Genomic DNA, 72089 nt, shown 5'->3' with positions numbered 1-72089 from the left:
AACTATGAATAATAGGATAAACTGTGGGTGGGTAGGATAAATACCAAATACTCTATAATAATAAATAAAAACTCTGAATAATAAACACAAACTCTTTGAATAATAAGTATAAATTTTGAATAATAAATATAAACTCTGAATAATAAATAAAAATTCTGAATAATAAATATAAAAACTCTACTGAAATAAATATAAATCCTGTAGAATAAATACAAACTCTGAGGCGATAAACATAAACTGTCTAAAATAACACAAACTCTGCAGAATAAACACAAACTCTAGGACAACAAACACAAACTGTCCAGAATAAATACAAACTTGAAACCTTGCAATGTACACACAAAATCTGGGATGATAAATATAAATTTTTTCAATAATATAAACTCAGGGTTAAAAAGTTAAGCAATCTAAAAATCCACCCAAGATAGGATAAACACTAAGTCCTGTATAAATAAATATAATCCATCTCAAAATAAATACAAACTTTAAATAATAAACACAAACAGGCCCAGGATAAACATAATTTTTTTCATAATAAATACAAAGTTCAAATAATAAATACAAACTGTATATAATAAACAGAAACGATTTGACCCCGATTTTGTGTTTGACCCCGACTTTGTATTTATCTTGGGATGGTTTGCATTTATTTATATAGGACTTAATGTTTATTCTCCTCAATTAGTGTTTATCCAGATAGTTTCTGTTTATCACCTCAGTTTGTGTTTACTATTCATAATTTCTATTTATTATATGAAATTTGTGTCTATTCTGGAGCACTTTATGTTTATCTTGGATGGACTCGAGTTTGTGTTTATTTTGAGCAATTTTTATTTATCGTCTCAAAGTTTGTGTTTATTATTTGTAGTTCTGTTTATTATGTGGAGTTTGTGTTTATTCTGGAGCACTTTATATTTATCCTACCATGAAAGGCAGTTTGTGTTTGTTTTGAAGACCTAGGTAGTTTGTGTTAATCCTCAATCTATTTGTGTTTATTATTTAGAGTTTGTATTTATGGTAGGATGGTTTGTATTTATTTCTGTAGGAGTTAGTATTTATCCTCCTCAATTAGTATTTATTCTGGGCAGACCCGAGTTTATATTTATTCTGGATAGTTTTTTTTTATCATCTCAAAGTTTGTATTTATTATTCACAGTTTTTGTTTATTATACGGAGTTTATGTTTATTCTAGAGCACTTTATCTTGCCATGAAAGGCAGAGAGCAACTTCGGCAGTTTGTGTTTATCTTGGATCTGTTTGTGTTTATTATTTGGAGTTTGTATTTATTATTTGGAGTTTGTATTTATCCTCCTCAGTTAATGCTTATCTTGGACAGATCCGAGTTTGTGTTTATCCCAGATAGTTTTTGTTTATCATCTTAGAGTTTGTATTTATTATTCACACTTTTTATACGAGATTTATGTTTATTTTGGAGTACTTTATATTTATCTTGAATTCATGAAAGGTAGAGCAATCTTGGCAGTTTGTGTTTATCCTCGATCTATTTATGTTTATTATTTAAAATTTGTGTTTATCCTGAGCTTGTTTGTATTTATTATTTAGAGTTTGTGTTTATCCTGTTATAAACCTAGAATAAACATAATATATGTTGGATTGATTTTGATGATAATAAAAGTATTTGAGCATAAGTGTAGTATTAAATTTCAAGAAGCTAATAGTTTTCAAGTGTTTTTCAGTTCCTAGTGCTAAACTCTAGATCCTAGTGATAAAACTCTAGATTAGACACACCCTTCAAAGAGCTTTAATGAGAATAAATCAAATATAGAAGATAAGTCAAGCATAGAAATCAAATTGGAGTAGAAAGTTTGAAAAATAACATTTGGCATGCTTATGCAAATTGAGCCAATCCAATCTAAGTGGATACAGAAAATAGATCATAAAAAGTCAAATTTTAGGATTAGGAGATTGAGCCGATTGTTGGGAATAGTATCCCAAAGTCAATCGTCAGCCTGTTGACGGTTATGCTCATTTTTGTATATGTACATGAATTATGAATTAATAAAAATTATTTTGATATTTTTTCATCACAAAATGTTTCATCTTCTAATGAACTCCTATGTTGTGGTGAAGTCCTTAGGACTATTTAGACTCGACAAAGGAGGATTTGTCGTTTAGTCCTTAAATCTGTTCGCAACCAAATGATACGTTGTTACCAAGGATGACAACATTTATCAAGCATAGGTTGTTGTGTGCCATATAGATTGGTTATCCTCTTAACCAATGAGTGTGGAGATACTAGTATAGCATACAGGTGAGATGTAAGGGTACATCTGCACTGAACGTGACCGACTCCGGAGCTATTTCTACTATCAAGATTTGCTCCGATGGAATATGGGTATAAATGTCCCTCCGACCTGAGACTGCCACGGTGACTTGCAAGCAACTCACTGCACTTAGGCATTGGACTACCTGAATTTCTAATTCAGTGACGGAAGGCTGCTGGTCTAGTCAAGTACTTGAGTTGTCGGTGCATGTGTCAAGATGGAATTGACCACTCCAGTTTAGGAGCTGTGTACAGTCGTATTTTAATTTAGTAAAATTTTGGCTAGGGTAGTCCTTGTGAGGAGTCACAGGACTGTTTGAGTTGAGTATGATTTGGATGATCTGATCAGGGTTGACAGTTTAACCCTGAGTCATCCTAAACACAGGGGTCAAAAGGATGAATTATACAGTAACCATATTCATGTAGATTCTGAGTGTTGTGATTGCGACTATTCGATCTATCCGAACATCGGGTACCATTGCTAGATGGTCACTTCGATTAGTACGGGAATTGGTTCCTGTGCTACCAGCTTAGGTTCGAACCTGCGGGGTCACACACATTAGAGGTTTCTATCTGATCTGATGGCTGATTGAGAATTTTACATGTTTGAAACTCAGTGATCAAGAATCAGGATTCTCTGATCACGAGTTCCACACATTATGGATATCGGGGTCAAGAGTCCCACTGGTTGGGATTTTTCGATCAGGGTTACGTATCGATGAATTCTGATGCTCGATTGTCCATCGGATTTGGACTCAGTATTTATGAGAGATTTAATTAGTGATTTGATCGTTAATTAACATAATTTGATTGAGTAATTATTTTTGGATCAAGTCCAATTGAATTGGATTCAGTTGGGTTTGATTCGATTAGGTTAAGAGTTGACCTAATCGTCGAGATGGTTTGGTCCTTGATTTGATCAGGGGTTGGGCTTAGTGAATTCCTGATTTGATTAGAATTTTATTGAGCCTAATTAAGTCTAATTTAGTTAGATTTAAATTAATCTAATTGGACCTAAATTATTTGATTCAATTAGGTTGGTTTAAATAATTAAACCACCTTGACCCAATCTCCATGCGCCACCTCACTTCCATTGCACCCATTTGAATTCATGAGAAGAAACTTCTCATAAATTTTTTTCTCACACCAAGCCCTTCTCCATGCCCCACTTTAATGTGCCATATGAATGGATAAGGATGATTGGTTGGCCATTCAAATTCAAAATAAAGTTTGAATTTGAATGGACAATCAATCCTTGCACCTTATCCCTTTTTTTACGCCCTATTTATTATATGAGAAAAGGTTTCTCATGAAATCACTCCATGCACAATTTAAGCCACGCCTCACGCTTTTAGTGAATAAGGGATGAGTTGGTGTCCATTTGAATTTAAATTTGATTTGAATTCAAATGTGCAATTACTCATCTTTATCCTTTCTTTTGGATAAGATATTTGATGTTGTTATAAAAGGAGGAGAAGAGTGGGGCGTGTAAAAAGAAGAAGATTTTTGGAGAAAAATTTTGGGGCGTGAGAAGTCTTGTGCGAGAGAAGGAAGTCCATATCCTTCTAAGAGAAAAAGAAAGAAAAGAAAGAAAAGTGGGTGCAAGGTTTCCAGTGAGTTCCCTAGAGTTTTAGCCTAGGGTTCGAAAAGTGAGAAAGTGAGCTACGAGTGTCATGAGCCCACAAAATCTCAGGAAGATCTTCAACATCCTCTCAAGCATGTCTGTTGATGATCTGGAGTGTCCGAAGAATCGACAGACATCGATCGAAGGAATTCGATCAGCATCGACCATCAAAAGGGCTCTACAACGAGCTAGCATTTGTGAGGAGTCGATCAGACCGGGAGCTTCATGTGGATGATCCATAGAGGCCAGACACACTGTGTGGCTGCATCGCGATGATCAGACTCTTTCGACGATGATCAAATTACAGCGATCTACTACTCGCACAAAGGTATTGTGTTCTGAACACATTACAGTAAAATATTTGCTGTTTGAATTTGAAATTCAAATTTAAATGAATGCATGCTATATATCATATTTAGATCCTAGTGTAGGATAAATTTATGTTAATTAATTAGATTAATTAATATTTTTTCGCTATAAAATCATAATTTTGAAAAAGTTTTAAAATTATCATTTTACTCCGACACTGAATTTTCCCCACAAATGATATCAGAGCGGGTTCTTAGATATGATATATATATTTGCATGCGTAGATTAAGTTGTAATTTAAAAGTTTAAATTTGAAATTTAAATTTTGAAAGTTGTTTGAAATTCAAAATTCAAAATTCTGAAATTCAAAATTTAAAATTTGAAATTCAAAATTCAAAATTCAAAAATTTGAAATTCAAAATTTGAAATTTGAAATTAAAAATTTGGTTAAAATTTCAAATTTGAAATTCAAAATTTAAAATTCAAAATTTGAAATTCAAAAATTTAAAAATTTAAAATTTGTTTGAAATTTGAAATTCAAAATTTAAAATTTGAAATTTGAAATTTGAAATTTAAATTTTGAAATTGGTATATTTAGATATACTTGATCCAAGTAGCAAGTAATCAAATTGGGTTGGTTGCCATGGCCGTCCGGTCATAGGAGAAAAGTATGGTTTAAAGGCCCTCTCCTCCCATTCGATAGGGTCTCCTATGACAGTAGGGGTGCCGCTGCAATTATATCCCATGCAGCTGAAGCAGCGAAAGGAATTAAATATAAAGGTTCAATTGTGAAATTTATCATGAATGTGTTAGATTAGATCTAAAGGAATATTCATGATTTATTTTGATTGAGTTATTTTCTGTTATGTAATTAGCAATAGGATTGCTATTTATGAAATGTGCTGATCTATTTGTGAAATGAGTCAACATATTTGGTGAACAGAAAATAAAACCTTTCAAATTTAAAAATTATTTTTGAAATGCCAAACCTTGACCCATCAGCCCAAATACTTAATTAAAAGAATTAAGTGTTGTCTAGTAGGTCTAGAATTGTGAATTAAGACCTAAGACAATTGCATAAACTTGTGGGTCAATGGGTTAGATGGATTAGGTCCATAATTGGATTAGACCTAAGGTTAGCTTAAAGAAATGGACTAAATTAGAGTAATTGGTCAAATCTAATCAAAAGTTGAATTAGATTAGGTCAAGGATACTCTAGACTCAACTCCAATAGTTGTAGTTGAATGGGTCCATGTCTTTAACTAGATCAAGATGGACTTAATTCATGGCTACGCGGTGGAACCCTATTTAATAAGTTGATCAAATTAAAACTAATGAACCGATTGGTGTCTAAGGTAAGTTTGGCATTTTGACCAGTGATTTTTAAGCGGGAGCTACTCGCAGTGATTCGATCTCTGACGAGTTAATGGCTTATCCCCACCACTGATCTCACTTACCTGGCCAACCTGGTGAATTAGGTTTTGATTAAATCACTTAATGATTAGGGCTCACCCATGTCATTAGGTAAATCAGTTTGACTGATTTAGGTGCTCCTAATGCCAGCTTTAATTAAATTTTTTTTTAATCTGACTTGGTGAAGTCAGTGGGAGGATTGAAATTGACTGGATATTTTCTTCTCATCTATCCTTTAATAAAATCCTCAAAAATTATTAGGTCCTTAAAAATGATTAAGTTATATTGATAACTAAGTCATAGCCTCCCATTAAGTGAGTGATAATGAGTCCATTAGTTTAATAATCATTGGAGGCCCAAAGGCCTGGTGCTTATTGACTAATGGAATTATCATTCATAATATGATAATTTGGTTTGAGTCTTTCTGATGGTGGTCAGGTTGGCCGGCCAAAGTCGGGCCTGATCATTTATTGGTCCGATTCATCAAATCAAACCATGTTAATGGTTGGACCTAACCAGATCTTTTCAGTGGAGGCCAAAGCCTACTGATTAGGTTCTGGGGTAAAATTAATTACTAGAAGTTGTTTAGAGAAACAACTGGTTATGAACCTACCCATAGATGCACATGGGTTGACCAACCAAAGTTGAGCTCGTGTGTAGTCTGTGTGGATTCTAATACCCACTAAGGAATTAAAGTAATTTCTCGAATTGAAGGTTGAGGCTACCAGTTCGTAAAAATACTGGGAGAAACTTTAGACTAAAGTCCAATTCTTTAGTATTTATAATTTATGTACTAATAGAGGTCTGGTTTTTCTTTATGCAGCTATGGCCACTACGCTGTCCCTCCGGTCATTATTAGATAATGACAAGCTCATGGGATCTAATTTCGATAGCTGGTATCGAAAATTAAAAATCATCCTTGAGCATGAGCGGATCATTTATCTAGTAACGGATCCGGCACCTGAGGAGCCAGCCCCGAACATTAGAGGGACGGTCCGAGACACTTATCAGAAGTGGTTCAATGACCGCACCACCGTTCAGTGCATTATGCTGGTGGCAATGAATGATGAGTTCAGTCACAGGTTCGAGAATGTCCAGCCCCAGGAGATGCTTCAAATGTTGAACGACTCCTTTGGCACGCCTGATGATGTTGAAAGGCACAAAACTAGTTGTGCCATTTTCAATGCTCGGATGAGGGATGGAGCCTCAGTCACTGATCATGTACTGTACATAATCGAAATGATTGAGTGCCTAAGTAAACTGGGCTTTCCCTTGCATGAGCAGCTCGGTAAGGATGCGATCCTTAATTCATTGCCCAAGTCCTTCCTCCCCTTCCTTACTCATTTTCGGATGACAAAGCCTGCAATGAACTACCACGGCTTGTTGGGGTTGCTGCAGAACTTTGAGAAGGATCACCAGCTCCATAAGGAGTCGGTGAATATTGTAGGAGGATCTTCTTCTTGTCGTCGACCCTTTAAGAAAGGGAAGAACAAGAACAAGAAGAAGAAGAATAAGAAGGTGCAGCTACATGCTGGGATGTCTGCACAGGGTCAGACCAAGAAGCGCAAGCCCGACCAAAGCCAGGTGGAGTACTTCTTTTGCAAGAAGCAGGGGCACTGGAAGAGGAACTGTCCTCTATACATTGCCTCCCTGGATCCGAACAGGCCGAAGAAGAAACAAGGTACTTATATGATAACACCTTGCAACTTTTTTATTTGTGATACTACTACCTGGGTATTGGATACCGAAAGTCCTTATCATATTTGCAATTCGATGCAGGGTCTGCAAGTCAGTAGGAGATTTGATGAAGGTGAGAGATTCCTGAACGTTGGAGATGGAAGCAAAGTTTCAGTTCTAGCATTAGGAATCATGAACCTTGTAATCAATTCTCGAAACGTAATTCTGAGTGAATGTCACTATTGTCCAAGCTTTTTATTAAATATTATTTCTGTAGGCCTTTTGGCCATGAACGGTTATCAATTTTTAATAAAAAGAAATATTTGCAATATCATTTTGAATGGTGTTACAATATTTGTTGGACAACTTAATAATAGAATTTACTTTCTATCACAACCTGTTAATGTGGTTCAAACCTCCGGTAAATGCCCTAAAATAGATTATGTGTCAGAAGTCTACCTTTGGCACTGTAGGCTAGGTCATATCAATAAAAATAGGATAAATAGGTTGGCTCAAGAAGGAATTCTTGAAGTAGGTGATTGTGAATCACTTCCAACCTGTGAGTCCTGTCTTCTTGGTAAAATGATCAAGTCACCTTTTACTGAAAAAGGTGAGCGAGCCAGTGAACTCTTGGCTCTGGTACATTCTGATGTATGTGGACCCATGAGCTCAAGTATAAAAGGTGGATATTTCTACTTCATAACCTTCACAGACGACCTATCGAGGTATGGATATGTCTATTTAATGAAGCATAAGTCGGAGTCGTTTGAAATGTTCAAACTATTCCGAAATGAGGTAGAAAAATAAATTGGAAAGTGTATTAAAACTCTTCGATCTGATCAAAGAGGTGAATATCTTTCCAATGATTTTCTGACATATCTTGGGGAGAATGTGATTCTCTCTCAGTGGACACCTCCTGGAACACCACAACATAATGGTGTGTCTGAAAGGAGGAATCGGACCTTATTGGACATGGTTCGATCCATGATGGGGTTTGCTGGTCTGCCGATCTTCCTCTGGGGATATGCGCTCGAATCGGCTTGTTACCTTCTAAATAGAGTTTCGAGTAAGTCTGTAACCAAAATACCATATGAGATATAGATAGGACGTAAGCCAGTACTCTCACACCTTAGGGTTTGGTGGTGTCCGACTTATGTTAAACGTTTAATTATGGACAAGCTTGAACCTAGGTCTGACAAATGTAATTTTATAGGGTACCCAAAAGAGACCAAAGGGTATTACTTCTACCTAGCTGATGAGCAAAAAGTGTTTGTCAGCCTTAAGGCAATCTTTTTGGAAAAGAAGTTCCTTGGTGAAGGGACTGTTGCCTCTAAGGTCGAACTTGACGAAGTTTGATAGGTGAAAAAACTGACACAAGTTGCTGAACCTGAACCGGATTTGATTAGATCAGATTTGGAGCCCATTGTTCAAGCACCCTTAAGGCGATCTGGTAGAGTACCACGTCAACTGGACAGATACTATGGTTTCTTGGTCTGGGATGACGATCCTATCGAACTTGATGAAAACGATGAGGATCCGATCACCTACATGGATGCAATGCAGAGACCTGACTCTGAGAAATGGCTAGAGGCCATGAAATCTGAAATGGAGTCTATGAAAGTCAACGATGTGTGGACATTGGTTGACCCACCCGAAGGAGTAAAACCCATAGGGTGTAACTGGGTCTTCAAGAGGAAGAGAGGCGCAGACGGAAAGGTGGAAACCTATAAAGCCCGTCTGGTTGCCAAGGGATATCGTCAATGTTATGGTATAGACTATGATGAGACATTTTCTCCTGTGGTAATACTCAAATCCATTTGGATTTTACTTGCGATAGCTATCCATCTGGACTATGAAATCTGGCAGATGGATGTGAAGACAACTTTCTTAAACAGAGAGCTGGACGAAGAGGTGTATATGATACAACCTGAAGGATTCACATCCACAGATGAGTCTAAGGTGTGCAGACTACAGAGGTCCATTTATGGACTTAAGCAGGCATCCCAGAGTTGGAACATACGTTTTGATAGGATGATCAAGACGTATGGCTTCGTTAAGAACGGAGAAGAGCCCTGCATTTATAAGTGGGCTAATGGTCCAGTAGTAGTATTTCTTGTATTGTATGTAGATGACATTCTCTTAATCAGGAATAATGTCCCTGCATTACAGGGAATAAAGATTTGGCTGTCATTACAGTTCTCCATGAAGGATCTGGGAGAAGCTTCCTACATCCTAGGGATGAGGATCTATAGGGATAGATCTAAAAGGTTGCTTGGTTTATCTCAGTCCACGTACATTGATACTATGCTGAAGAGGTTCAGCATGGAGAATTTCAAGAAAGGCTATCTTCCCATAGGCCATAAAATTTTTCTCTCGAAGAGAGATTGTCCGACAATACCTCAAGAGAGAGAGTGTATGGATAGGATTCCATATGCTTCGACAGTGGGATCTATCATATATGCTATGACATGTACACGACCAGATGTGGCATACTCACTAGGGGTAGTGAGTAGATACCAATCTGATCCAGCGGAGAATCACTGGAAGGTTGTTAAAACCATCCTGAAGTATTTAAGAAATACTAAGGACCAGTGGCTTGTTTATGGTGAATCAGACTTGAGAGTTATAGGGTTTACAGACTCTAGTTTCCAGTCTGATCACAATGACAGCAAAAATATGTCAGAATTTATTTTTACCCTTAATGGTGGGGCTATCTGCTGGAAAAGTTCCAAGCAGCACACAATGGCTGATTCAGTTTGCGAGGCGGAATATGTCGCTGCATCAGATGCTGCCAAAGAAGTGGTGTGGCTGAGAAAATTCATCACCGAGCTCGGAGAAGCACCCTCCCTTGTTGGTCCAGTTCTGCTCTACTGTGATAGCTCTGGAGCCATTGCTCAGGCGAAGGAACCAAAGGCACACCAGCGGACGAAGCATATTCTGCGTCGCTACCATCTCATCCAAAAAAATTATGGATCGAGGTGACGTCGATCTTCAGAAGATCGACGGGAAGGAGAACCTGACTGACCCATTTACTAAAGTAATTACGGTGAAGGAGTTCGACAACTACAAGTCGAAGATGGGTATTAGATACTGCACCGATTGGCTTTAGGCTAAGTGGAAGATTGTTGGAAATAGTGTCCCAAAGCCAATCGTCAGCCTGTTGACGATTGTGCTCATTTTTGTATATGTACATGAATTATGAATTAATAAAAATTATTTTGATATTTTTTCATCACAAAATGTTTCATCTTCTAATGAACTCCTATGTTATAGTGAAGTCCTTAGGACTACTTAGACTCGACAAAGGAGGATTTGTTGTTTAGTCCTTAAATTTGTTCGCGATCAAATGATATGTTGTTACCAAGGACGACAACGTTTATCAAGCATAGGTCGTTGTGTGCCATATAGGTTGGTTGTCCTCTTAACCAATGAGTGTGGAGATACTAGTATGGCATACAGGTGAGATGTAAGGGTACATCTGCATTGAACGTGATCGACTCCGGAGCTATTTCTGCTGTCAAGATTTCCTCCGATGGAATATGGGTATAAATATCCCTCCGATCTGAGACCGCCACGGTGACTTGCAAGCAACTCACAGCACTTAGGCATTGGACTACCTGAATTTCTAATTCAGTGACGGAATGTTGCTGGGTGTAGTCAAGTACTTGAGTTGTCAGTGCATGTGTCAAGATGGGATTGACCACTCCAGTTTAGGAGCTATGTACAGCCGTGTTTCAATTTAGCAAAATCTTGGCCAGGGTAGTCCTTGTGAGGAGTCACAGGACTGTTTGAGTTGAGCATGATTCGAATGATCTGATCAGGATTGACAGTTTAACCCTGAGTCGTCCTAAACACAGGGGTCAAAAGGATGAATTATACAGTAACCATATTCATGTAGGTTCTGAGTGTTGCGATTGCGACTATTCGACCTATCCGAACATCGGGTACCATTGCTAGATGGTCACTTCGATTAGTACAGAAATTGGTTCCTGTGCTACCGGCTTAGGTTCGAACATGTGGGATCATACACATTAGAGGTTCCTATCTGATCTGATGGCTGATGTAGAATCTTACATGTTTGGGACTCAGTGATCAAGAATCAGGATTCTCTGATCACGAGTTCCACACATTATGGGTACCAGGGTCAAAAGTCCCACTGGTTGGGACTTTTCGATCAGGATTACATATCGTGAATTCTGATGCCCGATTGCCCATCGGATTTGGACTCAGTATTTATGAGAGGTTTAATTAGTGATTTGATCGCTAATTAACTCAATTTGATGGAGTAATTATTTTTGGATCAAGTCCAATTGAATTGGATTCAGTTGGGTTTGATCCGATAAGGTTAAGAGTTGACCTAATCGTCGAGATGGTTTGATCTCTGATTTGATCAGGGGTTGGGCTTAGTCAATTCCTGATTTGATTAAAATTTTATTGAGCCTAGTTAAGCCTAATTTAGTTGGGTTTAAATTAGTCTAATTGGACCTAAATTATTTGGTTCAATTAGGTTGGTTTAAATAATTAAACCACCTTGACCCAATCTCCATGCGCCACCTCACTTCCATTGCACCCATTTAAATTCATGAGAAGGAACTTCTCATGAATTTTTTCCTCACGCCAAGACCTTCTCCACGCCCCACTTTAATGTGCCATATGAATGGATAAGGATGATTGGTTGGCCATTCAAATTCAAAATAAAGTTTGAATTTGAATGGGCAATCAATCTTTGCACCTTATCCCTTTTTTTATGCCCTATTTATTACATGAGAAAAGGTTTCTCATGAAATCACTCCATGCACAATTTAAGCCACGCCTCACACCTTTAGTGGATAAGGGATGAGTTGGTGTCCATTTGAATTCAAATTTGATTTAAATTCAAATGTGCAATTACTCATCTTTATCTTTTCTTTTGGATAAGATATTTGATGTTGTTATAAAAGGAGGAGAAGAGTGGGGCGTGTAAAAAGAAAAAGATTTTTGGAGAAAAATTCTGGGGCATGAGAAGTCTTGTGCGTGAGAGGGAAGTCCATATCCTTCCAAGAGAAAAAAAAAGAAAAGAAAGAAAAATGGGTGCAAAATTTCCAGTGAGTTCTCTAGAGTTTTAGCCTGGGGTTCGGGATGTGAGAAAGTGAGCTACGAGTGTCGTGAGCCCACAAAATCTCAGAAAGATCTTCAACATCCTCTTAAGCACGTCTGTTGATGATTTGGAGCATCCGAAGAATCGACAGACATCGATCGAAGGAGTTCGATCAGCATCAACCGTCAAAAGGGCTCTACAACAAGCTAGCACTCTGAGGAGTCGATCAGATCGGAAGCTTCATGTAGATGATCCACAGAGGTCAGACATGCTGTGTGGCTGCATCGCGATGATTAGACTCTCCCGACAGTGATCAGATTGCGACGATCTACTACCCGCACAAAGGTATTTTGTTCTGAACATATTACAGTAAAGTGTTTACTGTTTGAATTTTAAAATTTAAATTTAAATGAATGCATGCTATATATCATATTTAGATCTTAGTGTATGATAAATTCATGTTAATTAATTAGATTAATTAATATTTTTTACTGTAAAATTATAATTTTGAAAAAGTTTTAAAATTACCATTTTACCTCTGTGCTGAATTTTCTCCACACCGATCTAGTTGAAAACTGAGCCAATCGAGTGAGCAACTTAACCGACTCAGCTATAAAGATAGTCGACCAAGTTTGAGAATACATCATCATTAGTTTGGCATGGATTTGATTTGGCATGCAACATTAGTTTGACACGAAGTAAATATCTGAACTTCATAATCATCAAGATAATATTAGATGCATTAAACCTAGCAGGGCAAATCATATTGTTCGGAGTCATACATTCATTCAAAAATATATACAACTGAAGTAAGTGAGTACATGATCCCATGCATCATGCTACACCATTTTTTTATTCATATGTAAACCATTCAATAGAGGATATGTCAACCACTTTGCTTGATACAAAAATTGATACATTCATAGTATAAAAAAAAATACAATATACAAAACACTACATCATCACAACACACAAAACCAAGATGATGCCGACATAATCTAATCCTTAAGATCAGCTTGGACAGCAGGACAATAGCGATGGGTAGATGAGGATGGTCTAGAGGAGGATGGCTGACTAGGAGGAGGTTGATTGGGTTGATCCTGATATGGGAGACTCGAAATAAGAATATTCATCTGTTGGTCAATACAGACAACATTCTACAATACTGTAGCCAACCCAATAGAGATAATATTTTATCTTTTTAGTTCATCTAATTCTTTCTATATCGTATTTTGGAGCACTCTAAGAGTGCAGATAACCTCATCTAGCTGATGTTGCATATCAATGTAAGATGAACATATCTCTAATTTCTCAATACGATAGATCAAATTACGAATATCCTATCTTACATCCTGCACTGCTGAAATAAGATTGTCCAATTTTTGCTCAAACGAAGAACTATGTATGCCGGTCGGATCCATCTGTGCAGTACTCTCTCCTGAGGATGAGAACTGAAGAATAGATGTGACCTTTCGAGTGATTGCACTGACCAGATCTAGAGTCATCCTCACTTGATCAATATCTCTAGGCTCCGTAAGCTTTGTAGATCTGGAAAGTTCTGCTCCACTCCTATTAAATAGAGGTCTCTCTTCCTCAGCTGAAATATTCTCCTCAATATTTTCTATGCTTCCATCCTTCTTAGTCCACTGACCATCATCAATTTTGAACCAGTACATTCTGTTGAGGGCTTCTTTATTGATTTTGCTACCTTTATCTAATTTTGTTGATTATTTTTTCTGAATCCTTACCCAATAATGTTTAAAGATATGAATTAAAATCATTGTATAAGGTAAAGATGTCTGTGCTCTACCCACCACTTCTTGCATAGCCCTAATAATCATTCTTGGAAGATTGAGTGGGATGCATTGGACTACATGATACATAATAGCTAAGTCCTTCTCTGTTATAGTATCAAATTCTTCTGCTCTAGGTTGTATAAGCGAGCAAACAATAATGTGAAAGAGTCTTATTTCAATATTTAAGTATGGTCCATAAATTTTATGGAATTGATTATAATCTTCTACCCCAAGAACACTTTTTATTCTTGCACTTCTATTCTCTCTACTGTCCCGCAGGTCACCTTCGGTTGGAAGTTTCAAAATTTATTCAAGTATTTTATTATCAAAATAAATTTCCTTTTCTTTTATTGAAGATGATATGGTATCATCTTCTCCAATTTAGATATTCTGATAAAATTCTCTAATTAATTTCATAAATATCGGAGCTTCAGCTGTGTAGATAAATTCTCATCCCATAATCAAGTTTATAATCTCGAATCTCTCTGAATTTAAAAAATTTATATTTACAATACGATCAGAGAGAATATTTTTATCACTTACTGGAGTTCTCGGAGGAGGTGATTTTGGAGGAGATGATGAAGCTGGAGTTGTTGCTTTCCTTGCTCCTCTTCTCTTTTTACTTTCTTTACTTCTTGTTGTTTTTTGACATTGGAAAAGATGCATCTTTGGAGCCATCCTTTCCTAAAGTTGGCCAAGAAGGAGGTGAGGAGGAGATTTTTGATTTGAGATCTGAGATGTGAGAGGAGATGGTGTGATGGATTTAAAGATGGAAGCTAGAGATTTTGAGAGGAATGAAACCATCGAAAGAGAAAGAAGATGAATAGGAGGATGAGGATATTGGTTTTAAGTCGATATTCCAAACTTTGGTGAACTTGGATTTGATCGAATGTAACGAATCGATCTGAAACTGATTGAAGGAAGGAGCCTAGATCTTGATTATAGGCACCTATATCTTGATTGTAGGTGCCTACAATCAAAATGTAGGTGCCTATAATCAATCAAGATCCAGACGCCTCCTTTTCCACGTTCATGCGACTTTGGAATCTCGACTTAAAACCAACATCCTAGCTCCTTCTGTTTATCTTCTTTCCATCCTAGCTTCTCCTGTTCATCTTCTTTCCTGTTGTAGGCACCTACAATCAAGATGTAGGTGCCTACAATCATGTATGAAGGCGCCCACAATCATAAATGATTCATCGATCTTCCGTTTCATGCCTTACATCATTTTAAAATACAAACATCATCAACAAACGAATCAACAAATGATGAGCTAGAAATGAAATAAAATAAAAATATTCATTATATAGCTATATAGTTTAAATGTACATATCATCAAATCAAAAATAATTTAAAATTTTTGGGTGAGCCCATTATGAAATACAAAGTATTACAATAACGGTGCACCAAGTACCACACAGAGTAGAAATAACATACAAGATAATAATAGATGATAGTAGAAAGCTCTGAAATAGTTTCTGCGATATGCTGATATGCTAATATTGCAGGCTCCGAAATAGTTTCTGCGACTAGAAAAATTTCAAGCACAACTGACTCAAGTCGGCAAGGTAGTTTCAAATCTCTGCTGGAAGTTCTGCCAGAAAGTTTGTATTTGGTGTCAAGTCCCACATGTTCTGAAAATGAAAATATGAAAAATAAATTTTAAAGCAATCACAGAACTCCTGAAAAGCACCGCTATCCCTAACGCCTCAACGAGATTTGCTCCCTCGATGGATGAGGGACGGCATGGTCTGGTAGCCACCCTAAATGAGCAAGTACTCCATAAAAGTATCAGAAAGACCATCATTGAAGCCATGCCCTCTCCAGACATAGAACAGGATAAATTCCTCAAAGTCGTGGGTACGAGCTCCTTTAAAGTAAAAATGGCTATTTTCAATATCTCCCAAACTAATACGGAACTTGCAAGATAGCTCGACCTCTCAAATAATGAGCGGCGGCCTCGATCGAGAAGCTGAGCACCCCGCCCGCAAAGATATTACTCCACTCCATCGTATGATGGAGGAAGGGGAAGGAGCCTATAAAAGAGTTGCCTCCCGCCCTTATTAAGTCACAAGACGTCCATTAACTGTGCTCTTATTAAGTCACAGGCATCCCTTAACCGCTCTTGTTAAGTCACAGCCTTTCTTGTTCGAAGACATACAGACATGCCAGAATAAACACTAATTCATGGTTCAAAATTGAGGTCCACCACAACAAGGATAAACATTAAGTACAACAAAAATAAATACAAACTATTGGAGGAGAAATACAAACTTCAAATAATAAACACAAATTCTGTACAGATAAATAGAAACTACGAATAATAAGCATGCAAACTCTGTGCCAATAAAAAAAACTATGAATAATAAATGCAAACTCTATCAATAAATAAAAATTTTTTAGGATAAACATAAATTCTCGATTCAAAATTGAGTGATCCAAGGTCCATCCATGATAAATAATAAGGATACATATTAAGTCCTACAAAAATAAACACAAACTATCGGTGGATAAACACAAACTCCAAATAATAAACAGAAACTGTAAATAATAAATACAAACTCTATACGGATAAATAGAAATCATGAATAATAAATACAAATTTTATACCGATAAACAAAAGTTTTCCAAGATAAACACAAACTTGTGGTTCAAAATTAAGTGATTCTAGATCTACCCATGATAAATAATAACGATAAATATTAAGTCCTGCAAAAATAAATATAAACTATTGGAGGATAATATAAACTTCAAATAATAAATAAAAATTATAAATAATAAATACAAACTCTGTGCAGATAAATAGAAATTATGAATAATAAATACAAACTTTATGCTGATAAACAGAAATATTTTAAGATAAATACAAACTTGTGGTTCAAAATTGAGTGATTCTAGGTCCATCCAGGATAAACAACAAGGATAAATATTAAGTCCTACAAAAATAAACACAAATTATTGGAGGATAAACACAAACTCCAAATAATAAACAGAAACTATAAATAATAAACACAAACTCTGTATAGATAAATAGAAACTGTGAATAATAAATATAAATTCTGTACCAATAAATAAAAATTTTTTAAGATACATACAAACTCATGATTCAAAATTGAGTGATCCTAAGTCTACCCACGATAAACAATAAGGATAAACATTAAGCCCTACAAAAATAAACACAAACTATCGGAGGATAAATATAAACTTTAAATAATAAATAAAAATTATAAATAATAAATATAAACTCTCTGTAGATAAATAAAAATTATGAATAATAAATACAAACTCTATGTCGATAAATAAAAATTTTTTAAGATAAATACAAACTTGTAGTTCAAAATTGAGTGATCCTAAGTCCGTCCATGATAAACAATAAGGATAAATATTAAGTCCTATAAAAATAAATATAAACTATCAGAGGATAAATATAAACTCTAAATAATAAATAAAAATTATAAATAATAAATACAAACTCTATGCGGATAAACTGAAACTATGAATAATAGATGCAAACTCTATATCGATAAATAAAAATTTTTTAAGATAAACACAAACTCGTGGTTCAAAATTGAGTGATCCTAGATCCACCTATGATAAACAATAAGGATAAATATTAAGTCCTATAAAAATAAATACAAACTATTGGAGGATAAATATAGACTCTAAATAATAAACAGAAACTGTAAATAATAAACACAAACTCTGTGCAAATAAATAGAAATTATGAATAATAAATACAAACTCTGTATCGATAAACAAAAATTTTTCAAGATAAATACAAACTCATGATTCAAAATTGAGTGATCCTAGGTCCATCCACGTTAAATAACAAGGAAAAACATTAAGTCCTACAAAAAAAAACATAAATTATCAGAGGATAAATACAAACTCTAAATAATAAATAGAAACTGTAAATATAATAAATATAAACTCTGTATAGACGAATAGAAACTGTGAATAAAAAATATAAGAGTTTTATTGATAAATAAAAACTTCTCAAGATAAATACAAACTCGTGATTCAAAATTGAGTAATCATAAGTCCACCCATAATAAACAACAAGGATAAATATTAAGTCCTGTGAAAATAAATACAAACTATCGGAGGATAAACACAAACTTCAAATAATAAACAGAAACTATAAATAATAAATACAAATTTTGTATAGATAAATAGAAACTATGAATAATAAACGTAAACTTTATGCCAATAAACAAAAAAATTTTAAGATGAACACAAACTCATGATTCAAAATTGAATAATCTTAGGTCCACCTATAATAAACAACAAGGATAAATATTAAGTCCTACAAAAATAAAAACAAACTATCAGAGGATAAACATAAATTTTAAATAATAAATAAAAATTATAATTAATAAATATAAATTCTGTTTGGATAAATAAAAACTGCGAATAATAAATGTAAGAGTTTTGCTGATAAATTTTTTTTTTTAAGATAAACATAAACTCATGATTTAAAATTGAATTATTCTAGATCCATCCACGATAAACAATAAGGATAAATATTAAGTCTTATAAAAATAAATACAAACTTTAAATAATAAATAAAAATTATAAATAATAAATATAAACTTTGTGTGAAAAAATAGAAACTATAAATAATAAATGCAAGAGTTTGTATCGATAAACTGAGTGATCCTAGGTCACCACAGAGTTTTTGTTTATTTTTTGAAATTTTTATTTATTATTCAAAATTCATATTTATGTTTATTCTGAAGTACTTTATATTTATCTCAGACCTATTTATGTTTATTATTTAGAATTTATATTTATCTTCTAATAGTTTGTGTTTATTTATCCTTCATTGGATTTCGAGTTTGTGTTTATCCTATACAGTTTCTATTTATTGCATAAGTTTGAATATAAAATTATCGACAAATAATAATCACAATAACTTTTAAACTCAACAATTATAGAACCTGTCAATATCCATTGCAACAATCACAGATAATACAAAGCAAATTATGATAATCCCGCCTTACAATCCTTCATTATCACAGCATACTGGTATTTAACTCTAGCATTAGTTGGCATAGAGTAAATATCTGAATTTCATAATTATTAATATCACATTAGATGCACAAATGTAACAGAGCAAAAGATATATATCTATAAGAGTCATACATTCATTCAGAAATAGGTACAACCATATATTTTTACACGTTAATGATGGAACAAATTATGCATATCATTTACAAATAATATCTATCCAACTCAAAATACAAGCCATCATAACAAAATTATAACCATGGGCTCTAAACCACTGGTGAGCCATATGGGTCGTCAAAATCCTCTTCTTCAAATAAACCACTGCTGATGTAGGTTTTGAAATCATCTACTTGCATAAAGTACAACCATCTAGTAAATCATAGAAAAAGATTTTATAAAATAAAATAAATATAATATAATTATCAAGATATAGCTGTTACTAACATTTGCCTTGTATGTTCGAATATTATGATCTTTTTGATGATATTTCTTGTATGTCCGCTGTTTCTTCGCTGCAACCTCCATTGGATGCTTCAACCTGCTGAGCTTTTTACGACCTTTACAATTAGAAACCAGAGGATTTTTAAATATCATAGAATTATCATTCTTTTTTTCTACTTGGCTACATGATGTCATCCCCTATCGGAATCTGAGTACTGCTTTCATCTGTTATACTTTATTCTGTCCAAAGGTTCTTCTTGAGTGAACAAACTTTTTCAATGATAGACTCCACATCATTCATGACAAGATCATATATTTCTCGGAGAGTACAACTATCATATGCTAATTTTAAAAATTTTTTATGTAGCCCATTGAATCTTGTAGTTCTCGACATCGTATCCTCCTGAACTTCACATACACCATGTGCCGTATCAGCACTTCCTTCTTTGGTAAATTTCATCCAGCATTGTAATATATAATGTGTAGGGATACGGTGAATTTGTCAAACAATGAAAATTTTTAACACATGAGCACATAGAATGCCGCTGAATTCAAACATTAGACATGAGCATGAAAATTTCTCCTCAGACATAATATATGTTATACGATTTGCTATTCTCTATTGTGCATTTCTATTAGAAGCCTCAATCTCAATTATATCATATAATTTATATTTCTCCACCTCCTCCATATCATACATGGTCATCATTTTGAGTTGCTCCTTAAAGAGTCTAAAAATAATTCTTATATACACTTCAAGAGCATGTTTCTTGATTGGATACTTCGACCACAAACTTGTTCGAACATGGTACATCTAGAAATTTTTTTCATCCTCTCGATCATATCTACTCTCCAAGACTGTCTCAAACTATGTAACAAACTTAAAAGCATTCATGTGATTGTCCACATAATCCTTAAACAATGAGTGTATACTTTCATTGCACTGTGTTGCAGACATAGAAGCAAAGAATATATGCCTAAAATATGTAGGCACCCATTGATCTCGTATACTAAATAGGTGATCAAGATAGGTATTGGACTCCAAAGAGTACTTCTTGATAAACTTATCCCAACGATACTCAAACTGCTCTGGAGAGATGGAAGCATTGATATAACAGTGAAGATCCTCCTTCAGTCCATCTTTTGTATTAAACAGCATGGATAGATATTTTCTGATATTCTTTAGGACATGTCACTTACAAAATCGATGATAGTATATTAGACAAAACATGTTCAATTACTTTTTTCATTGCTGGATCTTGATCAGTTAATATACATTTCAGATGCTTGCCATAATATGCCTTCAGAAAAGACTGAAAGACCCAAATAAATAATTTGGTAGACTCATCTCGGACTAATCCACAACTGAATAGAATTGACTTCATGGGATAGTTGACGCCAACAAATGGTATAAAAGGCATGCTATATTTATTCGTCATGTATGTACTGTCAAATATCACCATATTACCAAAGTATTGGTAAGACAATCTTAATCTTCCATCAATCCAAAAAATATTTTGGACACTATTATCGGCATGTAATCAGATGGCATAAAAGAGAGCTAGATTTTCGACTTGTCGAGTTTAAAAATGATTAACTGTTGTTTGCAGATCAATATTGAATAATTGTTATCGGAGATTGCTTCTAAAGTTGCTTAAATCCTTCCTAGTGAAGCTTACATTTCGTATACCTCTATACAATTGTGAGATGGCACCCATAATTTGTTGGGTTGAAATATTTTGATCATGTAAAGTCCCTATAAACTCTTTGTCTTCTGAGGTGATTTTTCTATGTGATCAAAGGAAGCGAGGTTTTGATGGACTATGAATGAGCTCATGATTATGAACATTGTGAAGTATGGTAACCTTCCACTTGCCAACTTCAGTCTTTCTAATGCACATTTTTGCTTTATATTCAGTGTGAATGCTCTGTCGTTCTTTGTGTGGCATAATTTGTGTTGCATGATCTTGTCCATCAATTGCAATATTGATCTTATGCTTATATATCCCTTCTTTACAATATATAAATTCTTATCTGCTGATCTCCTTACTTCTGGAGGATCGATAAGATGATCCCTTCTGAATATCAAAACTTTTCTTATATGCGTATTGATTGTAGGCTTCCATTGCTTCTTCTTGAGTTTCAAAGACCATGTCTTCATGCAATACTAAACTTTCAGCATTTTCTGAGTTTGGACTCTACTCAATACAATCTTCTCTCTCAGAAGCCCTCTCTATATGACCATTATTGAATGAGTTTGGAGTGCCATCAAGTGAAACGTGATCATGCACATTGCTTTCTCACCTTACAAAAGTAGTTAATATGCTAAAGATAGCTGTCATGTTGTCATCGTACATACTTTTCACATCCATGATATGTGTAATTTAATTTACTTACTAGTAATGAATTACAGTTAGTATAAGTGGCATTCATTAAAATGTATAGCTTAATTTTATTGATGCATATCAAACTGAGACCTTGTTAAATATCAACTTTCAAATTGATGCTATTCTATTAAAAGGAAGTACTCTAGTAAGTTATAACTAGGCATCTCAAACTACAGCTCATACTAAAAGTTAATCATTTATCATTCACACAAATATTAGCATAATTATTGAATGTTAAAAAAAATTTTAATTAGTAAGTTATACTGATAACATTTAATTGACTTTATCAAAGGACAGTGATTGAACAGTCTCTATATTTTTCATATCATAAATTTTTACAATATCGTATATATATTTCATACACCAACTAAAATATTTAGCCTCTAATGAAGTGACACTAGTATAAAAAGATACCTTACACTCAATTATTACATCCCAAACAATTCCAACGAGATGGTTGCACCAAAAAGAAAGGGAGGGAGGGAGAGAAGCAAATGCTGGTGTGGTGTTTGCACCTAAGAGAGAGTTCACAACGAATTTGCATCGAAGAGATAGCCAGCAACTTGTTTGCAATAGAGATGCAATGGAGAGAAAAAACCGATGATGTATTTGCACTGAAGAGAGATCGCCGGCGATGTTTTTGCGATGGAGAGAGCCGGTGACGTGGTTGCATCAGAGAGAGAGCCGGCCGAATATTTGCGATGGAAAGAGAGATAGACTGTACTGTTTATGTCGGAAAGAGGTGGAGAAGAAGTTTCTTCCGAAGAGAAACAGAAGGAAATAGAAGGAGAGAAGGAGAAAGAAGGAGATTTTGCCGACGAGAGGGGGGGAAGAGTTTCATTTCAAATGAGAAGATCTACTCTCTCTCCTTTCCAGTCCCATTTCTATTAAAGCAACATCATAGCCTAAAGCGGAGAAGAGATGCCAAGAAAAAAATGACGATCCGATCTCATTTAATTCTTTCGGCTTATTTTTTTAAGCAATACCAGGTCAGCTAATGAGGTGAGAGAAGTTCTCTGTTTGTCCAAACATCCATCTTGGAGATATGCGCTGATCCAACGGAGGAGAATCCGATCGGATGGGAGCTAAAATCCAATCAATTGGAGACTAATTTACCTCTCTCTCTCTCTCTCTTTATATATATATATATATATATTATTTATTTGACGTTAATCTGGGTCTTTGAGAGCTTTAGCTCATTAGTTTTTGGGGCTTGGCCACTGGCTTTGCTCTCGAGGAACATGCATGGAAAATTTTTTATATGAAGACAAGGATTCTCGGATCCTAGAGATGCTTATGATTATAAATTATATATATATATATATATATATATATATATATATATATATATATATATATATATATATATATATATTATTTATTTGACGTTAATCTGGGTCCTTGAGAGCTTTAGCTCATTGGTTTTTGGGGCTTGGCCACTGGCTTTGCTCTCGAGGAACATGCATGGAAAATTTTTTATACGAAAACAAGGATTCTCGGATCCTAGAGGTGCTTATGATTATAAATTTATTAAGAATCTATTTAAATGATTGAATTGAACAATCTATATATATATGATTTTGCAGGCCTAAGTATTCCATCACTTGCGTAATCTTAGTTAAATATAACTAATTTTAAATTTTCAAAATAATCTTTCTGAAAAAAAATAAAACTGATGGTCTGAGATATAAGAGTCCATTACTTGTGTATTTCTTAGTTAATATATTAAATTATAGACTTATTGGTTAAATACAACTAATTATCTATTTTTAGAGAAGGTACCTGAGCGACAATATACCCCATAATTTCGATGTCCATGGTGGCCGGTGGTCCAGTGATCCCTTTCTGTGTTAATGCCATTCTCCACGACCTATCTTTTGGTTAAGGGGTATTTTTTTGAGGTGGGTGATAACTTTGAGATGGGACGAAGAGTTTTCCCACCAACATATATACACGAGAGAAGCTGAGATGGTGGAATTTTTCCAAAGACACAAGGAAAATTTAAGACTTTTAATTCACTGAAAACCATTTGACTCTCATGTGATTAAATATGTACAACAATGAAAAGATGATAATTGACCTTAGCTACTAAACTATATTTAAATATAATTATGAAAAGTTTCCTTTATACTAAATGCCATTTGAGCTCCTAAAACAAGATAGTTATTGGCAACCGCGGTCCTCCTTTAAAAGACAAGTGAATATTCTCCATACTTTTTGATACCTATATGATAGGATATAATTGATCTCCACTCCTTGATACTTTTGGAATAGAATATTCATTGGCATCTTTTGGTGGCGCATGCAACCACATAAATTATTGCTGCCACAAAGGTTGCAGGATGTATAATGAATGATTCCTTTTCTTTCACTATATCAACTTTTTGATCGCACAATATCCACTTTGAGATCCTTGCAAACAGAAGGAACATAGGTTGAAATGATTCAAAATCTTTGCAAGGCACGATCTAACAGTTCATTTCACAAAAAAAAAGATCAATTATTTTTTTGCATGAAAGATACGAATCGAACCCGACCATAAAAAAAGCACGATCCACCACCGATCATTCTTTTCATCATTCACAAAAGAATATAGCTTTTTGTAGGACTTTGCACATATCAGATAATGCTGGGCTAACTAATTAAGCAACGGATTATGTTGGCTTCAAGAGGGAAAACCATCTTTTCCCACTAAAATCATCTTCTTTTTTTTTTTTTTTTGATGGCTAGACCGATCTAGACTTACACATGCTGCAGTCAACCAAAAGATAACCCGGGGACAATTTTGATAACCCACAGATCACGTTGTGACATAAACCTACCTTGTTCAAAGAATAAGAAATTTCAATTTTTATATTATAATTTATGACGTTATAACATCTTATAAAAACAGTTTCAGTTCAAGTCAGTAATAAGTTTTAACCTTTTTTTCGGTCCAGTCCGTCTCACAGGGGCCACTCATGAGGAAGAAAGTTTTGTATGGAGTTCTTGTGACAGTAACTCATTATTGCCTTATTGGTATATATACATGCCTTTCTTCTTCTCTTTCAAAGGATCCAGACTCCTATCTTACCAAAAAAAAGATCCAGACTCGATCGAATGAGGAATTACAAAATAGGAGGAGATGAACGGATATGGAATATGTTACCATCTTCCACTTTTGTGGGTGGAAATGGCCGAGAATCCAATATTATGAGACGTGAAGGACTTGATAGATGCATGCATGAGTTCCTAGCCCTAACTTTGATGCAGACAACGAGTACATGTGTCGCCAAAGGGCTCATATGATGAGCTTGGCCCCTTTTAAGAGGCTGCCACGTTGGACACTGCCTGCCAGAGGGACGAGGCGCAACGAAGGCCACTAAACTAGCACTCCAGCAATATAAAATATCAACAGGGTGGGACTTATGCTGACGCGTGTTGAACATTGGACAAATGTCACTGTATTATTCCACAGGGCCCATCTTGTGGACCCAGGAATAAATGCGTGAATTAGAAGTTTTGGATTGCAGGAAGAAAACACCACGCGGATGCCTTAGCATGTGTTCTAGCATTTGCACTGTACCAACAAATACATGTAAACTATCAATAAGATAAGGAAATTTTTGATAGTTTCCATAGCATATTTCACCAAAAAAAATTGCATATATAGCATGGATATGATGGGGATATTTGCATATTCTTTTCTTTCTAATCTAAATTAGGCCAACTTGAAGCTTTCTCTCATGTAATTTTTGTATGCTTGCTTTCTTTAGCTTAAGTTGATTGGAGACACACAAGACAGCTTCTTAAACAATTAAAGGAAGAAATATGTATTCTCTAAAATTTAGTTTTCTATATCGATAAGAGAAAATAGCTGCAATATTAAATATGGTCTTCTATACTTTTTTTTTTTCCTCAAAAATTACAAAAGACCATTTAAACAAATCCAATCTTTTAAAAATGCTGGTACCAGGAAGCCTTCAGATCTCATTTTATCTATGTACATATACCTGTGAAATCTATAAACAAGTCCTAACTAGATTTGGCTTCGACGAGGACCCTCCGACGCTCAAGTTAGATCACAGAAAAACAGATAAGAAGAAGAATTAATAAAATTATGGTTGCGTACCTTGAAAGATCCTCTGTAGATCTTTTTATAGGATGAAATCATGTAACTGTTGAGAGAGATCGTGGGGACGGCTCAGGCGCAACGTGGCGAGACTCCCAGTCGAGATCAACGGAATGCTTGTTGCATCTTTTTTTCTTATTTCGGAATCAACTGAAAGTCGTGGGTGATTTCAAATTTTGAATTAAGGTGCAGGTAAAATCGGTCCTACCACTTTAGTTAAGGGTCTAGTGTAATTTGATGGAAGCAAGTGCTAAGGGGAGGAAATGACCGAGTTGGGTCAATTTCTCCCGATAAGATGAGGATCGATATGGCTGAATTCAAAGTCCGGTATGCCTAAGTATCTTGCTATCTACAGTTGTCAGTATTGAATGCCGGTCGCTATGAAGGTAGAAGTAAATATGACGACGAAACCAAGAATAACCGATCCTTAAATTCTGCTCAGGACCACAATTTAGGTTCAAGTATCATTATGAACCAGAGCTAGGATCGGACCATCTTACTGTGTTCATCAGCCTACAACTAATCGTCTGCCCCAGTCTTCAGCCCAAAGAGGAAATATCCCCCAACAGATATATTTTTCTCCAAATAATGATGATAATAAATAGGCGACTTAAATAGGTAGACGGTGATAAATAGATAATCTAGATGGATATTATCTTAACCAACAATTTATGCCCTCACAGATTTAACCTGTATTTTGTGAGTTGACCCAATAGCAGGGCCAAGTCTTTTGTTTTTGGCATAAAGAAATTCTTTGGGCACCATGGGCAGTGTAGAAAATCCGACATGGAGCGCACCATCTTATCCAATTGGTCCACGTAATCACCACTTTTCAACGCGCATTTAATGCAAGCAGGTCCATTTTTTCGTTTAAAAATTTTGTATGACGAAAATATCCCTACTCTTTGAAAAAAATTATGACATCCAGTGGTGTATTATAGACCAGTATATCATAATATGGCTCAGGATATCATAATATAAAAGGAGTATTTCGTCCAATCATTTTTCAATGCACATTTAATGCCTAGAGATCGATTTTTTCGTTTAAAAATTTTAAATGATGAAAATGTCCTTGTTCTTTGAAAAAGATTATAACATCCTGTGCATATTATAACATCCTGTGGACAAATATTATGACTTTTTGAATGCAGGATGTCATAATATGGATATAAGATATCATAATTTTATCAAAAAATATAAGTATTTTTGTCATATAAAATTTTTAAATGAAAAAATCGATCTACAAGCATTATATGTGCGTTGGAAAGTGGTGACTACAAAAACCAATCGGATAAGGTGGTGCGCTCCATGTCAGACTTTTTACACCACCCGTGGTGCACAAAGAATTTGCTTTTGGCATATGGTGAGGCAAGTCTTTTATTTTTGGTACATAATGAGGTCAAGTCTTTTATCATTTGATAGTGGGTCCAGGTTGCATCTTTCGAAAGAATGATTGATCGTCTTTTGCAAGGCAAACTATTTGTCACGCCCCGAACCCAGCATCTGAGTTGGCCACGTGACACGGCCACACAAACCCTAGAGTAGCGCCCTGAGGATCATGTAAGGCCTAAATAATTTAACATTTTAAAATTTTAAATAACCAAGTAAATACCAAATCAATCAATCGAGTCATAACTTCAAATCAAATGTAAACTTTGTTCAATACAATTATTCAAATGTTCATTGGTATCAGAGAATTTAAACTAACTGAACTACTAAAGGCTTCAATTCTTATTTGCTCTCGCCCAAACCATCCAAACTAAGTATCCTGTGAGTCTAAAAAAAAATAAGAAAAAAATATGAGCTTCTCCAGCTCAGTAAGAATCACTGCACATGTACATCAAGCCAGTAGATAAAATTAATATTTCTAAAACCAATACAATTTGTGAAGACTCATATGTATATAATAACTGAAATATTGTCATAAATATGCATTTAATAATATGGATCATCATATATCATCAAGTGAAATCTTCATTCATTATTGAATTACATGTTATATGTCTCATCTTTTTACATCTTCGGTTGACAATCTTTTATCCTCTTTTGGCTTTGAACTAACCAGGATCATGCGACGATCTTTTATTCGGATCGATTTCTGTGATCTTCCTCGAATCGAACTATTTATGATCTTTCTCGGATCAAAGTGGCCATGATCTTTCTCGGATCAAATCATTCATGATCTTTTTCGGATCAAATTATTCATGATCTTTCTCGAATCAAATTATTCCACATATAAGCCTGTGGAGACTGTCCCAGGCATAAGCTCTTGGCTGGCTATTCCACATGACAAGATCAGTCCAAACTATATTTTTCTTTCTTTTTACTTTTCATGGACGTATAATATTTGACTTCATTAATCAATTCAAATTTTTGCAGTGTAATCAAAACAAACATATCATATCTATATAATCATGCCATCATATGTATTGATATAACATATTCATGCTCGCAATCACATAAATAAATAACAGTGTCTCATATATGATAAATTTATCAATCTCAAATCCAATAATGCAAAACTAACAGTAAAATAGTATATACATGTGATGATGATCATGTATAATGATTCTTACCTCAATCAATGAAAAATCAAACTCACAGTCTTACAGTCTGAATATCAAAACCCTACTCATTGTCCTCCTATCCGTTGGACTGTTCTCCTATCAAATAAATTAATTTAATCAAATAAATGTTCTAAAAAAATTATATATTGAGATTTATCAAAACTCTTACCTACGTCCCCTTTTTTATATTTATATTTATTTATTTATTATATATATATAATTTAATTTTTATTTAGAGAAGAGAGAAGAGATTTCTTCTCCTCTTCCCCACGATCAAAACAGGGGACCTGAGCCCTTTCCGAGTGCCTCCCTCTCATCCGGCCACGTAGGCCATCTCCGGCCACCCTCCCCCACAACCCCAACGATGGTGAGGCTATCGTCCCAGTGGCAGCCCCACCCCTCCTTGCTGCCGACGGCGGAAGGAGAGAACAACGCAAACAGGGGTGTCCCTGTTTGAGCCCGAACCGGCATCTCGCCGGCTTCCAAGCACATCGATGGCCGGAGAGATTAATCCGAAAAGAAAGGAGAAAAACATACCTTATTCCGACGGTCAAAAATAGCTCCGATGGCCCCTCTCTTCCGATCAACCCTCACGGTGCTCTCTTTTGCCAATATCCTTCAAATCCCTTTAATTTCTTTAAAATTTTGTTGTAAGATCCTAAGAGAGGGGAGGGGGTCTTATAGAGATGGTCTTCTATCCCAACCGGACTCCTCAAGTCTGATTTCGTCGAAAACGGAAAGGAAGAAGACTCCGATTAGGAGTCTTCCTCCTTCCGTTAATTTTTTTTTTGTTGTTGGGCCGTCACGGGTTTACAGACCCAAGAACCTGGGCTGTTACAATCTCTTCCCCTTAAAAAAAAATTTCGTTCTCGAAATTTTCATACCTAAGTTTTCGAAGAGTTGTGGATACTTGATCTTCATTTCTGTCTCGAGTTTTTATGTAGCCTCTCTCTCGCTATGATTGCTCCATTGGATCTTCACATAAGGAATAATTTGATGTCGTAACACCTGATCCTTCTTGTCAACAATCTGTACTAGATATTCTTCATAAGTCAGATCCTTCTGAAGATGCAAAGGTTCATGACTCACCACGTGATTTGGATCTGGAATATACTTTCTCAATATTGATACATGAAACACATTATGTACACCAGATAAAGCCGGCGGTAATGCTAACCGATATGCAACCTCTCCAATCCTGTCTAAAATTTCAAAAGGATCAATTTACTTTGGACTCAACTTACCACGAACTCCAAATCTCATTACACCTTTAGTGGGAGAAACTCTCAGAAAAACATGATCGCCTACCTGAAATTTCAGCTCCCTTCTTCTATTATCAGCATAACTCTTTTGCCTGCTATGAGCTGTACGAAGCCATTTCTGAATTATGTGTACTTTTTTCACCATCTGTTGCACTATTTCTGGTCCGAACAGTTTTCTTTCTCCCACCTTATCCCAACAAATGGGCGATCTACACTTCCTTCCATATAATGCCTCGAAAGGAGCCATCTGAATGCTTGCTTGGTAACTATTATTATAAGCGAACTCAACCAATGATAAGTGATTATCCCATGCACCGCCCAAGTCCATGACACAAGCCCTTAACATATCCTCTAAGATCTGTATAGTTCATTCTGATTGTCCGTCGGTTTGAGGATGAAAAGCTGTACTGAAATTTAACTTGGTACCAAGGGCTTTATGAAGGCTCTTCCAAAATTAAAAAATAAATCTACTATCTCGATCTGACACAATTGTAATTGGTACTCCATGCAGTCGTACTATCTGCTCTATATACAAACCTGCCAATCTTTCTAAAAAAGACCAATTTGAAAGGGTAAGAAATATGCTGATTTTGTCAATCGGTCAACAATTACCCATACAGTATTATTATTTCAAAATGTTTTAGATAACCCAGTTACAAAATTCATAGTAATATGCTCCCATTTCCACTGAGAAATAAGAAGAGTCTGTAATGGTCCTGCTGGTCTTTGATGTTCGGCTTTTACTTGTTGATATACCAAACATTGGGCTACAAATTGTGCAATATTCCTTTTCATACCAGACCACCAAAAGTTTCTTTTCAAATCTTGATACATTTTTGTGCTTCCAGGATGTATGGTGTAAGCCGAACGGTGAGCCTCCTTCAGGATCTCATTCCTTAATCCTAGAATCTTAGGAATACATAGTCTGTTATCGAACCTCAATGACCCATCCTCATGTGTCCAAAATTTTGTCTGTATACCAGATTCCACTGCTTCTATGACCTTTTGTAACTCTGAATCCTCCTTTTGAGCTGCCTTAATCCTTTCAATCAAAGTAGGCTGTAGTACAAGATTTGCAAGTTGAACTTGAGGATCATGTAGTCGTATTTCAATTTCTGATTTCTCCAAATCTAGCAATATAGACTTTTGTGAGGTAATTAGAGCAGCCAATTCACCAGAGAATTTCCTACTTAGAGCATCGGCCACAACATTTGCCTTTCCAGGATGATAATTTATTGTCAAGTCATAGTCCTTCAATAGCTCCAACCACCTTCTTTGTCTTAAATTTAACTCCTTCTAAGTAAAGATATATTTTAAACTTTTATGATCTGTGAAAATCTCGCAATGCTCTCCATATAAATAATGCCTCCATACTTTTAAAGCAAAAACTACAGCTGCTAATTCTAAGTCATGAGTAGGATAATTTCGCTCATATGACTTCAATTGTCGAGAGGCATAAGCTATCACCTTTTCCTTTTGCATCAGAACACAATCGAGACCCTTACGAGAAACATCGCTCTAAATAGTGAAACCTTCTGCTCCAGATGGAATAGTTAAAATTGGAGCAGTCACTAATCGTCTTTTTAACTCTTGAAAGCTTTGCTCGCACTCATCTGTCCATTCAAACTTTACTTATTTCTGTGTTAGACGAGATAGGGGCATAGCAATACAAGAGAAACCTTCCACAAACTTTCGATAGTAGCCAGCCAACCCTAAAAAGCTACGCACCTCCGATACATTAGTAGGTCGGCTCCAATCGACTACTGCCTCTACTTTCTTTGGGTCAACTAAAATACCATCCTTGAAGATGACATGCCCGAGGAAAGTAATACTGTTCAGCCAAAATTTACATTTTTATAACTTTGCATACAGCTTCTTTCTTCTCAGAGTTTGTAATACAATCCTCAGATGTTCTTCATGCTCGAGTGAGCTTTTTGAGTAAATCAAAATATCATCAATAAATATAACTACAAATTGATCTAAGTATGATGCAAACACTCGATTCATAAGATCCATGAAGGCTGCCAGTGCATTGGTCAAATCAAAGGGCATGACTAAAAACTCATAATACCCATATCTAGTCCGAAAGGCTGTTTTTGATATATCTTCAGATTGTATCTTCAATTGATGATAGCCCGAACGAAGATCAATTTTTGAGAAGACCTGTGCCCCTTGCAACTGATCAAACAAATCATCAATTCGTGGTAAAGGATATTTATTTCTCACTGTTATCTTATTTAATTCTCGATAGTCTATGCAAAGCCGAAGGCTACCATCTTTCTTCCTCACAAAAAGTACGGGAGCTCCCCAAGGTGATACACTAGGTCTGATAAATCCTTTGTCCAACAGTTCTTGTAATTGCTTTTGTAATTCCTTCAACTCTGCTGGAGCCATTCGATAAAGGGCTTTAGAAACTGGACTAATGCCCAGAATCAAGTCAATAGAAAACTCAATCTCTTGATCAGGAGGTAGTCCAGGCAGATCATCTGGAAAAACATCAAAAAATTCTTTCATAATAGGAATATCCTGTAACTTGAGCTTATTATCTTAAGTGTCTAATACAGTGGCTAGAAATCCTTCACGTCCTTTTTTAAGAAATCTCTGGGCACGGATAGCTGAGATGAACTTCTGGTGAAAGAAGGGTTTAGTACTCATAAAACTAAACTCTGATTGATCTGGAATTTGAAATCTTATTGTCTTTTTGAAGCAATCAACTATAGCATGATATGCTGCTAACCAATCCATCCCCAAGATTAGATCAAAGTTCTTCATCTCTAAGTCTAATAAGTCTGCTTTCATCTCCCTATCTTCAATACTCAGTATACAATCTTTGCAAATTGAATGAACCAAAATCACCTCTCCACTTGGCGTGCAGACACAAAGATCATTTTCTAAAGGTGTAGGAGACATCTCATTGGTCTTCTTAATAAAACTAGTTGATATAAAAGAGTGGGTAGCTCCAGGATCAAATAAAGCATAGACATCGTTGGATGCTATTTTAATCATATCTGTCAGATATAATATTCATTTATCATTCAAGGCTATATTTCCATATATATCTAAGCATATAATATTTCCTGACATGTATACTAAAAGAAATACGAGGGGTCGATTCAGTACCTGTCACCACTGAGTTAGAAGCATTAGCATCCTGTTGTATAAGTGTATAGACTCGTCCTTGGGTTCTTATCTTTTGTTGTCCCCCATCTTATCTTTGTACATCTTGGGGTGCCCGATTTGCAGGGATATTCTGATAATTTTGAGGCATCCGCTGACTCTGTAATTCTCCTCCACTGCGTCATACAATTGCTTTATGACCATCTCATCCATATTTGTAACATTATCCTCCGGGCCATGTTCAATCTCGTCTAAAATGAGGTCCTCCACACCTATAATATATAAGGCTCCCTTGAGGTTGTACTTTACCTTCAGTGGCAACCTGGCTTGATTTTGGGGTTTTTGGTTTGAATGCTCTGTTACTTTGACCTTGAGAATCAATTGCTCGATCTCTTTTCTTCATATTTTCTCTCTTGCTACTTGAGCATCATTGAGTCCTTTTTCTATTATTAAGCATTTGTTTACAACTTCTTTATAAGTGGGCAGCTCAAAAACAGTCACTAGTTGTTGGATTCTATCCCTTAGTCCATTTTCAAATTTTCTGACTCGAACATTTTTCTTAGCTATCAATGCAGGGGCATATCTCGACAATTCTTCAAATTTGGCCGCATATTGAACAACTGTCATGTGGCCCTGTACCAGTCAATCGAACTCTTGAAATTTTTGAAGTCGGATACTCTGAAAAAAATACTTGTCATAGAAGATCTTTCTAAATTCTTCCCATGTAAAAGGTACATCATTTGACCCCATCTTTCTAATTTTCATCTCCCACCAATCGGCTGCCTCACCTTGTAACATAAAAGTGGCAAAAGTGACCTTATCTTCAGCAGGACATCTCAAAGCATGGAAAACTTTCTCTATTGCTTTTAGCCAGCTTTCAGCATCCATAGGATCTGAGGTCCCTGAGAATACCGATGGTGCATACTTTTTGAAATCTAATAAATTGATTTGACGTTCATACTGATTTTCAGCTCCTTGTTGCTGCTGGGACTGTCGCTCTTGAAATATTTATTGTATGATCTGCTGTTGTTGTCCTTGCTGCATCTCCAATATCTTTCTCATATCTTCCCTCGCAGCCACTTATTGTTGAACCAGTACTTGCATTAACTAAGCTGCAGTAACTTGTTCCCCAATTTGAATTTCAGGTTCTCCTGGAGTTTCTTCCCCGGGAGTGACCTCTGCAGGCTCAGTAGGATGTTCTTGTTGTGGTGCATCATCATCCGGTGAGGGTGGAGTATTTTCTTGTTGCATAGCTGGCTCCCAAGCATTAAAGCCATTCGCAAATTGAGTAGGTCTCCAATTTCACCCATGCTCAGTCCCTCCTGCCATATCAACCTACACAGTTTCACTTTAATCAAAAATTTTAAGAAAAATATCTCATATTAGTTAATTTTTATCTAAAAATCTATCCATATACTCTCTCTCTGAAATAAACCTTAGGATTCCTAAACCTAGGCTCTGATACCACTCTGTCACGCCCCAAACCCAGCACCTGAGTTGGGCATGTGACACGGCCACACAAACCCTAGAGCAGCGCTTTGAGGATCATGTAAGGCCTAAATAATTTAACACTTCAAAATTTTAAATAACCAAGTAAATACCAAATCAATCAACCGAGTCACAACTTCAAATCAAATGTAAACTTTGTTCAATACAATTATTCAAATGTTCATTGGTATCAGAGAATTTAAACTAACTGAACTACTAAAGGCTTCAATTCTTATTTGCTCTCACCTAAACCATCCAAACTAAGCATCCTGTGAATCTGAAAAAAAATAAGAAGAAAATATGAGCTTCTCCAGCTCAGTAAGAATCACTGCACATGTACATCAAGCCAGTAGATAAAATTAATATTTCTAAAATCAATACAATTTATGAAGACTCATATGTATATAATAACTGAAATATTGTCATAAATATGTATTTAATAATATGGATCATCATATATCATCAAGTGAAATCTTCATTCATTATTGAATTACATGTTATATGTCTCATCTTTTTACATCTTCGGTTGACAATCTTTTATCCTCTTTTGGCTTTGAACTAACCAGGATCATGCGACGATCTTTTATTCGGATCGATTTCTGTGATCTTCCTCGAATCGAACTATTTATGATCTTTCTCAGATCAAAATGGCCATGATCTTTCTCAGATCAAATCATTCATGATCTTTCTCGGATCAAATTATTCATGATCTTTCTCGGATCAAATTCTTCCACACATAAGCCTGTGGGGACTGTCCCAGGCATAAGCTCCTGGCTGGCTATTCCACATGACAAGATCAGTCCAAACCATATTTTTCTTTCTTTTTACTTTTCATGGACGTATAATATTTGACTTCATTAATCAATTCAAATCTTTGCAGTGTAATCAAAACAAACATGTCATATCTATATAATCATGCCATCATATGTATTGATATAACATATTCATGCTCGCAATCACATAAATAAATAACAGTGTCTCATATATGATAAATTCATCAATCTCAAATTCAATGATGCAAAACTAACAGTAAAATAGTATATACATGTGATGATGATCATGTATAATGATTCTTACCTCGATCAATGAAAAATCAAACTCACGGTCTTACAGTCTGAATATCAAAATCCTACTCATTGCCCTCCTGTCCGTTGGACTGTTCTCCTATCAAATAAATTAATTTAACCAAATAAATTTTCTAAAAAAATTATATATTGAGATTTATCCGAACTCTTACCTATGTCCCCTTTTTTTATATTTATATTTATTTATTTATTATATATATATAATTTAATTTTTATTTAGGGAAGAGAGAAGAGATTTCTTCTCCTCTTCCCCATGATCAAAATAGGGGACCCGAGCCCTTTCCGAGTGCCTCCCCCTCATCTGGCCATGTAGGCCATCTCCGGCCACCCTCCCCGGCAACCCCAACGACGGTGAGGCTACCGTCCCGTTGGCAGCCCCACCCCTCCTTGCTGCCGACGGCGGAAGGAGAGAACAATGCAAACAGGGGTGTCCCTGTTTGAGCCCGAACCGGTATCTCACCGGCTTCCAAGCACATCGATGGCCAGAGAGATTAATCCGAAAAGAAAGGAGAAGAACATACCTTGTTCCGACGGCCAAAAATAGCTCCGACGGCCCCTCTCTTTCGATCAACCCTCACGACGCTTTCTTTTGTCAATATCCTTCAAATCCCTTTAATTTCTTTAAAATTTTATTGTAAGATCCTAAGAGAGGGGAAGGGGGTCTTATAGAGACGGTCTTCTACCCCAACCGGACTCCTCGAGTCCGATTTCGTCAAAAACGGAGAGGAAGAAGACTCCGATTAGGAGTCTTCCTCCTTCCGTTAATTTTTTTTTTTTTTTTTTGTTGAGCCGTCATGGGTTTACAGGCCCAAGAACCTGGGCTGTTACACTATTAGATCATGCTTTGTATAGTTTTTAAAGCACTCTAATCTTAAGGTTCTCTTTGTAGCACAAATCATGAAGTTGATTGTTTTAAAACTATGCAAAACACGATCCAATAATTAACTTCGCAAAAATATATAGGCCAACCACTTTCACACGAAAGATACAACCCAAACCATTTGGTACTTAGTAAGGCCAAGTCTAGCGCACAAGCTCTATCCATCAATTGTGTTCTTAATTTGGTACTTGTGCAAAAGAAGACAAAAAGATTATATATGTAAAATAAATATTTTTTTGGTAGAATGCAAAATAGATATTTGATGAGAGTATATATGCAATTGCTAATTTTGAAAGAATATTCATATAAATTTAAATATTTTGAAAGTTATTCATACAAAAAGAAAAAAAAATTCTTATATTTATTTCTATACCTCATGAAATAAATCCTAGAAAATCTAACATTTTCTCAAAAAAATTTACATTAGAATTTGAAAACTTTTGATGGGTAGATCACAAAAAATTAACGTAATATTTTATCCATATAATTCACTTGTTTGTATAAATAAAATTATCTTTTATGAATCAAGCATATGCATAGGTTGGAAATTCTAAAATGAAAAAGAATTTAGGGGTATAGATCATCATGAACGATAAAAATAATTTTTTTGGTAAACAACAATTTGAAAATATTAGCTGTTCAAAAATTAATGATACGTGATTCTCCAAATAATGATGATAATGAACAAATGATTTAAATGGATAGATGGTGATAAGCAGATGATATGGATATGCAGTATCGTAACCAATAATTTATGCCCTCGCAGATTTGACCCGCATTTCGTGAGTTGACCCAATAGTGAGGCCAAGTCTTTTGTTTTTGGCACATATCTAGGCCAAGCCTTTTGTTCTTGATACTGGGTTAGCATTATATATTTCGATAGGTTGTATCTTTTGAAGGAATGATTGATCTTTTTTCGCACAGTGAATTATTGGATTATATTTTACATAGTTTTTAAAGCGGTTCAACCTCTAGATTACATCTGTAGTACAAATCATGAAGCTGACGTCTCGCTTTAAATATCATGCAAAATGCAATCTAATGGTTCATCTTGCAAAAAAGAAGACCTTTCACTCTCCCGCACAAAAGATACAATCTGACCCTATGGCACTTAGCGAGGACAAAGTCTCACGCACCGTTCCATCTATCAACCGAGAATATATTCGTTGTAATAGTGATACCACATCAAAATTATCACAATCCAATCAAAAATTGAGAATCGGTGTATGGCATCATTCACGGAAATTGATAAAATACATGGCATTCGATGAAATGCAGACGCTCTCATTGGGTTGGGACAAGTTTGACGTGGTATCACTGTTGTAACGAATATTTTATATCGCATCCCGTGCAAATCGCAAAGCAAGTTGAATGCCTGCATCCATCTGCTGCACAACTCTGAAAGCACCTGTTGTACAATCCAATGGTGGATTCGTGGGAAGGAAGGGGAATGCTCCTTTCGCACTGAAGATACAACCCCTGCCCCCATCAAGTCCTCTCCGTCACCATTAATTCGGTATTATCCACTAAGTCGGCTGTCCAGAACTACTGATAAGCAGGACAGTCACCTCGGTTATCTATCGATCTTCCTCAATCGAATCAAAATTTACATCAATTTCTGGCTTATTTGATTACTGACACTAATGGCATAGTACCCAGTTCAGATATTCATCGATATCAATTATTCCACATCGGTCTCTTACCGATGTGCCATCAGAAGTATGATGGTTATCAGACAGCTGTCATCCAGTTCAGTCGTAACTACCTTTCAGTTGTATTCCATCTCATTTACCATGTGGATAGCCGCCCCATGATTTCTGCACAACTAGTCATTCTATTGCAACAATCTAACAGCCTAACAGATCTCCAATGGCCTAGCAGCCTAACAAATCTCTAACATCCTAACAACTTAAGGCTTTAGTGAGCTTTCTCTATAAAAGGGGGACAATGTGCTCTCCGAAAGATAAGTCAAGTATGAGTGAATAGAGATAAAACTCTGCCAGATTCTTCAAAAGAAATTAGAGTTCTCTCCACTTTTTTCCACTCAAACTCCCATTTCTTGCTTTCTACTTCTCTATTTTTACTACTTGTTTCTCAAAACCCCGGCTGACTTAAGCATTAGAGGGTTCTAAATCGGAGGGCACCCTATGATTTTGGGACTTCTTTTGTAGATTTTACTTGCGGTTCATATTGGCACAATTCTCTGCTCTCTGGCTCGGTCTCTTGCCGACCTCACTTTCAGAGACTTGCAGAAACAGTAGGGATGGACCTTTCTATTTTTATCTTTTTATTTTATTATATTTTGATAGAAAAAGTCAAGATTAACCTAAGATCAGCCTTATCATACCATGGCGAATGTAATTTCCCGAGAAGATTGCTATTTTTCTTCCGCTAGAAAAGGTTAGAAAGTTGCAAACCAGCAGAAATCAAAGTTATCTTTTGATCTTCTAGTCAAGCACACGACTAAAAACAACAACAGAGAAAACATTGTTCTGGAAACATTGAGGTAGTCTTTTGATACTGCAGAGTTAACTATCTTTTGCCTTTTTATCCTTTGAGTTAATAATATCCCCTATTTGGTTCAAGGTTGAATTTTAATGGGTTAAGTGGTGGACAAAAGGAAGAACTTTTTGTGGTGCATCACTCAAGCGGGGCCCGGTTCAAATGAACTTTAAGTTTATCTGCTGCATTTGTGGAGAACAGCTAAAAAGGTAGCATGGAACTCTTGTAGAAGAAACACTCGTCTATATGAATCAAGTTCACAGAAACAATGGAATATAATATGATACAATGATAAATGTACGTATATAAAAAATTTTCACTATCATTAATTGTTCACATCTATGGTTAAAGTTTTTTTTTCCCCCTCCTTTTTCTAACCATTCCAAATCAATTATAGGCGAAAAATAAAAACTAAAAGCTTTATATTTATTGTTTTCTTACCTATGCTCCTAATAGGTGCAAAAATTGATGGTACGGATAGTATTAGAGAACTAAAATATATATCATATAATATATAAATTAAAAATTCAAATCATTGTGCATAATGTACAACTTCCAAAACATGTATAGACTAGAAATCATCAACTATGATCAGCATTTAGGGAAATGGACTTTCTTTGGTTATTTTGTAAATTCCTAAATATCAGGGGAGCCAAGCAGAAAAAGATTATGAAATTATGGAAAGTTTTTGCTCCTGGTGACATTTGATCAAGAGAGGATGGCTTTATGCTCCCTCTCTTGAGCCCTTAATTCTCTCCTGCAAGAAGAAATAGTTACTCATCTGATAATTCACTGTCTAGTTTGAAAAATATTTAGGTTCATTTTTGTCTGAAGCTAAACATTTCCTCAGCTTCTCAATGAGTTCGGGATCTACTGGTCTAAGGCTTCCGTTCCAAGGCAATTTCTGGTAGGGTGACACATCGCAATCTTGACTATTTGGTGGAGAATTTGGTTTCTTGGAAACCATGTCAGTCTTAATAGACTCTTCTTGTGTGGATTTTTTGCATGAATATCTTTCAAAATATTAAATTTTGCATGAATATCCTCTCATTTGCATATATATGCTTATAAAATATTTATTTTACATGTATATCCATCTTTTTCTTTTTTTGTTTTGGTATGTATATCCATGTTATTTAATACCATTAAAAAATGAGTGGTTTAAAATTGAAATTAATGATTGAAATACATGGATGTAATGATAAAATTAGGAGGATATACATGTAAATAATAACTTTATGAAAGTATTCAAACAATTTCTCGTATTTAGAAGAGTATACATATAAAAAAAACTAACTCATTTCTTAACAATGTTAGATGGTGAGGATATTTATAAAAAAAAAAAAAGAAAAAAGAATATACATGTAAAATAAGTATTTGATGTAGGTATACATGCAAATACTAATTTTGGGAGGAAATTTATGCAAATTTGAATATTTTGGAGGATACTTATGCAAAAAACTTTCTTATATTTATTTTATATCTCATGAAATAAATCTTAGAAAACCCAACATTTTCCCAAAAAAATATACATTAGAATTCAATAACTTTTGATGAGTAGATCACACAAATTACCATATTATTTTATCCAAATAATTTACTTTTTTGTACAAAATAAAATTATCTTTTATGCATAAAGCATATGCATCAGTTGGAAATTCTAAAATAAAAAATAATTTAGTGATATAGTGCATCATGAATAATGTAAATGTCTTTTTTTTTGGGGGGGGGTGGGGGAGGCGGTGGTAAACAAAAATGTGAATATTAGTGTTTCAAAAATTAATAATATATTCTTCTCCAAATAATGATGATAATTGAATTAAATAGATAGATGATGATAAATAGATGACCTAAATTAGTTATTATCTTAATTACTAACAATTTATGCTTTCGCAAATTTAACCTGCATTTCATGAATTGACGTAACGGCGAGGCCAAGTCTTTTGTTTTTGGGATATAGGGAAGTCAAGTCTTTTTTTTTCTTTGGTAATGGGTTTTAGTTGTATCTTTTTTTATGAAAAAAATTATTGATCTTTTTCTGTAAGATGAACCATTGGATCGCATTTCGTACAATTTTCAAAGAGCTCCAACCTTTAGATTCCATCCATAGCATAGATCACAAAGCTGGCATCAAATTTTTAAAAGCATACAAAATATGATCCAATGGTCCAACCCTTGGAAGAAGAACAATCACTTTTCTATGCGAAGATACATACAACCCAAACCCTTTGGCACCTAGCGAGGCTAAGTCCAAACACGGCCTCCATCCGTCAATCAAGCCGTTCTTTCATGCAGAAGATACAATCCCTGCCCTTATCAAGTCCTCTCCATCGTCATTAATTCGGTAGACTCACAGAGACGACCTCCAGTCAATGTCGGTGAAGATATCCTACTGAACAAAGACTTGGTCAACTCCCCGTAGAGTCACCGGCCACCACCATCAGGCTTCAGCAGTATAAGTAGCCGACTCCACATGAAAATTTAGAAGCAACATCAGAGAAGAATGATTTTGGTAATAACAAGGTCAAGTCTTTTGTTTTTTGATAGTGGGTTCAAGTTGTATCTTTCGAAAGAATGATTGACCATCTTTCATAAGGCAAACTGTTGGATCATGCTTTGTATAGTTTTCAAAGCACTCTAATCTTAAGGTTTTCTTTGTAGCACAGATCATGAAGTTGATTGTTTTAAAACTGTGCAAAATACGATCCGATAATTAACCTCGCAAAAATATATAGGCCAACCATTTTCATATGAAAGATACAATCCAAACCATTTGGTACTTAGCAAGGCCAAGTCCAAAGCACAAGCACTATCCATCAATTGTGTTCATAATTTGGTACGGGTGCAAATGAAGAAAAAAAAGATTATATATGTAGAATAAATATTTTTTTTGGTAGAATGCAAAACATATATTTGATGAGAGTATACATGCAAATGCTAATTTTGGAAGGATATTCATATAAATTTAAATATTTTGGAGGTTATTCATGTAAAAAGAAAAAAAAAATCTTATATTTATTTCTATACCTCATGAAATAAATCCTAGAAAACCTAACATTTTCTCAAAAAAAATATACATTAGAATTTGATAACTTTTGATGGGTAGATCATAAAAATTAGCATAATATTTTATCCATATAATTCACTTGTTTGTATAAATAAATTTGTCTTTTATGAATCAAGCATATGCATAGGTTGGAAATTCTAAGATGAAAAAGAATTTAGTGGTATAGATCATCATGAATGATGAAAATATTTTTATTTTGATAAATAATAATTTGAATATTAGCAGCTCAAAAATTATACGTGATTCTCCAAATAATGATGATAATGAACAGGCAATTTAAATGGATAGATGGTGATAAATAGATAATATGGATATGTAGTATCCTAATCAATAATTTATGCCCTCACGGACTTGACCCGCATTCCATGAGTTGACTCGACGGCGAGGCCAAGACTTTCATTTTTGGCACATAGCGAGGCCAAGCCTTTTGCTCTTGGTACTGGGTTAGCGTTGTATCTTTCGACATGTTGTATCTTTTGAAAGAATGATTGATCTTCTTTCATGCAGTAAATCATTGGATTGTATTTTATATAGTTTTTAAAGCGGTTCAACCTCTGGATTGCATTCGCAGCACAGATCATGAAGCTGATGTCTCGCTTTAAAAATCATACAAAATACGATCTAACAATTTATCTTGCAAAAAAGAAGATATTCCACTCTCCCACATAAAAGATACAACCTAAACCTGTGGTACTTTGTGAGGCCAAAATCTTGAGCACTGCTCCATCCATCAACCGAGAAGATATTTATTGTAACGGTGATGTCTCATCAAAATTGTCACAATCCAATCAAAAATTGAGAATCGGTGGCTAGTTTGTGATATTATTCACGGAAATTGGTAAAATATATGATACTTGATGAAATGCAGGCACTCTCGTTGGGTTGTGATAAATTTGATGTGGTATCACCGTTGCAACGAATATTTTATACCACATTCCGTGCAAACCGCAAAGCAAGTTGAATGTCTGCATCCATCTGTTGCACAGCTCTTAAAGCGCCTTTTCCACCATCCAATGGGGGATTCGTGGGAAGGAAAGGGAATGCTCGTTTCGCGCTGAAGATACGACCCCTGCCCCCATCAAGCCCTCTCCGTCGCCATTAATTCGGTAGGCTTTCAAGGACGACCTCCAGTCAACGGCGATGAAGATATCTAAGGCCACGAAGACTTGGTCAGCTTCCCCAAGTAGTCGCCGCCACCACCAGGCTTCAGCAGTGTAAGTAGCCGACTCCACATGAAGATTTAGAAGCAACATCAGAGAAGAAGGAATTAATGGCGTGGCAAGTAGCGGTGCTGCTTCAAATACTCGTGCGGCTATCCTCAGCACTTGCGGCCGCACCCATGGCTCAACCAGGATGCCGGGCGAAGTGCGGCGATGTCAAGATCCCCTACCCCTTCGGCATCGGCCCCGGCTGCTTCCTCCCTGGCTTCGACATCACTTGCAATACCACCACGAATGGATCCAAAGCATTCATTGGGCATGGCAACATTGAAGTATTAAATATCTCCCTAGTCGACGGCCTACTGAAAGTTAAACATTTCATTGCTCACGACTGTTATGACGGGCAGGGTAAAAGAGTCCGGCACAACAATCCGTGGATGCAACTGGGGAGGACGAGGTCCATCAGATTCTCTGACACCAGCAACAGGTTTGTGGCCATCGGGTGCGACACCATCGCGTACCTCATCGACATGGACCACAAGTTCACGACTGGGTGTGCTTCCATGTGCAACAACACGAGCTTCGTGACGAACGGGACCTGCTCCGGCATCGGCTGCTGCGAGATCGGGATACCCAAGGGGCTCAGGGCCTTCACAGTCGAGCTCCACAGCTATCACAACCACTCCAACTGTTCGAGCTTCAGTCCTTGCAGCTATGCCTTCCTGACCGACACGTCGTTCAGGTTCAACGCATCGGATTTCTTAAGCTTCGAAAACGTTACGATGATGCCGGCGACTCTGGAGTGGGATGTGGGGAACAAGACGTGCGAGGAAGCTCGGGAGGAGGGGGGCTCTGCTTGCGTCGCCAAAAACAGTGAATGCTACAACTCGACCAATGGCCACCGCTGCAATTGTTCCCAAGGCTACGAAGGGAACCCCTACCTTCGTGATGGATGTCAAGGTAGGACGACAGTGCATGTTTTTCACATTAGCATTTTTCTTCTCCCGCCCATGCATGGGATAATTTTAGGGATGCAACCGTGGAATTGGCTTATACGTACCAAGCCATACCTATCTATCTATCTATCTATCTATATATGTCTGCGTGTTCTTGAACCACTCTGTTTTCCATGTTCTTTCAATTCTTCTTTATGCCCCTCAAAGCCTCTATTTAGGCTGAGCTTTATGCTACTTACAGCCAGCTCCAGCTCAGACCTGACCTCTGCCCTCTCCCATTCGTTTCTGTACTTCTGTTTCCAATTCTTTCGTTTGCTTAATGAAATACAAGGCGGTGACCTAACTGTATTTTCTCACAAAAAAGGGACCCAATTTGGATAATAGAGCTTCTGACATTAGTATATTGGCTTCCATCAAAATAAAAGGACATTAGTATAATGGCTTCAGCATGAAGACTAATTTACAGCAATGGCGACTTAACTTGGGATCTGCTAAGAATGATATGTCATAAATTTATTCCTTGCCTTCCATTTTAGCGAAGGCCAAAGACTCGACCGTTAGTTATGATGAAAATCAATCATTCTTTCGCGAGAAAGATACAAACCGAAACCATCATATACATAATCACCCTTTCTTCTCATTTATTTTCTTCAAAAAATATGTACTCCAACTTGCTTCCCCTTTCATTTCTTTTGTCTTGGCATATGGATTCTTGTAATATTTTTGGTGGCTTCACAGATATCGATGAGTGCAGAGATCCACAAAAAAATCAGTGCGTGAGCCATTGCATAAATACGATCGGAAGCTATCACTGTACTTGTCCGCGGGGCATGCGGGGGGATGGTCGAAAGGATGGAAGCCGTTGCACCACCGAATTCCCTTTTCTTGGTGTGGTTTTAGGTAATTATCTATCATTTAGCTGCTCTTTCCTCTGACTAGTATTTGGAATGTAAAGAGTGAAACTTGGTGGTGAAAAATTAACGAACCCCAAAAGTTTCCATTCTACATGGCACCAGACATATCTACTCATAATATTTGTTTTTTGTTCAGTATAATATTTTTATAATTTTATTTTGCAATGATCCAATATCTTATTCAAAAGGGTTAGCCAGAAGTTATAATTCGATTTCTTGGTTCTGTATAACTTGCCAAGATCTTCCAAGTCAAAATTAATATATAGCTTTGTGCGTAGTCCCATATTAATTGTATGCGAAAAAAAATCTTAAATTTTTTTATGTATAGAGTCAAGAAATTCAAATATTAATATATATCTAGTATTTTGAGTGAGATCCTGATCAAAGGAACATAAAGCAAACAATCAATAACATATAAATATTAAATAATTATCATATAAATTTAAATAAATAATAATACAAACACATTACTTAGATAACTAAGTATAAAGATAACAGTTTTTAGAGGTTAAGATCATCCAAAAATCAGGTGCCTTTTGTTACTTGTTGTTATAATGGTTGATTAGCATCAACTAATTGTGCAACAAAATATTAACGGTAACCTGTAGTTTTGATCTCTTGCAACCAGGCAGGCCTATGCATCCGTCAACCTCACCTATTGTAATTGTTGCAGGTGCTGGCTCCGGCTTCCTATTTCTGTGCGCCAGCATATCTTGGTTGTACTGGATTTTAAGTAAAAGGAGACTCATCAAGCTCAAGGAGAAGTTTTTCCAACAGAATGGCGGTCTTTTGCTGCAGCACCACATCTCTTCATCAAGCGATGATGGTCGTAATGATTCCATTATGAGGATATTTACCTCTGAGGAGCTTCAAAGAGCAACCAACAACTACGACGAGGATTGCATCATTGGTCAGGGAGGCTTCGGAACGGTTTACAAAGGGACCTTGTCAGACCAAAGAGTCGTCGCAATTAAGAAATCAAAGATCGCAGCCAAGGGTGAAATCGAGCAGTTCATAAATGAAGTTGTTCTCCTCTCCACCATCAACCATAAGAATGTGGTGAAGCTCTTGGGGTGTTGCCTAGAGACTCAAGTGCCCTTACTGGTATTTGAATTCATGTCAAATGGAACCCTCTCTCACCACATCCATGACCAAGGCCGTCGAGGCTCGTTGTCCTTGGAAAATCGATTGAGGATCGCTGCAGAGGCTGCTGAAGCACTGGCCTACCTTCACTCATCAGTGTCCACTCCGATCATCCACAGAGATGTGAAGTCCACCAATATACTCTTGGATGACAGCTACACAGCTAAGGTTTCAGATTTTGGTACTTCAAGGTTGGTTCCATTCGATCGAAACTGCCTCACTTCACTGGTGAGAGGAACAATTGGATACTTGGACCCAGAATACTTCCAATCGGGTCAGTTCACAGACAAGAGTGATGTCTATAGCTTTGGAGTAGTACTTGTCGAGCTCTTGACGGGTGAGAAGGCTCTCTCAATGAATAAATCTGAAGAACATAGAAGTCTCGTGAAACGTTTCATTTCTTGCATGAGTGAGGGTGGACTTCGTGAGATTCTCGACGATCGCATCCACCGTGAGGGATCCATGGAGCAGCTACTGGCAGTCGCTAAGCTCGCCGAGAGATGCCTTCGATTGAATGGAGACGAGAGGCCCACAATGAAGGAGGTGGCGATCAAGTTAGAGGGTATGAGAACGTCCACCAACCACCCATGGGTTGGTGAGGAGATCGAGCCTTTGTTGGCAGAGCCACTGTTGAGCGAGCTAGCATTTTATGGTGCCGGTAACACAACCAGCGATGGCAATTCTTCATATAGCGAGTTTGTGCCACTTAACATCACCAAATGATTTCAGACGGAGAGACAACCAAGATTATCTACGGTGTGCCCCCATCAGAAGATAAAGGGTGCTCTACGAGCATGTATCATGTCATACTTGGTGCATATTGTTTGATACCGTCCATCTTCTGAGAGTAGTCATCAAGGTCTACATAGTACTTGGTGTTGTGTCTCGCGTACTATAGAAAATCAATGCTCGAGAAAAGATGTCTTCTATAACTGCACCTGTGGGACAATCGATTGATCATATCCATATACTTATCCTAATTAATTATGATTGTTTTTATTATGAGTATATCGGCAATGTCACTATATAGTACTTTGTGGAATTCACCTTAACCTTTTATGCAACTCTATTTTCCAATGATTCCCCTGCAGCATTTGGCAAGATGATCTGATGAGTTGATTAAAGGCATGCCATTTGGGATTCACTTCAGTCAAGAAGAACCAAGCCTGTACTGTACTGGATTTTTCAGCGGACACCACTCTATGTGCATCAAAATTTGAGCTATCCAACATCAGGTTGAATTAGCGTGCAACCAGGAGTCCCAATACGTGATACTAGACAATCTAAAACTGCATTGCGCTACAGTAGTCTGGCCTAGGTTGGGACTGACATAAATTTCATATTGACTTCTATGCAGTACTACTATGGGGCTCTTATTGTGTGCATACACGAATAATTCTCTTGCTATGTCGCAAGAGGGGATTGGTGCAATTCCTTAGATTTTGCCATACATGAGAGGGTAATCCACTATAGAGTTATTTTTTTTTCTTTTTTTTTCCTTTTTTTTTTTTGGGTAACAAATAAGGACCTTTATTCATTCATAAGAAAGTACAAGATTGCTATGAAGCAGGCTGACCAAAGAACACATACCCTGCTTGTTTCCGTAGCCCCAAAACAAAGTAAAACCAAACCTGTAAGAAAAACGGAAGCTATAAAAGGAGGATGTACAGGATAAGCTGAGTATGATACAGAGCTGTTGTACAGGCCCAAAAAGTAACAGTTGGAAAGAGTATCAAAAGAGTAACCCTAGGAAAGAAGAAGCTGTGGAGAAAGTATAAACTGAATTTTGATATATAACCCAAAAAATGCATTGATGTGAAAGACTTCTGCAGGTAATCCGATAATTCCAAACATCCTGAAATAAATATACATGCAGCAACAGCAGAGGCAAAATAAGTTGTAGTTTTCTGATTGTTCAAATAAAAAGACAGCAGCAGAGAAACGTTGATCAGGATCCAGCATGGGAGGCGTACAAGAGAATAGCAAGAAATGGGTGTGCACCCAAAAACCAGATACACTACAACCATCCTTGAGCAGTGATTGCAAGCAACAGGCCATCTCTTGAAATGAAAAGAACTTATGAAGTAACCTGCAACCTGATGAGGACCATGATATAAAAGTACAATACTCCACCATGAGTGAGAAGTTATTTGTTATCCCCATAGGCACATAAGCATGGTCATAATATAGTTGCATAGATATCCCATAGAAATCGGACTCCATGACACAAAAATGGAAGGAACAACCCAGCATACAATATATACAATTATTAGTCATTAACTCCGGCAAGAAAATCAAAAGAAAATTAGTAAAAAAATGCGTAGTTTTATTCTTTTTTTCCTATTTTTTTCCTTCCTTTTTGCTTTGTTCTTTTCTCTTTCTTCTTCTCTTCTTTTCTATTTTTTTCTTTTTTCCTTTTTCCTTCCATCTGGTTTTTTCGCATTCTCCTTGGAGACTTGCAATGCTGTATGATATAAAACATCAGAAAGGTTGTTGAAAGAGCCAAGATCAGCAGCATTAAGTATGAGGGAAGCATGAAGTATGAAATGTGCAATGTTTGAAGGCCGACCTGCAGCAGCATTGGTGATTATGATGCAAGACGGCACAAGTAGCAAACTTTGAACAATATGGGACACCGGCACATAAGTTTGAAGATGTACCAGCAAGGAGCTTTTGTTAGCATGTGTTTTAAACTATGTAGAACCATGAACAGAGGCCTTCATACATGAGTAACCAAAGGCCAAACACTTCTTCTCTTCTTTTGTTTTATAATTTGACCTTCCCTTTTTTTCCATTTCATCCATCATTTTTCTTTTTTTTCCATTCAAGTTTTTTTGTATCTCACATTTTTTTATATCTATGTACTTCATTCTTCGGGGTAATTCCAATTTTCCCCAAGTTCCTTTTTTTCCTGTCTGTTTTTTGTTGACTTCATTCACTGATCTTTTTTGAGTGGGAGCCATGACGACAGGAAGAAGCATAGTAAGACGACAAGGTATAAGATTATTCCACTGGCATAGGAGAAACCTTGACATTAGATGTTGCTCCATCTCTTGTTGATTGCCACATGATCATATCATATGTGGACTTAAACCGATTTCATACACTTGCAACCTTTTCCCTATAGCATGAATACCCTTCAGCATGATCCCCGTAGTGTGGCTCATGTACCAAAACTTGACCATCATGAATGGAAAATAAAACCAACAAGCTGACTCGTCCTGCAAAACCAAAACAGCAGTTAATTCATAAGGGTGATTTAAATACCACAAAAGAGAGAGTATCCTCCTATCAGGATTAGTAAAACAATATTTATCGATTATATGAGATTCCATGAGCATCAGCTTGCATAAGATATATAGCATCATGATCAGTAATTTCATTATATGACCATATAAAAATCCCCTTGCAGAGCCCTGTTTGCCATAAAGTCTGCCACCTTATTCGCTTCCCTAAAAATATGAGAAATTTTATAAGCATCCACACTTGCAAACTATCGCTGGAGATCTCGAACATAAGGAAGATGATTCACCAAATGGAGAAATGGATTCTTTAACTAAGACACTCTAGTATCAGAGTCCCCCTCTACCAAAATTCAGGTAGCTTGAAATTCTTGTACAGCCACCATAATAGCAAGCCAGGCAGCCGTTAATTCAGCAAAAGGAATAGGAAAATGAGGAAGTAACTTACCTCCTGCTCGCAAAACAAAAGCATCATGATTCCAAATTACGTAACCTACAGCCGCTTTACATTGAATGATTGATGCATCAAAATTAATTTTTAAAAACCCAACATGAGGGGTTAGCCAAGGCACAAGATGAGGTTGATGCGAAGAAAGAGTTCCTTGCAATTGGCTATCCCAATACTGACGCAGGTTTTGAGGATGTTGTAAATAATTATAATCATAATCTTTAACAAAAACCATCAGTTTGCACAATAACTATGCAATCATCATGTGGTTATGATTAAAACTTCATTCATTGCGAGCCCACCGAAGCAGTCAAACTGCATATACCAAGATTGATCTCTGTTTCATCGCTACCAAGACATTAGATAGATACTCTAAGAAAGCCGGCAATGAATTAAAACAGGGATTAAGCCGATACACGCAACTCAATTGCTGCCAAAAACAACCGTACATAAGAGCAACGAAAAATAAAATGGTCACAATCCTCTACGTGGTTGCCGCATACATCACAATACCTCTGATTTATAGGAATTATATTATACCTACTAAGGATATCTTTACAAAGCAGCTGGTTCCATGCCAATCTCCAGCAAAATATTTTGACTCACAAGGGCACCCATAAAGATCAAATCGAAGCTGAATTGACCTGCAAGTTTAGATCATTGTTAGTAAAAAAAAAACCTCTTCATATCACCTAAAGAGATATGTAGTAACTTAGAGAAACTATAGAGTTGTTAAAACAGCAGTTATAAGCCCAATTAATTTTCATTTAGATACAATAGGTTTCCCAAGCATTTTCCAACTTTATGTGACATTCGCCATGTATAACTCTTTAAGAATTATTGATATAATGGATGAAGCTCACATTCTGGGTGATGGGATCCCACTAAACGAAATTTGATGCATGATCACATGATTTTAGCATTGCTCTTTGCAGAATATTGAGAGCAAATTTAGATTTTGAAGTTGAATCTCTTTTATTTAGTTGTATATTAATCAATTGTACAATTGGCTTGCCTTTCATTGTAGATATAATATAATATCTATAGAGCAATCGATTTCTACGGACTCGATCATTGCTGACCTAGTCTTTTTTATTTAAAAATAAATTTTTTTATTGATTATCAAAACTATTTATGTATTTTTTTTAGAAAAACTTTGAGGGAGTGCAAGGAATGGAAAGCCACACGCATATTAATAGCTATATTCCAATAATGAGAAATATATCACCATTGAGGCATAAAATTCTTAATGGATTCATAAAGGGTCGTAGAGCCTTACATAATAATAAAATTGTTATTTTTATACTGTGACCATGCTCTCCCTCATCTTTTGAGCTTTATTATAAAAATCATAGTTTCATTTCACCATCATGCATGATATTTTGCCCATTTCTCAATTTTTATTGTAGCTTACTCATCATTCACGACTTAGAAGTAGCGTGACTTGGCATGCATGCACTTTTCCCAAAATGTAGCGTGTAGACCATTTTAGAATACTTAACTAAGGGTGCGTTTGATTAGCCATTAAAATTTTTTTTATTTTTTATTTTTAAAAAATAAAAATTAAAAAATAATATTTGATAACACTATGAAAAATAAAAATCAAAAAATTAAAATAATTTTTTTATATATAAAATAAAAAAATTTTACTTTTCAAAATTTGCTTTTCTGATTTTTTTTGCTTTCTCACGTCTAAAACGTCAAACCAAAAAATAAAGAGCTCGAACTTTTCTTCCTGGTCGAGCTCTTCATCTCCCCACCTCATTCTTCTTCCTTTTTCGAACCTTTCCTCCTTATTGAACTCTTCACTTGCCATCTCCAAATATTACTTTTTGCTTTATAGCAACGTAGTTATCAAATATGCTTTTTATTTTTTTATTTTTACTTAATAATAAAAATTAAAAAATAAAAAATATTTTTTAAAAATTAAAAATTAAAAAGTATAACCAAACACATCCTAAGCTTTTTTACTCCCGGACAAGAAATATATTCATCTCATCGTAAAAAAAAAAAGAAGAAAAAAAAAAGGAAATCAGTGGAAGAAAAATGCTGAGGGCGACCTTCATACCCCCAGAGCAACTCTTGGTATCATATGTCACAAAAGGATGGATAGTTTATATCATAACCCTACGATGCATTGCAATGATTTTACCACATACCATGGTGGAGACCAAGTTCCGGGGTGAGAAAATTGCATACCAGGTATTCTATGGCAGCTGAAGCCAAATGTTGGTCAAATAAGCCCCACACCCAGGAACAGGACAAAGAACTGCCGCAGGCACGTGACAAGTCACGCTGGTGGCGTGGGTGCTGCCCGGTGTCACGCCTCTTCATCCCTCTGAACTCTCCCATGGCACGTGTCTACCGTTTCAGAGGGGAGGGCCGCTCATGTGGGGGCCATGTGGGGGCTGCCAAGTCCTGCGGTGTATCCGGACGGAATCCCGAGGGAATGTAACCGTCGATGGGTGGTGTTGACGTGTTGTCACTGTGGCCACCATCCTCATGATCACGTGATCGCTCGTTTCCGGGCAGAGGACAGGGGCTCTCATGGGTCCATTCCTCCGAAATATATAATATATAAAATTTATTTGACGTTAATCTGGGTCCTTGAGACCTTTAGCTCATTGGTTTTGGGCCTTAGCCGCTGGCTTTGCTTTTGAGGTACATGAATGGAAAATTATTATATGGAGACAAGGCTTCTCGGATCCTAGAGATGCTTATGCTAATTAATTTATTAAGGATCTATTTAAATGATCGGATTGAAAAATCTATACATGATTTTGCAGTTCTAAGTATTCCATCACTTGCGTAATCTTAGTTAAATATAACTAAGTTTAAATTTTTAAAATAATCTTTCTGAGAGAAAAATAAAACTGGTAGTCCGAGATATAAGAGTCCATCCATTACTTGTGTATTTCTTAGTTAATATATTTAATTATAAATTTATTGGTTAAATATAACTAATTATCTATTTTGAGAGAAGGCATCCGAGCTACAATGTAGCCCATATATTTCGATGCCATGGTGGCTAATCCCTTTCTATGTTGCCATTTTCCACAACCTATCTTTTGGTTAAGGAATTTTTTTTTTTTTGTTATTACAAAAGGAGTGGGAGCGTGATCTACATAGCAACCTTCTCTGGATATGACCATAGAAGCCAGTCAAAGGGTTTTTTTTTTTTTTTTTTGAGGCGGGTGATAACTTTAAGATGGGATGAAAAGTTTTTCCACCAATGTATATACATGAGCGAAGTTGAGATGATGGAATTTTTTTTTCAAAAAAATAATGTAAATCTAAAAATTTTAATTTAGTACTGAAAACCGTCTGACTCTCGTGTGATTAAATATGTACAACAATGAAATGGTGATAATTGACCTTAGCTACTAAACTATATTTAAATATAATTATGAAAAATTTCTTTTTTGCTAAATGCCATTTGAGCTCCTAAAACAAGATGGTTATTGCCAAATGCCTCCTCTTTGAAAGACAAGCGAATATTCTCTATAGTTTTTGATACCTATATGATAGGATATAATTGGTCTCCACTCTTTGTTACTTTTGGAACAGAATATCCATTGGCATCTTTTGCTGGCGCATGCAACCAAATAAATTATCGCTGCCACAAAGGATTTGGGATGTATAATGAATGATTCATCTCCCTTCACTTAATCAACTATTTGATTGCACAATATCCACTTTGAGATCCTTGCAAACAGATGGAAGATAGATTGAAATGATTCAAACTCTTTGCAAGGCACGGTCCAAGGGTTCATTTCGCAAAAAAAGATCAATCATTTCTTTATAGGAAAGATGCAAACCGAACCCTACCATAAAAAAACACGATCCACCACCAATCATTCTTTTCATCATTCATAAAAGAATATAGTTTTTTGTAGGGCTTTGCACATATCAGACAATGTTGGACTAACTAAGCAACAGATTATGTTGGCTTCAAGTTGGAAAACAATCTTTTCACACTAAAAACAACCTTTTGATGGCTAGATTGATCTAGACTTACACACGCTGCAGTCAACCAAAAGATAACCCGAGGATCATTTTGATAACCCACAGATCATGTTGTGACATAAACCTACCTTATTCAAAGAATAAGAACTAATGCTAATGCATTCCTCACATGGCGAGCCACATTGGTGATACGAAGTTATAGAGGTGCAATCAAATAATCTAGTACAACTAGATTGTTTATTTCTTTGTCTCTGAAATTTCAATTTTTATATTATAGTTTGTGACATTATAACATCTTAAAAACAGTTTCAGTTGGAGGCAGCAATGGAATTTAACCTTTTTTTGTGCAGTCCATCTCACAGGGGCCACTCATGAGGAAGAAAGTTCTGTATGGTGTTCAATTGTGACAATAACTCATTGCCTTACTGGTATATATACATGCCTTTCTTCTTGTCTTTCAAAAGATCCAGACTCCATCGAACGAGGAATTCCAAAATAAAAAGGAGGTGAACGGATATGAAACATGTTACCATCTTCTACTTTTGTGGGTGGAAATGGCCAAGAATCCAATGAGAGGTGAAGAACTTGATAGATGCATGCATTAGTTCCTAGCCCTAACTTTGATGTGGACGAGGAGTACGTGTGTCGCCAAAGGGCTCATATGATAAGCTTGGCCCCTTTTAAGAGGCTGCCACGTTGGACACTGCCTGCCAAAGGACTGGGCGCGACGAAGGCCGCTAAACTAGCACTCCAGCAATGGGTACCCGAAAGCATCAACAGGATGGGACTTAGGGTGACGCGTGTTGAACAGTGGAAGTGAGGATTGAGACAAATGTCACTGTAGTATTCCACAGGGCCCATCTTGTGGACCTAGGAATAAATGCGTGAATTAGAAGTTTTGGATTGCGGGAAGAAAACACTACACTGATGCCTTAGCATGTGTTGTAGCATGTGCAGTGTACCAACAAATACATGTAAAATATCAATGAGACAAGGAAATTTATGATATTTTCCATATCACATTTCACCCAAAAAAAAAAAAATGCATATATACCATGGATATGATGGGGATATTTGCATCTTCTTTTTTTTTTTCTAATCTAAATTAAGTCAAGCTAAAGTTCTCTCTCGTGTAATTTTTGTATGCTTGCTTCCTTTAACTAAAGTTGACTGTAAGCTGAAGTTTTCTCTCATGTAATTTTTGTATACTTGCTTCCTTTGGCTAAAGTTGATTAATTAAAGACGCACAAGGCAGCTTCTTAAACAATTAAAGAAAGAAATATGTGTTCTCTAAAATTCAATCTTCGTAAGTACTACGATAATGAGGTTAATAGATGATAGTTTCAACATTTCGATGAATCATATGACTTATAATTTTGATCAACCCATCTGCTTGATATTATTTAAGAAGTCGCTTTTTATATTTTCAATTTTTTTATAAATATATAGCTACTATCTTGTTAGATTTTTTTTTTTTTATTATCCTCGTTCAGAATGAACTAAATTACAGCCGAAAAAACTAAGTTTATAATTTGATTATGATAATTTAACCAGTGACAATGCAAACAGTGCCACACACATAAAGAAACAAAATATATGACGCGAGACATGAAGACATGGACAATTTACCTTAAGGCGTAGCATAACGAGACCATTTACGAAGTGGACGGTTTACGTGTCACCAAATTCTCTCCCCCCGGTTAAATGTCTTTGTTACTGCTGAATAAGGAAAGCTCTACTGATGATGAAAGTGCGTCTATCAACATCATCATCGCCTCCATGACAAAATCTAGAATATTTCTATATATAACCCTACTAAACACTTGTTTAGGCATTAATTAACACAACTATGTGCGCTCCAATCAGCTTAATATCAATAGTTATTACCCCTGCTGCTGGCAACGCCCAAACTGTCACCCTCTAATGGGACCCATTAGTCAATGAATGGGCATATAATTGGGTAATTTGGAGGCTGATGTGCTAAGTAACCTTATTTACCAATCCAAATCATATCATTAGCACTAATGGAGGCTGATGTGCTAAGTAACTTTAATCTTCTAACCAATCATATCATCATTAGCACCAACGGATGGAGGAATATTATATAATTGAGTCCTAGGTATCATTGATGGAGCCAACCAAACTGAGTAAAAATAATTGGTGGTGGGTGGTAGAACTAACCATGGTTAAGAGTATGTAGTTAGAGTCAGGTCCGATAACGAAAGGCGGCTATTTAAAGGAGGGGGTGGTGAGCTTGGACTCCCATCCGCATCTGGCAATCATCTCCCATGACTCCACCTCAACCTCTCGCTGCCTCTCTGCTTTTCCTCTCACCTAATTATACTTGAAGCGAAAGCCAAGCCAAGAATCCAAAAAGAAAGAAGAAGAGCAACACCTTTTCAAGAAAAGTAATTCTCTCTTTCCCTGCCTTATCTCTTACTACGTTTTGGATCTGGTTTTATTTTGTTTATATAAATTTTAAGGATCCTATCTAGCGTCGTTTTGGCAAATTAAATCTTTGGTTTTATCAGTATTTCCCATCAAAATGTCATTTTTCCTTCAAACTTTCTAAAGTTCGGGATCTTTGGAGGTTTCCTGATCAATTTCGCAGAAAAAGAAAAAATTTGAACTGATTCTTTTGATATTTGTTCGTTACTCACGGATCGCAGCTGCTGAGATCGAGAAGTGGGAATAGATCGTTGCTTGATACCACTTGTTTCTCCCGGATCGCTTCTGGGCGAGATCCAAGGAGGCGCGGAGCGAATCGGAGCGGTCTGATCTCATTGATCCGACGGCGATGGGTCTCTCGAGCTTGCCGACGCCCTCGGAGGGCGTCTTGACCCTCCTTCTAGCGAACACCGCCCTCACCGTCTCCATCTTGAAGGGGCTCGCCCGCTCCGTCCTCCACGTTCTCGGCTTCCGCCCCTTTCCCCCGGCGCCGGACCCGGCCGTGCCCGCCTTCGACTGGTTCTCGGAGCCCACACTCACGGAGCGGTTCCGGAGCAGGTTCCAGCCCATCCGGTTCGGGTCGGCCTTCGGGCGGCGGCGCCAGCAGGCGGTCGACTGCCGGGTTTGCCTGGCCCGGTTCGAGCCGGAATCGGTGGTGAACCGGCTCCCCTGTGGCCACCTCTTCCACAAGGCCTGCCTCGAGCGCTGGCTCGACTACCACCACGCCACGTGTCCTCTCTGTCGGTCCCACCTCCTCCCCGCCGACGAGCCATCCACCGCCGCCTCTTCTTCGCCCTTTTATTAGGACCACCGTGACAGGGTTCGAAGAAGTATTTGGTGTGGTGACGATACACGGTATCTTTCCGTAGGAGTTTTTCGTGGTTTTTTTATGCTGCCGTTGTGGTTTTACTTCTTGTAGATGTCCGACGAGTGCTGCGTGTACAGGTGCTAACTTTCTAAAAGGAATTTATTCTATTTTTAGAAGGAACTAGAATGCTCGTTTTCTAATTTTGGATATTTGTTTAGTCCTTTTCATCATCGGTTTATGGCTTGGGTGTTTTGAATCTGAGCTGTTGGCTGTCTTCCGTTATGGGTGTTTGGAGTTGGATGATATGTGATATCACAATGGCAACATGGGTATGTAATGTTGTTAGTACATATTTGTTTTAATATATCATGTAGCATGGGAACCGGAGGATTATCTCCTATTAGTTGTTTGAATGGGTTTATATTTTATCTGGAATACATCATATTTGGGTCCACCGTATCCACCTAGAAGGTGAGTTTTGGGTTCAAGCGATGCTTGAATCGGGAGCATTTTGAGTTAGCTCTACTCGCCTTGGATTTAACATACCAGACCTGTGATCAATCTGGTTCGAGCTCTATTTTCAGTGTGAGCTCAAACGTTAAAGTAGTTGGTCTGTATTGTGGTTGGATGGTGCTTCTGAGGTTTGAATTGGATTATCAGGGCAATATTTCTTGTTGTCCCTGATTATCGATTTCAGATCTAATGTTTTTGTCAGGCTAATGGTACGAATCTAATCAAATTTAATCAGAAACAGCAAAATCAGCTTGTGGTTAGTTCCAAATTTGCTGTATGCCACAGTATTGCCTAATCATACAGGCCTATAGAAATGGGCCTACTTGGATACTATTTATAATTGTTTACATCATACATAGAAAATGGGGGAAACTGTAACAATCCCGGACTTCACAGTAAAAGACTAACCGAGAAGTAATCTTTTAGATTCCTTGGCTCCATATGAGTATTTAGGATATTTCCATCGTATGATTGATGTGAGACTAAATATATGCGCTCACAAATTCTCATAAAGAGTAAAAACTAATGGTATACCATGAAATGTTGTTCTTTGGCATGCTGCCCATATTCTGCCAAGAGTGTCACCAGGATAAAATGAATCCTGCTTGACACGAGGGATGAGGGTCAGAAAGCGGATCCTCATGAGTTGGGGATGAAAGTCGTTGGACCTCTCTTGAGGTGGAGGATTCCAGGGTCGGCATGGAGTTGTAGAGGGTGTTACGGATAATTAGGAGGGCCCTCCAATAGATCGTTGCAATTTCTCCGTTAACCCAAATAAGAGGCCCCAAATGAGACCCCTGATAAGGCTTCAACCGTAGTCGTAATGTGGACATATTAGGAATTGCTCTGTATCTAATTGGCTCAAGAAGAAACATCCCTTTTATTCAGACTACATTCAGGAAGAAAAGAAGAGGCTTAACAACCATGCGCACTGTTTACAAATTAGGAAAATGGAATTTTCAGACATGCTATGTCTCAAACTAAATTAGGAAAAAGAAGTCAATCTCAGAAAGCTAAAACTCTAAATTGAATTTCTAGTTGCTTATGGAACCAGGAAAGAAAAACCAAAATGGATCTTCAAAGCCTCTTTACTTGCAGAAAAGAATCATTTGTTCTGTGCTTGCCTTGTGATTGGACTGAACGAAGGAATAGGCAGAAGTATACCAACATTTCTCCTTCATATTTTTGTTAGACTCATGTTAGCTAAAGAATACCTCCGGATAGTTAGTTCGCAAGTCATTGCCACTTCAAATCCTGATATCCATCATATTTGCGAGCCAAAGAGCTTGCATTTCTTCATACTTCACCACCATGGTCATCTTTGCTTTCTATACACCCATCCTACCATGTTCCCTAATTGACAGGACAATGGAGAAAGCCGCCTCGCGATCCTTCATAAGATATTCCAGGTGCAACCAGAAGAACATTGTAGTCCGCCCAGGATTACTCGGGATACCATCTGCTGGTCTAAAACTCTAGGTATTCTTTTATTTTGTACCTGAACAGTCAAGAATCAGAATTTGGAGCACAGAATCAATTCTCAGGCTTGCAACTGAACCTTTGGCGTTGCTTCTTTAACTGAAAGAATCAAACTTCTGAATGGAATCGTCTGTTGTTTGATGCTCAGAATTCGTGGTGATACTCACACTAAATTTTTTTGTAAGGCAAGTATTCAAAAATATCCGCAAATAGTGGTGTAAAGAATCATTCTACTTTCCCCGCATGACTTCGTTTTCAACTTGACTGAACATCTCCTTGAGTCGGGCAGATGAACTGGATATCACATTCTTCGTTATCCTCTTTTGATTCTTGGTGCTCTTCAACCAGGCAATCCCCAAGGATACCTGAACATTGCATGCCCTCAATTTAGGGCCAAGATCCTCTATCTGATATCTCAAATGAAGCTGCATGAAATAAAAAGGTGACATGATTGGACAACAATATCAGAAAGGTCATTGTTGATGATTCATATAACCTATATACAGTACTTATAGACATTTATAGCCACGACGAAAATATGAGTTCGAGAAAGATGCCCTTACGTTAAAGTAGTCACCAAGTGGAAGTCCTTCAAGTGTCATAACTTCTTCAACAATATATCCATTTCTATCAGGTAAAAGAGATTTTTGTTGGGTGCTAGTTACTTCACCTCCATAACGAGATACACTCTTGGCAAATTTGTAATGAACTTGCCTTTGGTAAACATCAGGCTTAACTGATTCCCATGCTGTTATATTGTAGTCAACACAACCAACTTTGTCCATTACACTTTGCTCCAAAGAAGTTCCTTCAAATACCTTCATCAGTGAGTTCATCTGATTACACATCAATGATCACATTTCACTAGTCACTTCGGTGATCTCCATGTAAGCTCATTTTGAGAATAGAGACAGATATCGCATATATGGAGAAAAGGGAAAAAAACTCACAGGAACAGGAATGGCAGATGAGAAAACCTCTGACATGTTGGCATCCTCTATGCCTAAGAAAGATCCACTCTCATCACTGTTAAGGATTTTTGCTTCAGATTCTTCTTCAGCTATCTGCATTTTCTGTTCAGTGCTCAGGGATCTTGCCTTCCACAGTGCCATGATTGTCCTGTTAGGCATCAAAGTACATATTTATTCTCTTCATAAATAGGTGACGTATAACACACTGATCAGAAATACAATTTAAAAACCCAAAATCCGGTTATCTGAATGCATGAGACCCTATAGGCATTAAACCAAAACAAACAGCACTTTCTTGGTCTCAAGCACATAAGCATGTTTTGTAGGTTTGTTTTGTAGGTTTATGAACTAATACTTCAAAAGCAAGGGGTGTACATAACTGAAATAAAATTAGAAACTAATCTACCATTAACCCGTGCAGAAAACAAGTTAATAGAGTAACAAAAGGAAGCAGGAATTTCTTTTGCTGGAATCTATGCCTTGCATATGATTCAAAATATTGTACAAGGAAAAAAGAGTAATCACCTGTTGGCTACATTGAATGATCCAAATGACTGGAAATGAAACCTAAGTCTCCCATCCTGGTCGACAGTCTTTGCACCATGCTTTGCATCCATACCTCTGCCCCTGCGGAGAATAATCAAAAGAGATGGAGTAGCCATTGATGCCAAAGTTGGAGGAATCACTTGGATGTCATCAATATCTTCCCAAAGAAAGAAAAATTTTGTTTTGTGTCCAAATAAGTTTGCATAAAACCCAATTATTCTTGGAGAGAGAAAGAGGCGGCCCTGCAAGAAAAATTGAAGCAGCAAATTTTCAGTTGACGTGTATGCGGATCCTTAATCATCATATGAACATTATATATTTCCAATAAGACTTTGGCCTTATAGTTAGATGAATATACAAAATCCATTGCATGTCCCAGCTTATTAAAAGCCATCAAACTAGCATCCGCATCATTCTACTGATCAACAATAGAATGTAATTTGACTAGAGAATATCACTATTCAAACCAAACTGGACAATGTCAAAATATTGATGAAGACCATTTTCCTCAAGCACTATCTTGACATTCAGACCATAAGTATGCCAAGAGACTGTTCCGTCAAAAATGACCAATCAGGACAAGATTCAGGAAAGATCATTGTGACATGGTAAGCAACCAATTGCCGAATTAAGCTGACAGGTTCACTTTATGACTCTGACAGTGACAATGACTGAATAGCGAACAAGATGATTTTATGTGATCACATATTACCACAATCCTAACATGATTGAGGAGAATGCATTTTTAGAAAGCTTTTACAAGGGATGAAGTATGGAGGCAAGCTGACAATCCTGTACAGTACAACATAATAGAAACTAAATAAGCACCTGCATAGGCATCTTGCGCTTCAAGTGACAGGTAAAATCATTGATGAGAAATTCTTCTGGGGGCAGATCAAAAAGCTTCTGGAATGCAGAATTCGTCTGAGGGGACCTCAAATTTATCTACACAGAGTTGTCCATAACTCAGTCAAAATAGGAATATATAAACTACAATTTCACATTGAGTAACAGGGGATGCCCAATCGGAGATAAGCACTCACCTTCTTTCCAACTTCTTTCTCCATTTTCCTGAGATACTCTGTGACAACTTCAGTGCCCCGTGTGTTGTTCAGAAAAATCCTCAGATGCAACTTGGACTGACATGCCTGAGCCAACTTTCCTTGAAGAGGAATCCATACATCTGCTAGTTCTGACAAATTAGATTTCACAAAGTTGATTTCAGCATGACCAAGAGATGTAGCTTCATCAAAAGGCCCATCAAAATCATACACATCTACATCCATCATTGATGGAGGATCATCCATGGCATCAAATTCAAAGATTTCTGCAAAAATCAACAGAAGATAAATTAATAACAGGAAATGTTATTTATAGATCAGAAATTATAGCATCCGAGCCCTTTTATATTGCTATGTCATCCATGTTACCATTACTTTATAGTGCAGGTTAGTAAGTTTAAAAATTTGAACCAATTTCAAATTCAAAAAAAAAAAAAGAAAAAGAAACCAATTTATAAAGGAACGGCACATCAGACTGGAAACGATATTCTCGAACTATTATAGGGCTGCTTAATTTCCTGTGATTCCACTTGCTTCCATTTTAAGTGTCATTTGCAACCGGCAATGCAGCAATTCTGTTTGCAGCTATCTGTTTAACTAGCTAGCAGTTGCAATTGCAGGAACTATTGTTTCTATCACCTGCAACTAATAACTGCAAGTGTAGTTTCTATGTATGGTTGTTCAGTTTTGAAAGTGATGTGATTACATTGCAACTGACCTTGCAAAGCTAAACTCTTTTGATTCAATAACCAATAGTTTACTTATTCTCACACAATTAACCAATAGTTTCCTTAGTATATCATTGCTACAATATAATCATATTACTAGGATGCACTTATTATTAAAGTGTACAAAAGATAATATGTGAGTAACAAATTTATTACAATGTTATATATTATTTGAATATAAAAGTATAATCCTATGTTCTACATTCAAATTATATTAGTTAATAGTCATAAATTTTTAGTAAATTGCAGCATACTTTAAATAATTTGAATACTCTTACCCATATTCTAATTACTTGTAACTCTGCACGTCTTTCATATTATATATAGTACGTCATAAATTTTTAGCAAATTGCAGGCCAATTTTAATAATTTGAGCACTCTTAGCTATATTCCAAGTAGTACTTTTAAATCTGCACGTCTTTCATTCTCCCTTACTGATGGATCATCAAACATTTTTGAGAACTAGGATATGGAAAGCTGGCTGAAAATAGTGAGAAGGCAGGACCTGAAACCAGGTCATTTGTACGAACCCTCAACAACTTTACCAACTGCACAAGTTGGCATCCTCAATGAAGTATCAAAAATTAAGTCAACAAGTCTTAACAGTACATTGTTTAAGAAAGCTCGAGGCTGGAAACTGAAAATTGCAAGTATTAATGTTGTGTAAGTAAAGTAGCAATGAATGCAGAAGATGAAAGAATTTCAAGATTAGGAGCATCTTTAATTACCATTCCACTGAGGTTCCAGTGTTTGGAATTTTATTGAGCTTGTTTTATTTTTACCATTGCAGGTGAAAACTACATAGGGATCAGAATAACCACTTGAATCCACTGCTGCTAAATTACTTCCCTCGATCAAGGCAATAGTTAGTAACCATCCATCTCCTTGTGCTTTGAGTCCATGATCACTGCCTGTATGAATGAAAAAAAGGTTACATCCTAAAGCATGTGGATAGTCTACAGGTAACCGAAGAAAGAATAAAATGATATATTACTGGCAAAGAAAAGAATGGAACTAAGACTGCTAAGAAATCACAGAGTATAGTAGACAAAAGCAAGAACAGTCCATTCACTATTTCATTGTAAGTCAAAATTGAAGTTCTTCAAGGCACCAATAGAAATTTTACAAACTTTGAAGGATGTATATTAATAAATTAAAAATAAAACGTATCATGGGCATGCTTGTATAGGCAAATACAGAAAAATATGTCAAGGATATGGCCATTGCATGGAAATAAATAAATTCATTTGCATATTTAATTGTATATAACAAACATTTTGTTAAGTTCATTAAAATAGCTCATGTTATTAGTAATCATGGCATCTCTACTCATCCATTAAAAAAAGTCATCAATTCAATCATATAAGATAAAGTATATTAAAAATACTCATGATGAAAGAATAAATCAGGTAACGTAATTGGATACCAAAATACTTTTATGAAATACTTGAACATGTAGAGGATATATTTAACATGTACTATAGTATATCCTGAAAAGTATTTGCATCTGATACACATAAACACCAGCATATCTCCTCTGGGAAGTATCTAAGTTTAGGAACCAAAAGTATCTGCATATTCTGTATTATATATGGTTTTCCTTCTAATGAAGATAGAGGACTTATTTAATGAATCTGTTTCTGATGTTTTCGACTTCAGCAAGTCATGAAAAATGATAGAGGCACAGATTTCCAGGAATAGCTAGAAGTTCCAGCCAGTTGCACTACCCCTCAAATCTAGTATCATTGTCTCCGAACAACACACAAGGTGACTACAAATGCCTGACACTTTGCTGTAAATATAAGACAATAGAAGGAGTAACCTTACATATTAATCAACTAAAGGTTAAGAAACCTTCTGAATCATGTATTGTAATTAGAATTGCATCAATACTATGAGAAAGTATGATATTTATTAATAATCAGAACATTTCCTGGTACTGGTATTTTATCAAAATGATAGATATACAATATACTGCCAGGTAAAACAAGTCTTACCTCTTTGATTCCTGGCCTGCAAGAAGCGTCCTATCATATTAAGAACACGCTGTCCTTGAAGAACCAAAACACCACAAACTACAACTTCGCCAATTGAATCTGGCAGATCTAGGCCAGGAAACTCAAGCCCTTGTATTGTACCAGGGTTTGCCAGCAAGATATGTATAAGGACATAGAAGGCCACAAAAACAGATGATATAACAGAAAAGTTTCCAAAGAATCGAAATGCCAGCTTCCAGTCTGACTCCTGCTCAATTTGTATAGAAGCTAAGATCTGCTCTTTGTTGGACCCAGTGTCCTTCTGATCAAGTGGCTTTACATTCTGAGAAATCAAATCAGCAAACTGGGCATAACTATCCTTCAAGCCTTGTTTTGCTCCATTTTCGATCATACCTTTCATCATGGTACTCTGGAGGAAATTCATGCCCCAGGAAACCACTAGACGTGAAGATTGATCTTCAGAAGGCAAATCAGGCCCAGGCATTATGCAGAAGAGAACCTCTACCCGGAAACAATTACCAAAGGGAGCATCAGGAGTGCTCGCACTCGCTAAAACTGCATAATTTTTTCCATCAGCTTTCAAATAAACCTGCTCCTCTGTAGCTTTCACAGCCTTTACTAATTTCGTCGCAGCTCTTGTGTAGGTAATCACTCTTTTCAAGCTCTCTCCACCATTTTCAAGTCTCCAAGGTTCAGTTTGCAGACCAGTACTTCCTTGAAGCTCAGCAAGTGACTGCAAGAAATTTGAACTCGGTGAAAAGATAAGGGAGTTCAGATCACCAGGTGCAACAACATAAGACTGGTCAAGAAGTATTCCTCCTTGTAGATTTTGAGGCATTTCACATCCTTGATCCTTTGATTCTATTGTTTTCAGTAATTCATCAAATGTGATATTAGAGCATGCATCATCAGTTTGGCTTTCAGAAGTCTCAGGGCTTGCGGATGCTTCTTGGAGGTCTTCTGGGCAGTCAAGATCCCTGCTAGGAGGCAATGCAGCCTCCATATTTTTCCCAGCAAAAATATGAAACAAACGGTCAACAAATGACAGTGCATTGGACTTGTCTTCCTTGACAGGTTCTGTGTCATCAACTGCTGGTACAGCAGGTTTTTCCAAATTTCCATTGGAAGATGGTGGGGGTGGTCCTTCCGTTAATTCGGTTGACTTATCCGAGCTTGATGCATGATCATCAGAACAGGAATGTGAGACTATGGGTATTTCATCAGCGCTTTTCTGAGATAAAGTTATCGTGAGACGAATATCTCCTGCAGGATATAATCAAAAGAATATGTTTATGATAGAACCAGTATTCATGTATAAAAAAATGAGCTCCAACAAAATTGGCATCAACAGTAGGCAAGGACATATGAAAGTCAGCAAACAGTAATGCAGAAAAGCATCATTCATTCAAAGTAAATAAAGAATTATATTTCGTGAGAAGGCATGTCTTGGTCACTGAAAGAGATGAGATAAAAATTTCTTTGGCAAAGACAGTTTTCAATTCTCAATTTTATAGTACACCATAGCATACTCCATAATATGCATCATACTTGCATTCGACGCTTCCATATGACTTATATTAGACTTACTGCATCATGTATCAGACACCACTCAACTACATGTGGACAAGATTGGCATTTTGGGCATCAAAAATAAAACACTAATTTTGAATTTCAAGTATGCAATTTTTCTTCATAAAGGCTCGTTTAGTATGCTATGTTTACACGATTATATATAAAATATCATGGAATATCATTAACAAATACCAATTCCATCAATATTATGTAAGTTGTATAATCATCAAGAAAAGCCTTGTTTTTCTTGAAAAAAAAAATCAAATTGTTTCAGATAAAGTTCAGCAAAAGGGCAAGAAAAGCATGCATATAGTTATAAGGCCAGAAAAGTTCATCCATAGAATAGCTTCAATTACATGAATAGCTTTCCTACAAAAATGAGAAGTGAAAACATTCATGATTAACTAATTCCAAATAGCGTAAATGAGGAAAAACTTGACATTTTAACCATACAGCCACAGCATTCTTATTATCTGAAGTCTCCCTTTGTGTCTTCTTCATACTTAAACATTTGTAGCACCTACAATTTTAAAAGCTATTTACTATTTTAATCATGTCTAGCCTGCCAGATTGTTAGATTATTTTGATGCAGTGAATACATAGTTGGATTGCAATGCTTTCTGGCCTGCTGTCTATGTACTGGATCACCTGGACTATATGGGTCAAGGAACAGATACCTACATGTCCACTGAGAGACAAACCAATTCAAATGAACATGAACCTATGGTGCCAAAACACCACATACATAGATTGCTCAATGCATAAATTTCACAGATGAATTTGCGAACCCCAGATCCCTGTTTACAATATTAAGTAAAACTGTAATCGAGGGAAACTCAGTGAAGTTCAATCAGTACAAACTCACTTTGAATATTAAAATTTAATATATAAAAATCAGCCAAAACGCATATAGAACTCCATTAATAAAGAAAAGACATTAAGAAAGAGCATTACCATAGTCCTTGCTCTTAGACTTCTTGTTCTTGGGCTGCAACTGATACCACTGAGTCCCAAGTGAAAGATTATCTGCATCCAAGACCTGTGACAATGGCACCTTGACCTGCCCCAGGAAATCATCATTGAAGATCTTGTCTTCATCCAAAACACAAATAGTGAGCTCCTCTTTAAGGTCTCCGACCCGGAAGCTAAACTCCTCATCCCATACAGGGCTCAGGTTCTTCTTCACAACCTTAGTTTTCGCCCGTTGTTTGCCGAGCTGTAATTTTACATATGGATCGCTTAGACCATTGAGATCCATTGCCAGAAGGTTACGGGCTTCAATAACATGCACCACTAGCTTCATCGTGAAGAATTATCAAGCACTAGGAGCTAAAGAAGGATGGGAAAATATAAACGAGGAAGATTACCAATTTCAGGTCAAAAAAACTCAGTTACATAAAGAAAGGAAAATAACAATAAGAATCAATAGCTGGTAACAAATTATTCAAAAGTATTAACTTTCCAGTTGCTTGGAGCCCTGGTAAACAGAAGAAAAGACAGTATTTGACAGAAAAAATATATGGGAGGATATGAGAAAGGAAACGGGTACAGATACAAGCGACTCCAAGAAAGCCCTTATTAGTTTCCAAAAAAATTAGCAAAGTCCTAAACTTTAGGAATTATGAATCAATAGAGTAACAAAGTGACCAAAAAAGGAGCTTTTTAAGAGAAAGAAAAAAGAGTTAAAAACCTTAGAATCCTTATGCCCATCCAATTTAGCAAGACCCAACAAAAACCCCAAATCGCCTAAAATCCAGTGGAGAGCTACAGGGAAGCCCGACAACCAAGGAGAAGAACAAGCCAAAAGCGAAATAATGGAAACCGGCATCCAACTCGTCGACTATAGGAAATCCAAACACCCCTCCACGAATTTGAACAGAAAAACAAAGAAATCAGCGCTGGAAATGATCAAAAGAGAGGGGATTTCCTGAGAGTGCACGGAGAAGCGAAGGAAGGAAAAAAAAAAAAACAAAAATCGGATTTTTATTCCAGAGATTGGCTACAGGGAAACCAAATTTTGCAGATCGGGTGCTCGGAAATGTATGACTTAAGAGGAGGGGATAAGTCTTAGGGGAGAGAAAGAGAGAGAGAAGAAGAAGTCAGGTGTGTATCTTTCTCTCTCCATCTCCCTCCTGCTCCCTTCGTCTCCCCGCGTTGTCTCTGCTGACTTTCAAATTCAATTAAATTGATTTTAATCCTTCTAGTAAATTATGATTATTTATTTATTTTTTGGTAATAAATTATGATTATTTATTAAAGTGATCAAATTGACCAACTTGGGTTAGTAGAGTAAAACCGCATGGCTTTTCCGGTCAAACTGTTTGTTTTGGCAAAAAGACTTGAGGCGAAGGGGACGGTCCAATAACAACATGCCACGTGAGAAAAATTTAACAGATTGGGTGTACGTCGAGAAGGCGCTGCTTATCTCAAGACACGACGGGATGGATGGAGCTTCGGACAAAGAAGGAACATAAAGAGTGGGACAAAATAGGTTGGATGGACTGCATTGAATAAAATTATAATTCTATCCAAAATAAAATAAAATAAAATTATAAAAATTAATTTTTATATATAATTATTTTTTATTTTGAAAAAAATTTGAATAGTTATATACATCAGAATCGATCATGAGTTAAATATATCTACATCATTAGAACCAAATCATATCACACGTCTAATGAAATAGAATAAATTGTCATCCGTAAATAAAATCGGTGTGACTTGTAAGAAGATGGCCGAATTATAGCGCATGACTCTCATGCCAGCGTGAGGAATTTGTAATATTTTTTCACTTCAATTTATATATTTTAGTTTTTAAAATCTAAAATATTGCCGGTTTGAATCAACGAATTAACTTATATTGATGCGTTGGGATTTTCTATGCAAAAAGCTTATTTGAGTTTTGCACTTCTGCCCGACATGTTTGAGAGAGGGATTTTCTTGGGTGTGACATCGTGAGTTCCCAAAAAATAAATGAAACTGAATGGAAGCGTGTGTTTTTTGCGTGCAAGTTGATATTTTTATTTTTTTTTGCTAGCATTGGTGTGCATAATAATTTTGTCCAGAGTCCCGTTAAGAAAACATTAAATGAGAGCTGGTCTAAATATATTGATCAATAAACGAAAGTTCTTGTGCAAATAAATGCAAGTACATCATGCGTTCACTGCTCACCAAGGGGACCATGTCCTCTTGCTATACCACCTTAAATAGTTTACTCAGGCATAATTAAATCTTTCATGAAAACCAATAAGAGATGGATAATGCTCTGTCACACAAAAATGTTACTCAAAATAACACTCCAAATATATTAATTGGTTAATTTCTCTCTTTGATGGAAAAAAATGAAATCAGATACAAGTTGTTATTTGGAAGAAAAAAAAAAAAAAAAGAGCATACAGATCAACTGGTGAACTAAGTTGGGTATAATTTTTGTGCTATGAAAGCAATTCTCTTAAAAAATAGGTTTATATACACGTGGGATTACTCCACCTCGATTTTTATTCTCAAACCTTATCTTCGGACATTATCCTCGACTCCTATCTAATGAAGTCGTCGGGCTCATACCAAATCCGTGATTGGATCCAAGCCGATGATTTTCGAAGTCCGAGAGACGTCAAACTGTTATATGATAAATGCGGGCTGATGCCAACTTTAAATTTCAAATGGTTATGATGAAACTCCGGACAGTTATGATAAAATGTAGCATACAAATTAATGCCACTTACTATCCCCTACCTATGATTTGATAATAATTCTCTGTGGCGGTTACCGATCATTAAGATAATATATTTTTCCTCCTTTATGAAAAGAAAATATAGAGGATCCTTAAGTAAGTTTTTTGGAGAACAAAAAAAATATTTTTTTATTAATTTTTTCTTATTATTTCTAAAGCTCCGACTAACTTAAGCATGAAAGAATCCTTCATCAAAAATTTTCTTTCAGAGCCTAAAAACATCCAGCCACCTTCGGATTCTCACTGACCATTGAGCATTATCTTGGATGAGTACTAACCTTAGCTGCTACTCCTTGGATCTGAGTCTTGTGGCAACAATACATATATTATATTAGAAATTTACAAGAGTGAATGATCCTAGATTTGCTAGAGTTTTCCTTGAGTTCGAACAAAATGAGATGAACGTAAATGATTCATGAAGGTGCCCCAAATAATGTTGGAATAAATCTCATCTCCATCAAGATTTGAGAGGCTGTGAATATTTATCATAAGCCAAAAAGAATGAAATGCATGGTGCCTTGTCATTCCTACCACACATATATTTCTTTTAGGAAAAAGATGTATAACATAAGCTATGGATCGTGATTAGAGAGCAAAGCCGGTGCCATATGAGTACTCGACGTAGCCAGAGTGAATCTCGCATTGTATGGCAATTAATATCCAATAATACTTCACAAAGGAAATAAAACAATACTCCTGCTGTAACAAAATAAATATTTTGGTCGTTAGACTCTTAAAACTACATTAATGGTGGAAAAAAATGACTACTTCCTTACCAAAAAAAAAAAAAAAACTACATAACTTATAAACGCGATATGTAATATAATTCATTGAATTAAAATATCCACGTGGTAACGGATTTTAATGATTGACCGTGACCGGATCTATTCGCTCACATGAAAGTGGAGGATAACTCATCAAAGAAAGGCTAATTGAGAAGTCAAAATGCAATTTGACTTTTCCAAGGACTGGGTCCAAAAGCTAAGGTCTAATGCTATTTTTTTAAGCGACTATTTAGACCATTTCCGATCACGCAAAAAAAAAAAACAAAAAGCGGTGAACTTTTCTTGAATTCCAACGTTACTCGGATCTTTGTTTATATCCTCCAACCTCTTAATTAATGCGCATCTACCCCTCTTTTCCACGCAAACCGCCAAATGTGAATGGCCGGCACGCGCTTTCTTAGATGCCCATAAAGCTTATCTATATTAGATATAAAAATTTAATTTAAAAAAATATAAATATAAATTGATATAAATATAAATATAAATTATATAATTAAATTTTATGATTATAAAATTAAAAAAATTATTAAATAGATGATAAATTAAATTAATAATATGTTAATATAGTTGTATATTTTTTTAAAAAATTAATAAATATTATATAGAATTATATATAATTATAGATATAATCTGATATTTAGATACGGATCGAATAGTTATCTATCCATATTTATATTTATTTTTTTTATAAATATGAATATAGATACAGATATTAATCAGATGCTTAAATATCTATCTATATTTGGATAGATTCGGATATGAAAATGGATCCGATTGAATATTATCCATATAACTTTTATCTCTATAGAGACAGCCAGTAGCATTAGATTGGATCAAAACAATCAATTCAACAGAAAAATTTAAAGCATCACTAAAATTATCATGAGAGTATTGCTCGGCCAACTAAACAACTAGGGTGTCAGTATCTCAAAATATATATACCAGTTGAAACATAGCTAGCCTTAAGGCTATGACCTAAATATCCTAAAAGAGTCGGTGAGAAGAAGCTCTAGAAATATCGTCTCCCATCCAATTAATTACAGTAGTAGAGTTGTCTTTCAAGACAATGTTGATGAAATTTAGAATATAGGAAGGAGTTGTTAGTTCCTCCTAAACAGCTCATAATTGAGCAAATACTTCCAATATTTAGAGATGCACATTCATGATGTTCTCCAAATACTTTTGTGTGATCTTTGAAATGTATGCGAAATCTTAAGTGATAGACGTAGAGATGCCTCGGCAGAGGCTACCTCTGGTGCACGGCCATGATTTTGTATATATTCTCCAAATGTTTATGTGATGTTTGAAATTTATTGTGTGAAATGGATTTAGCGTGCAAGCCAAGGTCAAGTCGAGGGTACCAAAAATGACACGCATCCAACGGTTTGTTGATGCTACGTGCGTCATCGAGCAAATCCAACAAAACCCTTTTGACGTCCAAAGTCAGAGGTGTCCGGTGGATTTATGTCATAGCCATTATCTAACCGTTATCTTATAATAAAAAGCTATTATTTTTTTTTAT

At 36.2% G+C, this 72089-nt stretch overlaps 3 protein-coding genes across 3 annotated transcripts; 2 read left to right on the top strand and 1 right to left on the bottom strand.

Annotated features, from left to right (window-relative positions):
• Positions 1–43184: 43184 nt before the first annotated feature.
• LOC105060756 (wall-associated receptor kinase 2-like) lies at positions 43185–47278 on the top strand. Its single transcript, XM_010944589.4, has 3 exons — positions 43185–44217; positions 44952–45113; positions 45801–47278. The coding sequence occupies exons 1-3, from the start codon at positions 43368–43370 to the stop codon at positions 46991–46993; spliced, it is 2205 nt and encodes a 734-aa protein (XP_010942891.2). The 5' UTR covers positions 43185–43367; the 3' UTR covers positions 46994–47278.
• Positions 47279–56189: 8911 nt separating this feature from the next.
• LOC105060755 (probable E3 ubiquitin-protein ligase XERICO) lies at positions 56190–57580 on the top strand. Its single transcript, XM_010944588.4, has 2 exons — positions 56190–56334; positions 56596–57580. The coding sequence occupies exon 2, from the start codon at positions 56724–56726 to the stop codon at positions 57177–57179; it is 456 nt and encodes a 151-aa protein (XP_010942890.1). The 5' UTR covers positions 56190–56334; positions 56596–56723; the 3' UTR covers positions 57180–57580.
• Positions 57581–58629: 1049 nt separating this feature from the next.
• On the bottom strand, positions 58630–68179 carry LOC105060754 (C2 and GRAM domain-containing protein At1g03370). Its single transcript, XM_010944587.4, has 9 exons — positions 67004–68179; positions 64478–65740; positions 63209–63391; positions 61735–62018; positions 61520–61636; positions 60671–60933; positions 60125–60293; positions 59738–60010; positions 58630–59599 (listed from the first exon to the last, which is right to left on the bottom strand). The coding sequence occupies exons 1-9, from the start codon at positions 67350–67352 to the stop codon at positions 59405–59407; spliced, it is 3096 nt and encodes a 1031-aa protein (XP_010942889.1). The 5' UTR covers positions 67353–68179; the 3' UTR covers positions 58630–59404.
• Positions 68180–72089: the final 3910 nt, after the last annotated feature.

This window comes from Elaeis guineensis, chromosome 1, assembly GCF_000442705.2.
Source record: "Elaeis guineensis isolate ETL-2024a chromosome 1, EG11, whole genome shotgun sequence".
Lineage (NCBI taxonomy): Eukaryota > Viridiplantae > Streptophyta > Magnoliopsida > Arecales > Arecaceae > Elaeis > Elaeis guineensis.
Note: the sequence above shows the minus strand (reverse complement) of the source record. Positions and strands in the feature narration are given on the sequence as shown.

What these genes read in the sequence shown, in the direction of transcription:
- LOC105060754 (XM_010944587.4), bottom strand. Translation starts at nt 67,352, where the DNA reads ATGAAGCTAGTGGTGCATGTTATTGAAGCCCGTAACCTTCTGGCAATG. An exon ending in GTCTAAGAGCAAGGACTATG is followed by an intron (nt 65,741 to 67,003) that starts GTAATGCTCTTT and finishes TATATCCTGCAG; the next exon opens with GAGATATTCGTCTCACGATA. An exon ending in TCATTCAATGTAGCCAACAG is followed by an intron (nt 60,294 to 60,670) that starts GTGATTACTCTT and finishes GATGCCTAACAG; the next exon opens with GACAATCATGGCACTGTGGA.
- LOC105060755 (XM_010944588.4), top strand. Translation starts at nt 56,724, where the DNA reads ATGGGTCTCTCGAGCTTGCCGACGCCCTCGGAGGGCGTCTTGACCCTC.
- LOC105060756 (XM_010944589.4), top strand. Translation starts at nt 43,368, where the DNA reads ATGGCGTGGCAAGTAGCGGTGCTGCTTCAAATACTCGTGCGGCTATCC. An exon ending in CCTTCGTGATGGATGTCAAG is followed by an intron (nt 44,218 to 44,951) that starts GTAGGACGACAG and finishes GTGGCTTCACAG; the next exon opens with ATATCGATGAGTGCAGAGAT. An exon ending in TTTTCTTGGTGTGGTTTTAG is followed by an intron (nt 45,114 to 45,800) that starts GTAATTATCTAT and finishes TAATTGTTGCAG; the next exon opens with GTGCTGGCTCCGGCTTCCTA.